The sequence below is a fragment of the Magnolia sinica genome, chromosome 15, assembly GCF_029962835.1.
Source record: "Magnolia sinica isolate HGM2019 chromosome 15, MsV1, whole genome shotgun sequence".
NCBI classification, from domain to species: Eukaryota; Viridiplantae; Streptophyta; class Magnoliopsida; order Magnoliales; family Magnoliaceae; genus Magnolia; species Magnolia sinica.
In genome coordinates this window covers 89,330-143,579 of record NC_080587.1, presented here as the reverse complement: position 1 = coordinate 143,579, position 54,250 = coordinate 89,330, and the positions used below count along the sequence as shown (strand labels likewise).

At 38.9% G+C, this 54,250-nt stretch overlaps 3 protein-coding genes across 10 annotated transcripts; 1 reads left to right on the top strand and 2 right to left on the bottom strand.

Moving 5' to 3' along the window:
• The first annotated feature begins 5,767 nt into the window (after positions 1-5,767).
• Positions 5,768-8,144, top strand: LOC131227071 (beta-amyrin 28-monooxygenase-like). Its single transcript, XM_058222779.1, has 3 exons — positions 5,768-6,864; positions 7,268-7,455; positions 7,543-8,144. The coding sequence occupies exons 1-3, from the start codon at positions 5,892-5,894 to the stop codon at positions 7,870-7,872; spliced, it is 1,491 nt and encodes a 496-aa protein (XP_058078762.1). The 5' UTR covers positions 5,768-5,891; the 3' UTR covers positions 7,873-8,144.
• Positions 8,145-8,612: 468 nt separating this feature from the next.
• Positions 8,613-36,783, bottom strand: LOC131227072 (apyrase 2-like). Of its 4 annotated transcripts, XM_058222780.1 has the most exons (10): positions 36,416-36,783; positions 28,551-28,679; positions 28,369-28,425; positions 27,221-27,268; positions 23,162-23,254; positions 16,962-17,164; positions 10,841-10,932; positions 10,076-10,293; positions 9,138-9,327; positions 8,613-9,041 (listed from the first exon to the last, which is right to left on the bottom strand). In XM_058222780.1, the coding sequence occupies exons 1-10, from the start codon at positions 36,689-36,691 to the stop codon at positions 8,929-8,931; spliced, it is 1,419 nt and encodes a 472-aa protein (XP_058078763.1). In that variant the 5' UTR covers positions 36,692-36,783; the 3' UTR covers positions 8,613-8,928. The 4 variants fall into 4 exon arrangements, with proteins under 4 accessions (XP_058078763.1, XP_058078765.1, XP_058078764.1 ...); XM_058222782.1 differs by lacking the exon at positions 27,221-27,268 and having other exon boundaries at positions 23,162-23,249; positions 28,364-28,425; XM_058222781.1 differs by lacking the exon at positions 27,221-27,268.
• A 6,050-nt stretch (positions 36,784-42,833) lies between these two features.
• On the bottom strand, positions 42,834-45,723 carry LOC131227836 (chorismate synthase 2, chloroplastic-like). Of its 5 annotated transcripts, none has more exons than XR_009162529.1 (5): positions 43,906-44,072; positions 43,648-43,769; positions 43,409-43,519; positions 43,202-43,330; positions 42,834-43,126 (listed from the first exon to the last, which is right to left on the bottom strand). XR_009162529.1 is itself a non-coding variant. In XM_058223648.1 (5 exons), exons 1-4 carry the CDS (start codon positions 45,669-45,671, stop codon positions 44,340-44,342), a joined length of 327 nt encoding a protein of 108 aa, XP_058079631.1. In that variant the 5' UTR covers positions 45,672-45,723; the 3' UTR covers positions 43,350-43,769; positions 43,906-44,339. The 5 variants fall into 5 exon arrangements, 1 of the variants encoding a protein (XP_058079631.1); XM_058223648.1 differs by lacking the exons at positions 42,834-43,126; positions 43,202-43,330 and adding exons at positions 44,619-44,703; positions 44,829-44,894; positions 45,639-45,723 and having other exon boundaries at positions 43,350-43,769; positions 43,906-44,482; XR_009162531.1 differs by having other exon boundaries at positions 42,834-43,330; positions 43,409-43,514; positions 43,906-44,076.
• Positions 45,724-54,250: the final 8,527 nt, after the last annotated feature.

The window sequence follows — 54,250 nt, the reverse complement described above, 5'->3', positions numbered from 1 at the left end:
TGTGGTTTGTGACAAAGGTCACCTAATTGTGGTGCCTGGTTCATGCTTATGACACACTGGACCATTTTAAAAATAAAGCCGATCAGATGGTTAATGGTCATCAATCAAAATCCAGTTAAAGAAAATCAACAGCATTTGCTTTGAGGTCTAATCCATTTACAACAGGGCACCACTGGGTTGTTAAATAAGTCCTTACCCTTGCTTTGAGTTTTAACACCAGGTTAAGGGTTCCAGCACCCTTACACAAGTGATGATATCCCACTACAGTGTGAGTGTGTGGTGTGTGTGTGCACGTGATATATTTTTTTTTTTTAGTTTTTAAACCCTTGTTTAAGCTAGCAAATTTGGTGGTGGTGCCCAATCAAGCATTGTTGTTTTTACAAATATGGCTTATAATTAGTAAGGCAAGACAAGAGACATGAGATGGTCTTATCATGTCCATTTTTTATTTTTATTTTTTTGCTCCATCAAGACAAGGCCCAAGTTTTGGACCGATTGTTGTGCATGCTGATGGGGTTTTTTTTTTCATGCCCATTTAGTACAAGTTGTAAATACTGGACACACTTTGTAGCAGCCTGACTTCTTTATTTTTGTAATTTTTACTCTTGATTATTTTACCTTTTGCATTTTGTAATCTTGATTTTTGTAGTTTTATAGATTTTTTGAAATAATTTGAAGCAAGAAAAAGTCAGAGAACAAGATAAAGAGAGGAGAGAGTTGTCTGAGGAATGACCCAAAGTTAGTATTTATAGACATAAAAGTAACACTCAAGTTACTTTCATGGGAAAAAAAAATGCACTTTCATAGTATCTTTTTATTTAATTGCAGCCTTATACAATCATCTAAATTCAAAGATCATGAAAAGATATTATAACCATTTACTAAGATTCACTAACAATAACAAAATAAAAAATAAAAAATAAAAAAAAATTGAAAAACATAACAGACATAATCACTAGTCACATTTTAATATTTTTGAAGTTTTATTTGAATGCCAATGGCAAATACACACTTTATTGCCAATCCCAGAATAATGTAAAAGAAAAAAGAAAAAAGAAAAAAGAAAAAAAGAAAAAAAAGAGAGCTTAATTTCACCTTGTTATAGCATCTCTTTCTCTCATATGTAAAGATAATGCCGGAGTCCTCCCACATACAAATGTATATAGATGGAGAAATGCTAATGCGTGACTAGCTAAGCCCACAGGCAAGTCTCACCAAATCTACTCTCTCCACACATGATGCCGCGTCCATTGTTACATTATGTGGGACTAAATGCCATGGACCGAAGAGGACTATGGTCTGGCCATGATTTCTACCAAAAGACTGTCCCACATATTGGACACCTTTTTTAAAAAAAATAATAATAATGATGATGATGGGGCTACAACAAAAATGCTTGTGGGCTGCCTTATAAACGAGCTGGATCTCACATATGTGGGAAGAGTAAGAATCGAGTGGCTATCATCAGGAGTAGACTTTGGGTTGGAAACAGGAGAAATGATCAAGACGCTGTATGTATCACAATTCACAAGTTCCGATACAACCATTTTTTTGCCAATCAACATATCACATGTGTACAACATCATGTTGCTGCAGGTGATGAACTGTACCAACAGGAGAAATGATCAAGACACTGTATGTATCACAATTCACAACTTCCGATACAACCATTTTTTTGCCAATCAACATATCACATGTGTACAGCATCATGTTGATGCAGGTGATGAACTGTACCATGAGGATAACTTGAAAAGAAAAATACGGCCGATCCACTCACTGGGTGGGCCATGCTAGTACACTTGAGTCATCTAGCACCGGGTGTCCATTAATTTTGTTGTTTCTAGCTTCGGGCTGATTTTAGTATCAGTTGGTCTTCAAGGTGTGGCCCACTTTTTTCCCAGATTGGATATTCTACCATGAGACATGTTGGCAAAGAAAGAAAGAAAAAAAAAAGGTTGTATAAGAAGTTGTGATGCAACAGTTGTATCTGATCATTTTAGGTGAGATGTGAGCTTCACTACATCAGTAGGAGTTGGGGAAGATGTTGTGCTGCAGTTCAGGAGTGTGTATGGGTTCGTAGATTTCTATTGAGTCTGGGTGTTGTACCAAGTGTTCGTCAGCCTATATCACTGAAAATAGACAATACTTTTGCCATTGACTTGGCAAAGAACCCTAAACACCACAAAAAATCTAAGCACATTGAGATCCAGTATTATTACGTTCGTGATCAAGTGAGAGATAAGAAGGTCGCCCTCAGCTACATTCCTACTAAGGAGATAATGGTTGATCCCATGACGAAACCTATAGCTAGAGATTTATTTCAGATTCATGTCAGGCAGATAGGATTGAGGAAAGGTTGAGTGATGTACTTGTTATGTAATATCTTTGATTTTTCATTAATAATACATTCCATTTTTTTAATATTGAACACTAACATAAACTACGTAAAAGGTCCCAGCACGTGGCTACAATCCACACTGTAAAGTAGACAATATTAGGTGAATGTCGAGTCTACAATACATGGGTCATTCTACATGAGGTATGACTCATCTCATAACCTCATAACATGACTTTAAATTCAGGCCATAACATTGATCGCATGTAAATGAATGGTGCGATTATATTATTCGACTTTATCAGTCTCATCTTCAATAAGATTGTAAGTGGATACGACTCACTCATATCATCATATTTTATTATTCAAAATAAAGAGAAGTTCATGCCTCAGTGTATGAACATGGTCTCAAATGTACCTCTCTTGGACATGTAAGGTTGGTCAACCCATGTGAGTGGGTGACCGGCCTGTCGACAAAAAATAAAAATCCTACATGATCTCAAGGTAAATGCTAATGATCTTTAAATACTGAAAAAATGGAATGTGTTATTAATGAAAGATCAAAGGTACTACATAACAAGTACATCACTCAAGTTTTCATCAATCTCATTTGCCTGACGTGAACTTGAAATAGATCTCTAGCTATAGGTTTCATCATGGGATCAACCATCATCTCCTTAGTAAGAATGTAGCTGATGATGACCTTCTTATCTCTCACTTGATCATGGACGTAATGATATTTAATCTCAATGTGCTTAGATTTTTTGTGGTGTTTAGGGTCCCTTGCCAAGTAAATGACAGAAGTATTGTCTATCTTCAGCGATATAGGCTGACGAACACTCTGTACAACACCCACACTCAATAGAAATCTGTGAACCCATACACACTCATGAACTGCAGCACAACATGCAATGTACTCGGCCTCCATAGATGAAAGAGTTGTGGATGTCTGTTTCTTACTCAACCATAAAATAGCTCATCCTCCGAGTAAGAATACATATCCTGAAATAGACTTTCCCTCGTCAGCGTCACTACCCCAAGCAGCATCAGAATATCCTTTGAGCTCGAGGCTTGTGCCTTCATAACACAACATTAGGTCTTTTGTTCATCTGAGATAGCAGAATATACGTTTGACAGCTTGCCAATGTGACTGTCCTGGGTTACTCTGATAGTAGCTGACTATGCTAACTGCATAGCTAATATCCGGTCTGGTGCAAAGAATCGCATACATTAAGCTCCCTATTGCGCTTGCATAAGGTACTAAGGACATAGCCAATTTCTCGGCTTCGATCTGGAGACACGATTTTCTGTCTAGCTTGGTAGCTTTATCCATAGGAGTTTCAATAGCTTTTGAATTTTTCATCCTAGACCGCTCTAAGATCTTTTGTATATAGGTGGTTTGAGACAAGCCTAAAAATTTCTTAGGGCAATCCCTGATGATTTTTACCCCAAAAATAAAGTTTGGTTCTCCAAAGTCTTTCATCTCAAGGTTCGAGAATAACCAACCTTTAGTCAATATTAATAATTGCATGTCATTATCAGCTAACAGGATATCGTCTACATATAGAGATAGTATCAGAAAAGATCTTCCAGACTATTTCATGTATATACAATGATCTTCTTCACTCATCGTGAATTCAAAAGTGGTGATAGCCAAGTGGAACCTCATGTACCACTGTCTTAAAGACTACTTCAGCCCATAGATAGATTTCAACAACTTGCAGACTTTTGTTGGATGCTTTTTGTCCACATATCCCATGGGTTGTTGCATGTATATTTCTTCATCCAAGTCACCATTTAAAAATACGGTCTTTACATCCATCTGATATAACTCTAAATTTAAACTTGCGACAATGGACAAGATCATGCGGATTGAGAATAACTTTGCAATAGGTGAAAAGGTATGACTTATCTCATAACCTCATAACTTAGCTTTAAATTCAGGTGATAACATTGATCGCGTGTAAAAGAATAATGCGATTATGTTATTCGACTTTATCAGTCTCATCTTCAATAAAATTGTAGGTGACTCTTTTACCTACAGATCATGGTGCTGAGACTTTTTACCTACAGATTGCTTTGATTCGATCAAATCATTGCAACGTGCGACTAACCAGTCCCGTTGGTAACTCTTTATGTCCTTAGCTACCCTCCTCTTGTGTATATGAAAATGAAATTGAGTGTCGCTACTTTAGTGTACTATGACGAAAGGTCCTTGATTGGCCAGACTCAGTTACGCTAGGAAAGCGGCTTGATTAATTCCAAATTACACATCTGTGTGGGGAAGATCCCATGACAGCTACACCAAGTTTTTAGAACTATAAATACGCACTTGAAGACTTATCCGCTGGTAGTATCAAGTTATTTTTTTAATAGACTTTTGTAAATAATATTTTTTCTTAAAAGCATATATATATATATATATATATATATATATATATATATATATATATATATATATATATATATATATATATATATATATATATATATATATATATAATTATTGTTTTAAATCGATTTTAGTTGAAGTTTGCGAAAAATCAAGTTTTCAGAATAACTCGATAAGTTGGATAAGTGCGTGTGTTGGCCGAGTACTCTAAATCGGGAGTTAACTCCATCCGGTGTGGCCATGCAGACTAGAACAGACATTGCAAAGCTTGGGTTATTGAGTATTAGTTAGGTGGTCACTTAGTACTTAAGCACCTGTGAGAAGATTACGGTGATCCAGCTGGTCCCACGCCTCTGATTCTTTTATTGCGATATTTAGTCTTTGATTGTTATTAGGCGAGTTAGATGGACAAATTTTTATGCCTACCCATTATGTGATTGAGTGAGAGATGTTGGACGTAGGCCTGTGGAGCCCACTGGTGAGCAATCACTAGTGGGTATATCTAGTCTCTTCCAGCCTCTTCTTTTTAGTTAGATTTCAAATTCAACTTTCAATTTGATTTTTGATGAGAGACAAGGATATGACCGGATGATAGGGTCTCATCCAAACTTTCATCCCTTCCTATATAAAGGATGAGACTCTCTCTCCTAATATGAATCATTAGAAATATCATGGGTATACAGAGATATATAACGTACATTATAATTTGTCCATTTTGGCTTGTCGTTGGGACGATCTAATTCATATATCGCAATCCGAAGCCACTTATACCTTAGGATCAGAGGTGTGAATAGATCCATCTGCTCCAGTAGTAGATAGGCAGGCCATTGGAGCATTAATCTTCCGCTTTGTGAGGGTTTCAAAACTCGTGTAGACCGTTAGATCTTGGGAGCTAACCTTCTGCGCTTCCCTGCATAAGAGACACCAGCTAGAAACAAAAACCCGCTGTTGGGTCCAGGGGAAGGTTCTCAGAGAACATTCTTACTTTTTTTCTTTTTTTCTTTTTTTCCTTTTTTAAATCCACAACCGCAAATGGCTAATCAAATCCGACATGCAGGGCCGGCCACCACGGATATCCCTCGCAATCCGGGCAGAGGCAGACCTCGGCAGCAGCTTCATGTCCTCCTATAGAGAGAGAGAGAGAGAGAGAGAGAGAGAGAGAGGATGAACTCGCTTCTGAATGTGAACGCAGACAAATGGGTGAAAGCAATAGGAGAATGGTTGTTGCTGAATGGCTTCCTAGGGCTCTTATTCTTAATTATTTTGGGGTTTGGATGTCTGAGACTCTTCCAACCCAGAACTAAGAAGCTGCTTCCTCCAGGAACATATGGTTGGCCTCTCATTGGTGAAACCATGCGCTCCTGGAAATCTACTAAACCTGGTGAATTCATAGAGAAGAGGAGAGAAAAATACCACCATCAAATCTTCAAGACTTCCTTATTCGGCCACAAGATGGCCGTCATGTGTGGCCCTGCCGCCAACAAATTCCTCTTCTCCAACGAGAAGAAGCTCGTCGTCACTTGGTGGCCTCGCTCCGTCCAAAACATCTTCCCATCTTCCATCCTCACTGATGCCGGCGCCCACGCACACAAGCTAGTTACTTCTTTCCTCAGGCCTGAAGCTCTCCGCCGCTATGTTGGTCTCATAGATGGGCTTGCGCAATGCCATTTCAAAGATGAATGGCACGGTGAAAGGGAGGTGAAGGCATTCCATCTCATTGATGTGTACACATTCATGTTGGCATGCCGCCTGTTTGCCGGCATCGAAGATAATCCAGACTGCATATCGACGCTGGCCCATGAATTCCACCTCTTGGTGAGAGGAGTGCTGCAGGTGCCTCTAAGATTACCTGGCACCCGCTACCACCGGGCCATGAAAGCGGCTGATGAAATCAGAAAAGTGCTTGGAAATGTTGTGATCGAAAGGAGGAGAAGGGCAGCAGCATCGTCGATGCAGGACATGATGTCGTATCTGCTGGTGACCCCAGACGACAAGGGACGGTTGATGACAGAGAAGGAGATCTTGGATAACATGCTGCTGTTGCTATTTGCAGGCCATGACACCACTACCAGCGCTATAACATTACTAGTGAAATTTCTTGCTGAGAATTCCCAAGTCCACGATCACGTCTTTAAAGGTCTCTCTCTCTCTCTCTCTCTCTCTCTCTCTCTCTCTCTCTCTCTCATCATGATACAGCACACATGATACAGCCATCAACATGTCCACACGTGTAGGATATCCAATCGCGCAACAGGTTGGCAACACCGTGATGATCACCTGGTATGAAAATCAGGCTGATCCAGTCGTTGGATAGGCCATACCAGTACACTAATTCATATTTCAGACCATTGTCTATCAACTGATTTTGGCTTATAGATTGGCCTGATTTTAATGTACCGCGATCACCAATGTCTGGCCCGCCTTTTGCTTGGATGGGATAATATACAGAATGTGACATATTGACCCAGCTGCTGTATCTGATTGTTTCTCATTGTTATTAAGTTGAAAAATGGTGATGGTGGTGGGGCATGCGACTTCAGAGCAAATGGAGATTGCAAAATGCAAAGGAGAAGGAGAGGGACTCAACTGGGAGGACATACAGAAGATGCGGTTTTCATGGAACGTGGCCAGTGAAGCCATGAGACTCTGCCCACCTGTTGGTGGGGCCTTCAGGGAGGCCATCTCAGAGTTCACCTATGCTGGTTTCACCATTCCCAAGGGGTGGAAGGTAATAGTCACACATTACATAGCTAATCTCAATTAGGATTTCAGTAAGATAATGCTACTTGCACCTGTGATTTGAAATTTTCAATAGATTCATTGGAGGCCTTACACGACACACAGCAACCCCAACTGCTTTGTGGATCCGGAGAAATTCGATCCATGGAGGTTTGACAGAGACATTCCTGGTTCTTTCACATTTGTTCCATTCGGAGGAGGACCTCGCATGTGCCCTGGGAAGGAGCTGGCTCGGCTGGAAATACTCGTCTTCCTCCATAATTTGGTGAAGAGGTTCAAATGGGAGTCGGTTTTTCCTAACAAGGAGATAGAACTGGACCCAATGCCACTTCTCAGACAAGGGCTTCCTATTCGCCTCCAGCCTCATCTCACCTGTCCTAGTACAAACAACATCCCTGCCAACTAAGGTTGATGAGGTTAGTTACAAATTGAGGATCCCTCTATGTATAGAACAGGAAACCGTCTATCTACTTTACACTAACGGCCAGAACAGTGCTATGTGACAACCATCTAACGGCCAAGAATACTGTACTATAGATAATTCTACATTACCTTTTCACTAAAGAACTCTAGAGATCTCTTCACAGCTCTATATGTTTCTAACATTCTCTAGAATTCTCTACACTGTTGTGCTATGTAACAGCTTCTCTATATGTATAAGTGGATCTTCAATTGACAGTGTCCTGATTTAGCCTCTTGCAAGAAGCCTATTAATTATGTGAAAAGGAGTTCAGCAAAAATAAAAAATTTAAAAAAAAAAATCTAAAGGGAAATAACCATATGTTAGAAAGGGGTACAAGAATAAGATCTGTCAAAGGCAAATTGAATTGTGGCAGTCTCTTTAAGCAAGGGTCCACCCACCATGAAAGGAGCTGCTCATTCCAGAAGGCAGCACCATGAATGCACCATGCCGACCACAAATGGTTGGTTAAAATATATCAACGGTTTAAATATAACATATTGACAGGTGAGACTATTAGCATCAATAGACTGGCGTGCTTTTTGCGCATTGGGCCATTCATAGGTATCCCACAAGTTGAAGAGTTCCTATCAGCGTAGAAGATCCCTGTACGCATTACCTTAGCACGTTGCTAGCCTAATGAGTTCTTTGGGCAATGAACGGCATCAGAAAGTACACAGTGAGAATTGAGGAATTAATCAATAACAATCTTTGATTTTACCTCCAAAAGATTACAATGTATAATCAAATCTCATCTCTTTGTTTCCACCTCACTCAGAGAAAATGGCCAATCACATAAATTATATATAGCAGATCAATTGACTAGTAATCTTAAATTATATATAGCAGATCAATTGACTAGTACGCTCGAGTTCTGAAATACTATGGTAAAGGTCACAAGCAAATTATTAATGAAAAGCTGTGCCGTGAACCAGCTGTTGCTAAAGCCAAACTAAACACTGCCCATGTCGGGCATTGATGCTGCATGGCATGGCCCATGCACTAATATGATGATACGAGATCAATGGCGCTACCTAGTGGCCATGCCGCTTCAACCAGGTAATCCTTGTACTTCACGTCCTTTACCAGCGTGATCTCTCGCAATGGATCGAGACCTGCCAATTTAAAAGAAAAGAAGGAATAGAATCTCATCAAGCTAAGGATGAATCACACATATCCGAAATATGATGGCTAATGGGTTAGTAACATACCAAATCCATCTTTGAGCAATGTGTACTGATATACAAGGTCCATGCATAGGTAAGGCAAGTCGCCCTCCTCAGCAAGCGGATATGTAGCTTTAGCATTCTGGAAACTCACTTTACAAGCATGTTTGGCTGCATTCCGAAAGTCTGCAGGTTTAGCTTTGGCAGTCGGCTGCTTACGATCTATGAAACCAACCTGTGTCGGAGGATATTGACAATTAGCACCGAGGAGGAACTACTTTCCAAACCAAATCAATACGATTATTTTTGGTACATTCAAAAGACAGAGAAAGGTCTCCAATTTTCCAAATTCCACCCAAACAAGTCATGAAAAATTGATAGAAAACAAAGAATAAATGGGAAAATCCTGGGGAAGAGAAAATTTGAGAAGAACAATCACAAGAAGAGAGATAGGCCAAGGATGTTCCTCCAAAGGAGGGTGTGTCAAGTTCTCTCTTTATAATGGGAAGTAATGGCCATTGCCCTCCCTTTTCTTGTTCTCCTTTTCTTTTTTTCTTTGAATAAAAATTTCAAACATTGAAGGGGGAAAAATAACAGAAAAAGAGAGATTGGTAAAGGTTAAGTGAGAATTACAGGGGACAAGAAATGTGAAAAGATTCAAGGTTTTCCTTGGAGAGGGGGCCTGTCAAGAGGTTTGAGAATAATGTTCAAACAAGTTAGAGAGAGAGAGAGAGAGAGAGAGAGAGAGAGAGAGAGAGAGAGAGAGCCCCAGAATACTGAGATTTTTCAACTCTTTCCTAAGATTCCAGTCAAATAAATCAATATGGCCTAGTTACTTATGAGGAAGAAAACCTGATTTCCTAAGATTCCAGTCAAATAAATAAATACGGCCAAGTTCCGAGGAATAAGTTATTTTATCCATCGCTACAAAACCCGACTACATGACACATATGCAACTTAAGCAAGAAAGTCATGACCATCACCTCGCCAGCTATGTCAAAGAAAAAGGAGGCTACAAATAGGTTTTTCTGCCCAGCTCCACCACCACCGTTCCATACACCTCCAAATGTGCAATTCATGTGCGTACATATTGATTTGTTAACTTTGAGAGCATTGACAGCAGCCCTCCTGCATTTGATAAAGCTGGATCCAGAATGTGAAGCCGACACATCATACACCGATCCGCCGTATCTATAAGACCCTTCAGAGTTGCAGAGAAGTTTCAACATCATTTGTAAATTGCATGATAAAAAAATACAACTAGCAATAAGATCAATCCTATAACATGCTTAAAGTTGTGTTGGACTCCTGGCCATTTGAGAAATAATTTGTGATTTTGGACCTTCTACTCTTTATTAGAATTTCCAAATTTTGTGAGATGGAGCTCTTTTTTGTCATATTGGAAACAAAGAGATCTTACTTGTACACACAAAAATCATTTCATTTTTTCCCAAAAATTCTTCCAAGTCTAGTAATCCCAAAAACTAAGAATGATTTTTCCCATGGCCTGAGCCAAATGCAGCGAAAATGTCAAGGGAATTAAATTGTTTATCATGGAATAGGCCAATTCCAGCAGGAACAAACAAAACATCTCAGTATTGTAAATGGGAAGACGAAGGTTTAATGGAGCTGAGCAATTCAGGCAATGATGTTGATTTTTCTAGTTTCTCCCATAGTTAAAAAGAAAAGTTGGAAAAGGGTGCAGACGACATTTCTAAGAAATTTAAAAATAGGGACAGCCAACATACCATGATAACCATCCAAAATGCATGGATTATCAGAGGCCCCCACAGCCTTGAATATCTCAGCTCGAGCTGCTAATAAACCATAGTTCAAGTAACTGCATGAGAGAGGAAAGAGCGATGTTAGTTGATACATATTGGATGTGACATACGCAATAAGCAGACAATGGTAATTAGACAATGCTTTTTGTATGAATGACAAAGCAATTTTTCTTCTTTTTCTTTTTCTTTTCTTTCTTTTTTCTTTTTTCCTTTTCTTTTCTTTCTTTCTTTCTTTTTTTTTTTTTTTTCTTTTCTTTTCTTTTGGGTAAACATCGCAAAGCAAATTTTGATTAGCAAAAAAATGAAGAGGAAATTCTAGACTGGTTAAAATTCTGTTTTTCCATTCTCTCCATAATTCCAGACAAAGCTGGAGTCGGACAACAAAGATAGCCTTCATAAAACTTTATTTTTGAGAAAGGCCTCCATTTTCAAGCCATGAACAAAACTTCAGCGCACCCCAGCATTGCCCACTGGGTACCAAAAAGAGACAAGGTACCCCCTATTAGATAATTAGAGAATGTCTAAAGGTATTTTGTTGAAGGTCTTCAGCCAAGAACAGCGTTAAGTATTATCTGATAACTAGAATATGTTTAGAGAAGTCAATTGTTTATTTGTTTTCCTATCCAAAGAGATAAGGAATTGTCCAATCGATTCTCAAGACGCATGACTTTTACTAGCCCAAGGACCATAATCATCATCATCTAAACCTTTCCCAACTACTCAGGTCGGCAAGCACCATACTTAACCAAAAAAGAAGAAAATAAAATAAAATTCCAGATACAAAGCCATATTTCTTCCCAACCAAGTTGTGACCATTCCTCCCATTTTTGGATTCTCCTAACCATATCATCGCGGTACAGATTGCAAGATAGGAAGAAACTGAGCTTAACTGAAACCAGAACAGCATCGTCCTTGAGCTCCTCACCACTAGATCGTCTACTTCTAAATTGCAGTTCTGATTCAGCCAATATCTTACCTCTGTAACTCCCAGCCTAACAGATACGACAAAACTGAATTCCAGCACACTCTGCGAGTCTTCCAACAATTTCTGATGGATTCTTGTCTCTGTCCCTTTCTCTGTTTCCTCCCTCCAAACCTCTTGTGATGGCTGAGAACACTCTCCTTTCTCTGGATTTGGAAATTTCTTCTTGAAATCATGCCTGGGGCCTTCAGCAGGTGCATCTCTGTATGATCTGCTACCCATGGCTTTACCTAGATCCCTCCCATCAGGTATCCGTTATCCTTTGTCTGTCCCTTTCTCTCCCAGCCTCTTCGTAGGGTCTGATTTTTCCCTATTTTCCTGCACCAATTCTTTCCCAGTTTTTGCCCCATTTTCTTTTCATTGAGCCCCATCCCTGCTTTTAATTTCCGGCCCGAAACGTGCTATCTGAACTCCCAGTTGCTTACCCCCAAAACTTTCACCATTCAGGAGCTTAACAGCTCTCTCCGCCTCTTCTTCCGGGCTCATCTAGATGAATGCGAAGCTGCACTTCTCAAGAGGAATTTTGAACTTGAGGGATAACCACCGCCATCACCTGGCATGCATGGCCAAAAACTTTTTCAAAGTTAATCGGCAGCCTGCCTGATGGGAAACCTACCACAAATAGCGTCAGTAGTTCAGTCAACTATTCCAATACTATCCTCCCTTTCTTCCTAACTTCTGATTTCTTCCTGCACACCACTGTCCAGTCCCCCCGGTTTTTCTTCTTCTGTAAACCCATAGTCTACATCTGGTTCCAATGTTTGTTGCTTTCCTTTCGATCTGATCGTGGTTTCCAAACCTCCCGATTGATCTTCTCCACTTTCAGTTTTTCTTTTCGCCACACTCGCACCATCGTCTTCATTTCGCTATTTTATAGTTTTTACCTGGTCAAGATTATGGACAAGCTAGGAAGCACGAAAAAGCTTTGCAGTCAGCTGCCCACTTGACATAAACCTTGCTTTTTTGGGACCAGCAACACCGCAATTCCAGAGGGTCATATTGACACCACTCACAGGCCAAACATGGTTCAAACTAGTATTGACCCGCAGCCCAACTATTACTTGGCACTCAACCGCAAGACAAGCAAGCAATGTCATGGAGGGTAATGGCAGTGCAAACAACTTCTTTTTTTTTTTTTTAACGATGATGATATTTCATTAAACAGGCCGAAGCCTAAAAATACAAATAAACAAATGTACAAGAAAACCAAGAAAAAAATGACCACCCTAGCAACAACAAGCTAGGATTTATGCTTCCACCCATTCCTTAACATTGTGGCGTGCCCTTTTGAACACTTCTAAAACTCTTTTTTTCTTATTTCTGAAGCATCTCTCATTTCTTTCCCACCATATAGCCCATCGAGACGCTAACAAGCTTTAACCTCCACAGCCTTTTTTTTCGGATTTCCCTATCCCCCCGCCATGCCAAGAGATTTAAATAAATTTAAAAAAATTTTAATAAAAAATTAAAAATTAAAAATAAATAAATAAATTCCTCTATTTAACTTGGAAACACTCATAATACTCCAAAGACTTGAAGAATATGATCCCACAACTCCTTTGCAAAAGCGCAGTGAATGAACAGGTGATCTACCGATTCCGCATCTTTATAACACATGAGAGAAACATTAGGGAGAATCTCCTTCCTTTTGCAAAGATTATGGATTGTTAGCACTTTTTTCCTCCCCACTAGCCATCCAAAAGTCTCCATCTTTAAAGGAGCACCATATTTCCAAAGATAGGCCGTTTAAGATACCCCGATATCTTCCTCACTTAAGAGTTAGAATGAATAGAGGGATCTCACTGAAAAGACCCAGATTTTGGTTCTAACCACATGATGGAATCCGCATATGATAACTCTGGAGTAACCTTTGAAAGCATTTGGAGCAATTGAACCAATTTCTCAATCTCCTCATCCCTCGGATTTCTTCTAAACAAAGGAATCCAAATTACCTCATCACCCCTTACTGAAAAACGATTGCTCACCTTCACACTGTCTTCCCTAGCTAGCCTGCTAATGAAAGAAACCTATCATTCAACATCCCCTCTCCAACCCATCTATCCTCCCAAAATCTAATTAAGATAAATGAAAGGCCTTCTTCTCTAGCTAGCCCTGCAGTGCAAACAACTGAGCACAGAGCACCCAAAAAAGTGAAAGGCCATCATCAAGTACTTGTGATGCAATCAAGAGGCCACACAAGCAAGCCAATCAAAGAGCTGGCCATTTTTTTGATTGGTGATATGAACCAAACCATGGTTTAATTATAAATATGATAAGATCATTAATCATATTACATTGTGGGGCCCAATGGATCAATCAAATGGTCCACAAGTTAAGACATTTATCTTAATTCGTTATTAGGATTAGGGTGAGTCATGACACATTCAATAAGTTTCCCTTCATATTTTTGACACTTTTTTGTTAGGGATTGTGTGGGCATCACAAGATGTCAGAACAACACATAATTGGTCCAGCTTAAAGGATTTCTAATGAGCCCAAGATCATACAACTTGATGTTGTCTGGGTGAGTTAAGGTTAATTTACCAAAGATTTAGCCCTACTAAAAACCTTTAACACTTGACTTTTTTGTTCTTGAAACATTGGTTATTCCTTTCTAACCATATAACCAACAAACCCGCAAGCAGACTTAGTTACCAAATCTTTTTCCCAAATTTGCCAACTCCACCACCATGCCACGTCATTAGAAAACTATCAATGGACTTGGGCAGCACCCAGGAAACTCCGAATAGTTTGAACATTTGTCCCACAATCCTTTTGCAAAACCAGTGGATAAACAAATCATCCACCGATTCGTCGTCTTGAAAGCACATCAAGCATGCATTTGGGAGAACAAACCCTCTTTTGCGAAGATTATCTATTGTAAGCACCTTCTTCCTCCCCATAAGCGATGCGAACGCCGCCACCTTTGAGGGAGAGTTATAATACCAAACAAAAGCCATAGGGCCATGAATCCGTCTGTTGGAATCAACCCCACTAACACATGCATAAAATGATTTGACAGAGAACTTGCCATACTGTCTTTTAGTCATACCATTGAGTCTAGTTCCAAGATAACCGGGTGAAACTTAGAAAGCAATTCCAACAAGCTGACTAATTCAGCAATTTCTTTGTCATCTAGATTCTGTCTACACAACGGGGCCCAAGCTACTACCTCTCCAACCATGGAGAAGCAATTGGCCACACTAAAACCATCTTCAACTGAAACGCTCACCAAATGTGGGAACAACACGCTCAACTTTTGATCCCTTACCCACCTATCCTCCCAAACTCTAATATTTATCCCATCCCCCGCCGCAAATCCCACCCCTTTCTAAACTCTCTGTTTTACTAATGCCACCGACTTCCATGAAAATGAAGCCCTACACAGTGATGAAGACCTCATCCACCAACCCGAATCTTCTACTCTGTATTTTTTTACTATTATCTCCCTCTAAAAGGACCCCCTCTCGACCCCAATCCTGATAACCATTTAACCTGGCAAAGCTAAGCTCATATCCTCCAACTTCCTAAACCCGACTCCCCCTTGCACACAAGGCTTGCAAACCTCCTCCCATTTGATTAAATGAAATTTGTGTTTATCCTCCGCACCCTTCCACAAGAAATCCCACCTAAACCTCTCCAACCTATCTAACACCCATTGTTGTCAAATGCGAGGGCATATGCAATCGCATATGCGCATACTGTGGATCGAATTGCATATGCCATGATGGCATATGCGATCTTGGCAAGTATGCCATGGCATACTTTTATATGCGATAAATATGCGAGTATGCGATCGCATACTGCATATGCGATCGCATATTTCCTAATAATCAGAGTGGAAGCAATTTATTTATTTTTTATTTTTTCAATTTGGAGAACTTTTTCCCATAAATAGGCACTCATATCCCCTCCATTTTCACTATTCTCTACTCCAAAGCTTTAAATCTATTACTCTCTCTCTTACTCTAATCTCTCTACAATTACTTCAAGTATATTTAGTTTTTGTATTTTATAGGTTGTGCTTACTTTTTGTAAATTAAGCTGTTAAGTTATAACTTGTAAGTTGTTTCAAGTTATCTATTTATCAGTAAAATTTCTTTACTTGAAGTTTATAATAATTAGTTCTCTTTTAATGCAGCTTGATTGTTTTGTTAAAATTTATATAATATAATATAAGTAGTTAAATAAATAACTTAATGAAACACTCAAACTATAATGAAATAAGTAAAATAAGTCAATCCAATCATGTGTACTAATTAGGCAAGTTTTTCCTATTTTTTAAGATTTTTTTCTTTTTTTTTTTAATTTTTTTTAATTTTTATTATTTTATAAAAAATATGCCATGGCATATGCGATTGTGTGATCGCATATGCGAACAGCATATGCTGATCGCATACAATGGCATATGCGATTTGACAACATTGATAACACCGACTTCGGACATTTGAACAAACACAAAATATACTGGAAGATTTGACATAACCGACTTACATAGTGGCGGATTCAAGGGTATTTTGGCTAGTTCAAATTATATTAGGGTTTTCTTCTTGTCAAAGGTCAAATTATAAAGGCCTCCTTCCTTGTGACAGCCCGTTATGATAATTTCAAACAAAAATTCAGACTTAGGAGTCTTCCATTATTTCTAAAGACTATAGCAAGTGCTGCTTCCCTTTATACATGTGTTGCCTTTGATAACTAGTTTCAACTAGCGGACTATTGAGAATCTTTCCAACAGTCTTGGTTCCACCTTTTGTGATTACTGTCCAAAATTTGCAGCTCCAGATCAAGGAAGAATCTTAACCCAGACCAGCCCATTGTCAACTTGTTTGTATCAAGTTGATGCACAAAACTGCAGGGAACCCACCGATAGATTTACCAACACGACTCACATGCTAGTATGGTCAAGCCCCACATGGCACTTTAGCACAAACTAATGAGCGTGAATTTGAGAACAGTTGATGTCTAGAGCATTCGTTTGTAGGTGATCCTTCGAGGTGGGTTTACCGTTTATGTTACTAACACATTCACTCCGTATGGTTACTTTTTGTTTTTCTTTTCTTTCTTAATGGAACTTAATCACACCAAGGAAGAAGTGAAAACCTGTGAACATAAAGGTGATATTTGGTTCCCTTAAGAGTAATATCCTTCACATAATCCTTCCCATCTGTTGTTTTTGGAGACTTTTCAGCAGCTTTTTCTGAGATAGCATATGCCATTTGAACAGACCCACCTCCAAGGTCAACTACTCCAACTGTGTTTGAGTATCTGTTTCCCAAATTCCCTAATAGATAGTTGATGGTAACCTGCATAAGTTGAAATCATTTCAGCCAAAAAAATTCATAATAAGAAAATTCATGTAACAGGTAAAGATCGATGAGAGAATGCAAAAGGCCAAATTTCTAGTTAACTCATCAAAAGACAAACTTTAAGAAAATTAACTTAGATGAAAATGTTGCACTGATAACTGAGACCCAACGATGAAGAAAAAAAATAGTATAACTGGAAACAAGTGGTGGACAAGCCCTACTGAAGAGCCTTTCTCCTTTTTATGGAATGACTGAAGAGCCTTTCTCCTCAGACATTTTGGAGTTTCTCGTTCAATGAGCACCAGATGATGGTGAAAGGGACCAGCTTCCACAGGATAGTCTGGCGACGATGAAAAAGTCCATTAGCCCAACCTGCAAAAAACTTCCAGCAAGGAGCCACTGTGGGACAGGGAAACCTCCCAACAAACTAGAAGATTTCAGATTGCACTTGTGACTTTGCAATAAGGGAAGATGTGCTTTTTCCAAATTCCAATCTCTACACGCGATGCACATGTTGGGAATTGCAGCCTTCCTCTTGAGGTTGCCAACGACAAGGATTTTGCCTGCCACAGAGATCTAGGGAAAAGCCTGAACTCTAGGTGAGGCAGGAACCCTCCAAAAGTTCTCAAGCAATGAAGCTAGATCGTTGGAAGTGAACAAAGCACGAAGGAGGGATTTCACCAAAGAGAAATTTGACGACCATTTCCGATCCCTTTGTCATCAAATGATGTATCGACACAAACCCCATGTAACTTTCCAGCAACCTTTCGTAAGAAATTATAGTCTTCATGGAGATCACTCCAGAGATATGGTCCAGACTCCAGACTATAAAGCCTCCTATGGACTAATAATGATATGAAACCCTCGACTCTTGGTTTAGAGAGGCTAAAGAGAGATGGGAAAGCTTCTGTAAAAGAGCTATCATCATGTCAGGTGTCATGCCAAAAGCTCACCCTACTACCGTGCCCAATAATGAAATGGTATCCTATAAGCCAGGAAACTTTGTTGAGAAGGTTGCCAATTTCTGTGCTAATGCCTCTTCCAATTGTTCTTATTGGTTTCTAACCTCTAAGCCTCTATTCCTTGGTGGGATTCTAGGGAACAAGCCCCCTTCAGATTCACCAATCTGCTGATAAACTTCTCCAAATCCCCTCCGGCTCCTCACCAAATCTCCACCACAGTTCTTGAGTAAAGCCCAATTCTTGTCTCTAGCACTTCCTAAACCTCTTTGATTGTTTCACATCCTCCCAATGCATGAGATAGAATCTATGGCCAACGCCTTTCCCCTCCCAAAGCAACTCTCTTTGCAATTTCTCATTTTTGCAATAATAAAAAAGAGAGGAAGTAAACCCAGAGATTTGATAAAAGCAATTTTAATGAGCGTGATTCTGCCACCTAGAGAAGAAGTAAAGTAGGAGGTTTTTTCTTTTTTCTTTTTTCTTTTTTTTTGTACAAGTTTCTGTTATAGTTAGCTCTTCAAGGAATAAACAATATTCTACCGACAATTTAAACCTTGAACCATTAAACTAAGAATGCTATAAAGTAACACACCAATTGTAAGATGTTTAATGGTTGTATCACAACAACCTGGTTGATAAACAGCGTAGGAATTAGGATAACTTGGATTTTCTGCGCAACAAACAATTTTCAATATACATTTATATATATATATATATATATATATATATATATATATATATATATATATATATATATATATATATATATATATATATATTAGACTAAAACAAAGAGAAAGGTTTGCTTGAGACCAAAGGATACCAGTAGTACACAAAGTAGCATGCTCAACCCTCATTTTAATGGTGAAGAAATTTTATCAAAAAACAGAATCTCCGAAATATAGCTATAAAAAGGCATGGGAGTTTGGAGGCGCAAGATATCATTCCATCAGGATGGCACAAATTAACATGTCATATATAAATCATGCCACGCACCCAGCGTTGTTCACTTATATAAGATTCGGTTTATGTATCAAGTGTAGCTCCATCCATAGTTGATCAATGATTTGAACAGTCTGGATTGCCAAACAACTATGCCATGTGTACAGTTGAAACCACGTGGCCCACCATCCAAATTCGAGTCAACAATTTGGACAGTCTGGATTTCCATACAACTATGCCATGTGTATGGTTGTAACAAAGTGGCCCACATCAATAGCAGAGTTAGCAATTTGGAAGGCCTGGTTTACAGTATAACCATGCCATGTGTGCAATTGAATGGCAGAGTCAGCAATTTGGAGGGTCAGGATTGTCATAGAACAACTATCCCATGTGTACAGTTGAAACTACATGGCCAACCTTCCACAGTTGAGTCCGCAATTTGTACAGTCTGGAATGTCATACAACTATCCATGTGTATGACTGAAACCAAGTGGCCCACCATCCATATTTGAGGTAGTGATTTGGACGGTCTAGAATGCCTTAATAAGTTATAATTATTCCATGTGTACAGTTGAAACCAAGTGGCTTGCCATCCACAGTTGATTTCATAATTTGGATGATCTGGATTGTCATTCAACTTTGCCATGTGTACAGTTGAAACCAAGTGGCACCATCCACAGTTGAGTTAGAGAGGTGGACAGTCTCAAATGCCTTGTAACTATTGCATGTGTATGGCTGACATGAAGTGACCCACCATCCATAGTTGAGTCAATAATTTTGATGGTATCGATTTTCATTCAACTATGCCATGTGTACGTTTGAAATCAAGTGGCCCACCATCCAGCCAGATATCCTCCCACAATCGAATCCTCTTATCATCACCAAGGAAAAACAATTCCTTCTTTGAATATATGTCTCAAACTAGCCACAGCTTTCTAGATCGAAGAAGCTCTAAACAATGAAGAATCCCTAGTCCACTATCCCCTTTCCTGGAGCCCATATTTCCTGGATATAAGGTCCCTACAAAGATGGCCTTTGATGCAGGACATGGAAAATTAAATATGATATGCAAGATTTCAGGCTTAGATCCTACCAAATCAGAAACAATCACACAAATTCCACGTCCCACATGAAAATCCAAACATACAATTAAAAAGGGGAATCTATGCGGGTCCAAGCCGACACAAGCTAGGACCGGACCAATAAAAATTATAAACCAAACGATGTCAAAGGGAAATAAAATCAACTACTCATGTATAAAAATCAGTCTCTAATCCAAGGGATTCCCTAATTTCAATTCAAGGAACCCTAAGGTAATAAAAAGGGGCAAATCAATTAGGGATCATGTAATCTAGGGTTAGGATTCATGAAAAACGGCTATGAGAGGATAAAAGAGGATAAAAACCTGAGCCAAAAGATGATCCCGCGTGTGAACAGCAACAATGGCCCAGAAGGACGTGTGTGTGATCCCGACCGCACGTGTGTGGGGCCCACTATTCAGAAAAAGGCCACCTTGGCCCTGGTCGGCCAGGGATGGATTCCAAAACCCTCAAATCTCAACTCGATCCGATGTACGGTTTGTGTATGGTGATCCGCCGAAGTTTTAGCTCGCCTGCGGGCCGAAATCTGGAAATCTGCTGTAATGAAGAAATCTAATACAACAAAAGGACAAATTCGAAGTACGGATGGTGGGGGAAGATAGAAAAAAAGATGATGGAAGATGGAGATGAATTGGGGTCGATGTGGCTTCGCACCACGGCAGTTAGCCCTTCGAAAAGGGAGAGCTTCGCACCCACTTTTGAATTCTTCCACAACTCAGGAAGAGAGCAGAATAATAAAGCAGGAATTTTTTTTATTAACTTCATTGAATCAAAAGAACTACAAGAGGTGCCTATTTATAGGAAAAATCCTATACCGAAAAAACTCGCACCTTATGCGCAACCTATTACTTGGCGATGAAGTAAACTAAAATAAAAACCAAACAGAGAAATCTAAAGCATTCACAATGTTTTAAATAATAATAATAAGCAAAACCTAAAATATGAAATCAATCCGACGAGTGGGCCACAATCATGAGATCCCATGATGGGCTTTTCTTGACTATCGGACCCACTTTTCTGAACAAAAACTTGTCTTTTAGCTAGGAGGCCCTCTTTGGACGTCGTCATCAAGCCAGATCGATGGTAGGGTCCTCCTTTTGCGTACGTATGTGCGTAGGGGTGGTGGTGTGCGGGCGTGCGTGTGCACGATGTCCTCATCAGCCTTTTTCTATATTCTCGTCTTCTCTATGCTCCTCTTCCATCCCTTCTCGAATATTATTCTTTTGTGCTTCCTAGAAATGGTTCTTTAGTGATGCAGGATATAGAAATTAAATATGATATGCAAGATTTCAGGCTTTAGATCACACTAATTTTAAAACAATCACAAAAAATTTCACATCCCACATAAAAGTCAAGCATTCAACAAGGGGAATCTATAATAGTCCAAGCCTACACATGTTAGGGCTGGATCAATTAAAAATTATAAACTAAACAATGCTCAAAGGAGAGTAAATTCATCCACACATGCTAAGGATTACTTTCTAATCCAAGGGATTCACATGTTTCAAGTCGGGAAAACCTAGGGTTTGCAAAAGTGAAATAGGACTTGGGATTTAGGATTATCTAGGGTTAGGGTTAGAGAAATAAGGCGAGAGAGGAGTGAAATAAAAGAGAGAAACGAACCCAAGATGATCCACATGTGTGGACAGCGGCCCAGGCCTAACGCACGTGCGTGGGATCCTGCTCGCACGTGTGTGGGGGCCACGAATCTAAAATCCGCCAGGTAGGTGCTGGTCGGCTAGGGGAGGTCCACCTTCACACCGATTAGATGTCTGGTTTGTGCACGGTGCTCCGCCGAAGTTTCAGCCCTCCTGCAGGACCAGATTCTGGAAATCTTCTGTAGGGGAAAGATTAACTACAAACGTGGGTGGATTTGATGAGGGGATGGCTGTAGAAGATGAGGAATATGGATGGTAGGAGATGGGGGCGATTTGGGATGGATGTGGCTTCGCACCACGGTAGTTAGCCCTTCAAAGAAGGGAGGCTTTCGCACCCAATTAGGCTTCACAACTCAGAGAGGAGCAGGAAAACGCAAAAAATTTATTCAATCTCCAACGAGGAAAAAGACTACAAAGGGTGCCTATTTATAATAAAATCATATACCCCAAAACTCACGCCATGTGTGCAACCTATTACTTAGAGACGAAGTAACCACAATTAACAACTAATCAAAATAATCTAAACCATTCATGATGTTCCTAATAACAATAATAACTAAAACTCAAAGTACTAGATCATTTGGAATAGTGAATCACGATCATGAGAACCCATGGTGGGATTCACATGATGATCGGGTTCATTCCAAGGAACCAAAACACAATCCTCTAACTAGGGGGTCCTCCCTGGACATCGTCATCGATCCAGATCGATAGTGGGGCCCCCCTCTTCCTTGCGTACATCCATTGGAGGGGAGGGGCGTGCATGTACGCGAGATGTCCCCATCATTTAGCCACAACACTAGGTGCTTATTTTCCTCCCTAGGAACTAACTAAAGTCCACATCAACAGTGGAAAGCTTGTTATGATTTTTTTTAAAAAAAGAATAAAATAATTACTCCGATAGGAAGGGAAACAAAGGATCTCCCTAAAGCCACAGCCTAATGCAGTGCTAAAATGTAATGGTTTTAAGGAGAGGGACTCAAGGAATTTGCTCCAGGTCTGAATTTGTTGAATAAGAGGGGCTCAATGGCATGATCTTCATTGAGAAATAATTTTATAGCCCAGATATCCCATGCAGTATAACAGTGCATTACCTACGAAATGGCCATTGTTTTCATTGAGAAGTGATTGTATAACCAAAATACCTGTGCACAAGAACAGTCATAGACCTCATAATTAAATAGCTCTAGTCCTGTTCCAATTAGCCACAAGTAGTTGACTGATAAGAGAGGTCTGTGATTCAAAAACGCATAATTGGCAAGTACTGGAATCATGATTTGTTTCGACTAAATCTACGTAGACAAAAGAAAGAAAAAGTAAGTTCTCCCAACATACCCATTGAAAGGTGCCTTCCTGAGATCCATCCAGAACAGTGACCAAGTCCGGTCTGAATTTCAATGAGCTGTTGTCTTTGAGAAAATCCCTGACCTATAAAACAGACATCTAAATTCATCAGAGTTCATGCAAGCATTCGATTGAAGCAAATAATGACAGAGTTATAGCTGCATTCCCCTGTTAAAAAGGTATAAGAATCAAGTATGATCCAGGTGCTTACACTAAACACATGACACAGTCCACAAATGAGCTATCCTTGTCTATGTTCCAATATACTTTAATAATAGGTTCAAAAAATTGAGGATATCAAACTTTTCAAATGTAACTTACATGAACAATCTAAAATCACATGAAGCTTTACTTTTGTAGTTTTTTTATTTAAAAATAAAAAAATAAAAAATAAAAAATAAAAAAACCATTCTACTAGAAGATAACCAAATTTTATTAAGCAAAACCATAAGAGGGCATAAATTCCCAATAAGAAGAGACAAATGGCTCACACCTCCTTATCCAAAACATCGACAATACCATTTGCTTCCCTACTAACACGAGCAAACCAAATGTTTAGCCTAGAGTCACTATTGGGAATTTCACTGAAAACAAAATAAGGTCCCACAGCCGGAAATTCTGCAAAAGCTACTCAAATCACCTTCAACAATGGTCGCCCTAGAGAAATCCTTACTAGATATCCTCAAGGCCTCCCTAAGGATCCTGCCTCTAGTTCATCTCTTTTCCTGCCCTAGGAAAGTGATGCAGGACAACTAACCGCTTGAACTAATAGAGCATAGCAAATCAATCCCTTTATGATATAGCCCAGGCCCTACATCTTAGGGGTTAGGTCCTCGGCCAAACCCTTCTCGTGGACCCCACTTCACATGGGTTCCGCTTCACATAGGTGGGGCCTGCCTCACACGAGCCACCCGCCCCGAGTGTGCATTAATCACCCTCGATAAGGAGTCTCGAACACGAGACCTCCTACTCTAATACCAATTTGATGCAGGACAACTAACCACTTGCTCTAAAAGCTCAAATTGATAGAGCATGGCAAATCAATCCCTTTATCTCATAGCCCAGGCCCCACATCTCATGGATTAAGTCCTCGGTCGAACCCTCCTCGTGGGCCCCACTTCACACGAGCCACCCGCTTCACATGGGTGGGGCCCGCCTCACACGGGCCACCCACCCCGAGTGTGCCCCCGCATCCCACAGGCCACCCCACTCGAGCCTGGTGTGAAAATACCCCTGCATTAGAAAGCATGTTGAGTTGTAAGGTTATTTTAGGTGTATTTATTTAAGTTAGGATGTGTACATGTAGGTGAGCGTATTTCTGTCATTTTCTTATGATGAGACATTTTTTAATAAAATAAGGGGGAAGCGTGAGAGAGTATTCATGTTTGTTTTTTTTTTTTTACATTTTCCTCATTCTTTTCGTTTTCTTCTAATCTTTTCATTCATTCTTCCAAAGTTTTTAATCTTTCATCTTCATATTAGAGAATCAAGATCGTCATATGGGTTTAACAAAGGAGGATCAAAGGCGACTTGAAGTGTTGTCCACAGGTGTCGACGCCATCTGACCGTACTGCTGACGTCAACAGTTGTACGGTCATGGTTGTCAAATCGTAACAAAACCACTACTGGTCGGATCATTTTGATTTATCATAGTTTTTGGTGATTTTTTCAAATTTTGTTAAAGCCATCTATCTGATGGTGTTTCAAGGCTGTCCACAAAAACAAATTTTGAAAAACGTGGGTTTTAGTATTGTTTGGTTCGGTTTTTTAATTGGAGTTTATTGGAAGTGGTCCCATGTTGATCGGATCATTGTAGAGAGATAAATCACAAATTTTCAACCCTAGAGAATGGTGTCACCTAGGGTTTTTTGGGCCTTTTGTGTTGGAGGTGTATGGAACATAACAGATTTGTATCTGCTCTACTTTCACATTAATTTGACAGTTTGTTTTTTTTTTAAGTATCTGGCTGTGTGAACACCCCTTCATTGTCTTCTGGAGTAATTTGTAGGGGGCGATTGGTGTGTACCTAAGCCTGAGAAGAGTCTAGAAGCATCGTTTGAGATAAAGAAACTTTTTTTTGTCAGTTGGAATTGACGTTGTTCCTCTGCAAGGATGTTGAACAGCAGTAATACTGAGGAGTCCAGATTCAATGCATGAGTGGCCTATCTAACGAGTGAACAGCACCAGTTATCAGTGTAGGTGTTGCAGTGTGCCTTACGTGGTGAATGTCCCAGATCTCATACACAGGTTGGCATGTTGGCATGTGTCCCAGGAAACATAGCACCAAAGCAAGCTGCTACTGTTGCTCCTTAAAGGAAGATGATACAGTAGCATCAATAGTTCTCAAATATGGTAGAGCCATCTCTCCAAATACAAGTGCCAGTATGACCTATAATTTTGGACATTCCATATAAGTTTCCATACTGCAGATGGAAATTGATCCAAAATAAGCAAAGATTAAATGATCCTAGCCATTTGATCAGGGACTTCAAAGAGAATGTAGGACATGAGACCGGTCTACTGTCAACATTCAATGTGAGGAAGTGATGAAAAGGCATGACATTCTCTGATAGGCTGTTTTTAACATGGACCATTCCTGATGGGGCCTTCGTAAATGGATGGCCCCAGGCAAAACATCACCCTGTCAGGAGTACTGTGAAGAGATGACTCTACTATATTCAATTCTACTGGCAATATTGTATCTCCCCTTCTTCGAAGTGTTAAAAAAGAGAAGCCTCCTTTTGTGACAATGGACCTACCATCATGGTAGTTCACTCCCATCTTTTATATGGTGGAGAGTAGTCTCAATAAACAACGAGCCTGCATGTATAGCACTGTGCTGTTCAAATCATGAGCCCCACTGTGTATAGTCCAAATGCATGTATAGAACTCGAACATGCTAAGTCTACTTGTACAAGAGCACCATGAGGGCTTATTCACCTTTCTTGTGGAAATGAAAATCATGCATGTGCGATTGGAGCCATCCACTGTGGATAGAGCATAACCTTGCAACCACTTAATTAGTGGCTATGAAGTGGAGAAGTAAAATGGCCAGCGATCCAAATTCAAAGAAAAAAAGGTCAATATCATCTGGTCAATTTATTTTTAGCTACGGTCTGCCCACAATTTGGATTGTCCAAAATACCTTAAATGCACGCAACGTGCATGGTTGATGAGTCGCCACCATTTGGAAATGTTGTTGAACAACCATAGTTAGCCCTTAAAATAAATTAAATCCTCAAACAAAAATGCCTCTGTTTTGAACTCAAACATGCCAAATCTACTCTCACAAGTGCACTACTTGGGAATACTGGCTGTTCATGTGAAAATGAAGATGACCTATATGAGATTGGAGCCACTCACAGAACAATCCCACAGTTTAGGTGCTCGATCTTCCATGGATGAGCAGTACATCAAAATTTTAACTGATCTGATGACCGTAGCCACCACCAGTTGGAGACTCTTGGTGATTAGGAATGCATGGATGGAAAAGGTCCAACCAATGGTCTAGATTAAATGGGAATATGTAATCAAATCCTCTTGGATTTAGGGTTTTCCAAAACTCACAATCTTGTCCCTTGGAGGACTGCAAAGGTGAAGGCATGGACACGTGAAAGAGTGTGAGTTGAGGGGTGTAGCTAGAAGAGTCCTTCGTATGAAGAGGCAAGAGATGGATTTAACAAAGGTTCTAGTTCTTTTTAGTTAATGAAGGGCAAATACGAGAATAGGAAAGTCTAACTTGACACCAAAATGCAGCTTCCCAATTTGGGGGCTCTTTCTTGACAAATAATAATACAAAGGGGATTTTAGGTTTGATAGAGGCGCAAAATGAGAGGAATCATAAAAGCATGAGATCTGGGTGAATGAACATCATCATTATCATCATCGCCTTGTCCCATCTATTTGGGGCCCACATTATGGAGAATTAACGTGCTTAATAAAATCAAATGGCTGTTTCCAGTCAAATAAATAAGTTCTTAACAACTATGCATTCGCCAACATAAGACTGCAGCTTGAGGTCCTTTTTGTAAATGTAAGGTGACCTTGAACCCGAGACCTCAATGTTGAAACACCCCCCGTATGCCACTGAACTGCAGCCTGAGCTGCCAAATATAGCAAGAAAACATAGCCAAAAGAAATTTATTTTTAAAACTAATTAAGTTAGCATTTGAAAAAGAAAAGATATGCAATTTTGGACTGGGAACATCACAAGCACGATGTCCTGTAAGTACCCTCAAATCCAATCCATTGGACACAGGCACTGTTTTAAATATCGACGATATCAGCCGATAGATCTCACGATATATCTTGTATCCCACTAGAGCAATACGAAACGCACAAGTAGTGCGATATATCCCACATGTTCAATCTAGTGAGAATTTTTGAATTTTGATGCTCTTATTTTTTGTAAATCATGTTAAATTAGTGTCAAATTGTTACAAATTCATGATTTTTCATGTTCTGCATGAAAAATTATGGATTGGGAGCTTCGATTTTGAGATTTGAAGGAGATGGGCCGAGTTGCGAAAAATTGAAAAAAAATCAAAATTTCCCAATTTCTCGCAAGTTGTTTGCAATCTTTGTATTCAGACATCACATCAAACATGTCTATAACCTAATTTAGTGATTCTTCTTTTGCTTTTGAATGTATTGCTTGTGTTTCCACACATCTTCTTACATTTATAAATTATATGAATAGACATTGAATATACATGATCAATTTAGTTAGACAACACATAGATTAGGACTCCATACAAAGAAAACATATTAAGTGTACTTTTTTTTTTTTTTTTGTAATGTTTTGATTTATAAGTGTGTATTGATGTCTTTTTTAACAATTACCAAAGTTTCATCGAAAAATTCAACCAATTTCCCAATGTTTCCCATGTTTCCAACAACAACGATACATTACACGATACAATCGATATATCCCATGCGATAACTGATATGTATCCATATCCCAAGAATGCGATACGTAACACAATACCGATATTTCGAACACTGGACACGGGTAGTAAAGGTGCTCCCAACACCACAATAAATCCATCCAAAATGAATTCATCTGGTACTAAAGGTACTCCCTGCACCACAGTTCTATCTATGTGAAAAGAAGAAGGACAGACAACTGAAAGCTGAAGACATTTCAGCTAATGCAATCACTCATAAAATATAAGTTCACATGAAAAGGGTATATTTACCGCTTGCAAAATCCTATCAGCCGTGTCACCTTCCAATGACCTAAGGCCAGCAGTTGCCTGCATAAACATTGAAAAGCATACAATGATCAAAGATGGCTTCAAACAGCATGCAAAATGCAAGATAGAACATAGGGTTCTTTGTATAAACTCTGGAACTTATGCTCAAGGAAATATTCCATTACCCCAACTCTAACTGGTGTTTTAGGATGCAAATTTGGGGGAACCACACTTTCAGCTTCCACCAAAAGAGACTTGAGCGAATATGCAGCTTCTTGGGGGTTCTTGGCATACGCGCTCAAACCTGGTTTTACCTGCAAACAAGCACCAAAAGGAACTGAGAAGAAGCCATGAACAAGGCTAAAATGGAATCCTGCAGGACCTGCATATTTCAACTGACATAGCAAAGAGCTATTTGAGACTCTAAAATTGAAACTAAGTAAGAATTTTAAAGAATATTTTCTCAGGCCATGCAAGCCCTTGGCAAGAACATTTTAATTTTATTTTCAATTTGAACTTTCACAAAATAGGTATCTCTTGCCAGCAATATTGTCAGGAAGACAACTACTTACCACCAAAAGCAAAGTTAGCCTTTACATTCAATTATTTTCAAGTGACCTTCATGCTAACCAATCTAGCCATTAGGCCCTAGTGTAGATAATGTTGGGAAACCACACACATTTCCCTTCTATGTGCAAATCAATGGGATTAACAATATAGAATATTTAAAGGATGAAAATCACTTCTAACACAACCAAGCAAATCATCAAACATGTAGGATGCAAGAGACACCAAGATTTTTACATAGAAAACACTCCGATGTGAAGGGAAAAACCACAGGAGCAAGTCCAGAACAAATCCACTATAATAATAATAGAAGTACAATCATCAAGAGACCTCTCTTGGATTCCCAAACTACTTCACTCAAGGGTGAATTACAAGCAACATGAAACAAAGGAATTTCTCACCAACTAGGGATTGTAGACAGGATGGACCCTCACGAACCCGGATGTGAAGATTTTGATGGTAGAAGGCTCTTGTTCTTCATCTTCTACAAAACTTCATTTTTCTTCTTCTTTCTTCTCTTTTTCTCCAAAAAGAAAAACCCCAATGTTCCTAGAACTATATCTCTAAACCAAAAAAACAAAAAAAACAAACATTTTTTGCCTCTTTTAGTTTGCTTAGCCGACAGACCAAAATACCCTCACACACGCATGTGACAATAAAAGGCTATTTAAGCCACACATGCGGGTCTCACCTCCACATGAGGAGGGACCCCCAACACATAAAGCAACCGAGGGCTCAAGCTACCTAGGAAAAAAGAAAAGTAGAGAAAGATTGCACACCACAAAGGAAAGGGAAAAGGTAAACAAGCTCCCAGCCAATCTTTAACATCTCATGCATTATAAAAAGAATGCAGACTTTGATTAAAGACTCAAAATCAACTTATCTATAATCTTTCTTATATAAATGGACTTTCATCTCGTAAACAACTCTATGCAAAAACCATGGAAGCAAAGACACCCACCTCCACTCATGCATTTATATGTTGAACATCTCAATCCCCTAAGTAGATTAACTTTGGCATTCATGGGCTCAAATCTCCATCCACAATAAAAACCTAAACACGTAAAGCCATTTCTACATTCAATCGGTGTTTTCAATCAGTGAACTCCCCCCTGGGTCGTTATAAAGAATAACTTTAGTGTGACATCATTTCAATGAAGGTCACACATATTAATGAGGTGCTCATGGATATACGATAGGGATGTAACTCATAAAGGCTGCAAGAACATATACAGCTTTATGCACAATAGGAAAGCCCATTACTCTCAACCCTATGAAGGATGACGAACCCAAAAAGGCAAAGCCAACTTCTACAGTGTTAAGTATGGCCCGATTCATGGAAAAAAGTCGTGAATGGATAATCGTGTATACTCTAGTAGGATGCAAGACCGATCCAACTTGTGATGTTGTTGTTCAACTACCTGAGATTCAGAACATTCTGTGTAATATACTGGCAATTGGGGAAGGAGGGGGGTTTCTAATTATTTGGGGGGGGCGTGGTTTCTAATTATTTAATCATAACTGATCATCAAGTGGGTCATTTTAACCATTTAAACCAAGACCTTTGATAATCCATCCGTTGGATTACCAATCCAAACCTTGAATCATCGATCTAAACCATCCAAATTGAATAGTGACTGATTAATTTTCAAATCTACCGTTAAAATTATCATATAATAGATGTATCATCAAGATCTTGAGAATTTCTCATTGGACTACTTGATCTTTCTATAGACAACCGTTTAATATGTTCTTAGACGCAATATCAACAATGCCATATAAAAATCTTGACTTGAACAAGGATAACAAGCTGAGATCTGAGGCCAAGAATTCTTGAACCGTTAATTTTAGCATATTTCGTGGACCCTTAGCAGAGTATACTAGCTTCTTATTTCACGACTCTAGTAGATCTTCAATAATATGATTTTAAATTATTTTAACATACGTAAAATCATAAAAATTATCCATATGTATTATAAACATACATTTGAGCATGGCCCATAGTATTATACACTTATTTTTTTTAACTTAAATTATCTTTCCCATGATCTTTATAATCAAAGCTTCATTTTGATATAATGATTGGGCATAGAAACTTTTGGTATGGCCCACACGATCGTGGCATGTACACACTTGATTTATACACCCTATTTCACATGAACGCATGTGTACAATCTATGGTGCACTACTGCCTCTATGAATACTTGTAATTTTCCTACAAATAACCATGGTCATTTTAATCAAGAAATCATTTTTACAAAAGGGCATAAGATATAAACAATCTAATCATGCGCTTAGATTAAGAAGAATGTACTTGTGGGACTCACATCTCCATGGCACGTATGCACACACTGATTGTACCCTCATCCACCCTAAAACCTCTCACCATTAAGATAAGAGTTACATGCACTTAACATGTGTTTATTACATATTACACGTGTTTATCACATGTTACATATGTATGTGTATTAATGTAAGAGAGTTTTGGCTCCTCCATATAAGGAATGTCAAACCACTTCTTGTAATCACTCACAGAGAGAGGGAGAGAGAAAGAGATTAAAAGAGAAATTCTGAAAGCTTACCTCATGATCCAAATTGTTTATCGAATAAGTGCTCTAATACTATATCTTTTAAATGTTTTAGATCAAATCTAAGTGAGCCCGACCACAAGATCATGTCTATCATGTTAAATTATTTATGTTTTTCATATCTTTTATAGTGTTATAATCCCGTAAGTGAAAAATCCATTATAAACATTTAGTGTGAAGTGGGCCCACATAAATTTAACTATATATTTAGAAATCTTATTCATTAGGTGTAAATATGGATTGAAGACCTTATAAATCTATATCCAGATTGTTAAAATTAGGAGAAAGATCATAATAATGATCTGGACCATTAAATCAATGATCGGGTCCAATCCAACCGTTGATCAAAGGTTTAATAAACCAATTAAGGGATTAAATTTAAGAAAATTAAAAATGTATTTGATCTAATGTTAGACCAGATCATCTGATCAAAAATTAATCAAAACCATTAGACCAAAATCATGAAAAATAAAGAAATAAATGGTCGGATCGGATGGATCTAAACATCCAATTGTCTTTAAGGTAGATCTCAATCCAAAATAAAGATTAATACCTTTAATATATGGTTAAAAACATGGTAAATGGACTATCTACGGCTCATATCTAAGAAATTAGGGACTTGATTGACCGATTTAATGGACTAATGTAATAATTTTAAGATCTTACTCATTTTTGCAAGAGTTTTAAGAAAATGGACATTAAGGAATAAATTAACTTGATGCTTATATTATAACCATGATTAAAAAATGAAACTTTTTATAGATCGTAGACCCGAATGCAATCATCAAATCCATAAAGAAATTATCAAAAGGTCAAAATGGTCGAATAAGGAAGGGTCGTTTTGAGTAAGTAGTCACTATCACGGATGGATTTTCCCACGTGCATTACATAACGTTACATGCTTCCTTTTCCTTAACTTTTATAATCTGTTGATATTTGTTTAATTATGCAATTGCCTTGTATTTGATATGTCATTCTGAGAATACCAAACAACTCGGAGATCGAGTTATCCCTTAAATTCTCGAATAGAGTTCCCAATGGAACCCGAGTTAGTACCAATAGGGCCTCCTCCTTGGACTACGGCCAAGGCTGGGGAAGGAGTTTGACCATCTCTAGAGTGCGCCACTCATTGACAGACTATACAGTTACACACGGTACGTGAGATACCTCAAGTCAGCGTTTGCGCGGGATATGAGTAAACTCCTACACGTGTTGGGCTCGTATGGGTCTCGGTCGGATGGGTGTTGGCAAGCCGGACGTTGTGCATAGCTATGGCCCTAGTTTTCACTAAAGAAACTGTTTATGTGGTAATGTGGCATACTAAGATTCTTGTATGTGCACTTGCATCATGCATATATTGTAAATCATGCGTACAATTACTTGCTGGGCTATTAGCTCATTCTATTAATTGAAAAACCATCTAGGACAATAAAATGAACTGGAGTCTTCACATGTGGAGTAATGACTTTGAGAGGCGTACTCTTGGAGATTTGCTACGAGAATAAAGAATTTTCCATATTTATTTATTGTTTTATAAACTTGTGCTAGATATCAGCCAATAGATAATGGATACTTTTAACTGGATGCATGATGATTAATTAAGTTTACTATTTGTGATGATTATTATGTTTATGTGTATAATATCATCCCTTCCCCATCGAGTCACACCCTCGACTCGGCGATTAAGTCAAGCGAACTCAGGTTTTCAGAGCCAGGGTGTGACATTCTATCTCAATTTCATGATTTAATCCTTGATGAACTACAAAATGAGCTTTCACCCATGCCTGAATGATTTGTTACTTAAAAAGCCATTACCAAATCTTCCAACATACCAAATGAACCTGATGGAGCATGCAAAGCTTCGTCGACAGGTGGAAGAATTGCGAACACAGGGTTCCATTCGTGATAGCCTCAGCTCGTGTGTTGTGACAGTGTTGTTGACACCAATGGATGGCAATTAGCAGATGTGTGTTAACAGTCATGCCATCAACAAATAAGGGTAAAGTATTGTTTTCCCATTCCACACTTAGATGACATGCTAGACATGATGAGGAATGCTACAATCTTTTCAATGATCAATTTGTCGAGCAAGTACCACTATATAAGGATTTATCCTAGAGATGAATAGAAAACTGCTTTTAAGACAAATGATGGATTGCATGAGTGGCTAGTCATGCCTTTTAGCTTGACAAACGAACCTAGTACTTTCATGCGGGTGATAACGCAAGTTCTACGACCATTCATAAGTAAGTTTGTTATTATTTACTTCAATGATACCCTCATCTATATCTGCTCGTATGAAGATCATTTGGTCAATCTCTGCCTGGTCATGAAATGAAAGTATTATGCCACAAGAAACTCTACATCGACTTAAAGAAATGTACCTTAATGAGTTCCAATGTGGTCTTCATGGGGTTCATCATTCTAGTAGAAGGCATGAAGGTTGATTCTGAAAGATAAGGGCCATTGTCGACTGGCCTACTCCCACAAATATTCATGAGGTTCGCAGTTTTCATGGGCTAGAGACGTTTTTATCAAAGCTTTATTCGGAACTTTAATTCCATCATGGCACCCATTACTGAATGTATGAAAGTCAGTCATTTGATTGGACTAAAGCAGCGAAAATGCATTTCAAGAAATCAAGAGGAAAATGTTGAAAGCTCCAATTGGCTTCCTGATTTTGAAAAGGTGTTTGAAGTTACCTATAATGTATCCCACATAGGCATAGGAGGTGTCCTTACCCAAGAAAAACATCGAGATTGCCTTCTTCAGCTAAAAACTCAATAAGGCGTGAAAGAAGTATTCTACATATGACATGGAGTTTTATGCTATTGTGCAGGCTTTGAAACATTGGCGTCATTACTTCATTCATTGAGAGTATGTGCTCTATTCTAGTCACGAAGCGTCAAGTTATTTGAATTCTCAAAAGAAGTTGAACGAAAGGCACACAAAGTGGAGTGCTTGTATCCAGGAGTTCACATTCAACTTAAAACATCGAGCGGACGTTGGAAATAAGGTAGCAGACGGCTTTAGCTGAAAATCACATCTATTATCTACCTTATCAGTCTACGATGTTGGGTTCGAGGAACTTAAAAGAGGCTATGCAACAAATGATGATTTTGGGAAGATAATTTTAATACTCACTACTAGCTCAAGCATCAAGTATTACGATTCAACATACATGATGGGTACTTATTCTATGACATGAGGTTGTGTCTTCCCAAAGGCTCCTTGTGAGATCTTGTTATACGACAACTTGCATTCATGTGGCCTCACTTGATTTTAAGAAAGATGCCAAAATCATTGTTTGTCAAAGTCAAGTGTGCCAACCAGACAAAGGTAGCAAGCAGAATACTAGTCATTATACTCGACTGCCTATGCCAGATGCTTCATGGGAAGACATCACCATGGACTTATCTTGGGATTGCCAAACACTCAACGTGACTATGACTATATTTACGTTATGGTTGATAGGTTCTCAAAGATTGCCTATTTCATTCCTTGCAAGAAAATGCAAGACGCCCTACACATTGCTAATGTTTTCTTCAAATAGGTGGTTTGTCTACACGTTGTTCCCAAAACAATTGCATCCGGTCATGATTCAGGCGCACCTTGTAGTCTAAAATGGGAACCAAATTAATGTTATCAAGGCTTATCATCCACAAACAGACGGGCAAGTCATCAACCACGGTTTTGGGAATCTACTTGTCTTTGATGTTTGGTCGGTTATCATATAAACTCATGGGACATCATGTTGTCACGAGCTGAGTTTGCTTATAACGGTCATGTGAACCACACTATGAGACTCTTTCCTTTCGATATTGCGACAAATCTTTTGCATAGCATATTAAGGACATACATGAGGAAGTCAAGCAAAAGACCACCCACCCCGAGTGTGCTCCCACATCCCTTGATGCATGACAGCTAACCAGTTGCTCTAAAAGCTTGAATTGATAGAGCGTAGTGAATCAATCCTTTTATCTCATAGCCCAAGCCCCACATTCCATGGGTTAAGTCCTCGGTCAAACCCCCCTCATGGGCACCACATCACAGGGGTTCCGCATCACACAAGCCACCTGCCTCACACGGGCCACCCACCCTGAGTGTGCCCCCCATCTCACGGGACACCCCACTCGAGCCCGGTGTGAAAATGCCCATGCATTAAAATGTGTTGGATGGTCAAATAGTTTCCACACGCCAATGAGGGTATCAAAAGCCTCTCGTCAAATGAGAGGGCTGATTGAGATATGATAGCATGTGAATCTCAACAAATGATTTATAACACATCAATGCAGAGTTATATGAGGAGTACATTGCTATTAACTCGACAGAGCCAAGTTTTTCCAAGCCAAGGGGAATTGGTGCAATCACCCCGCACGTGCATGGTTCACATGTGTGCACAAGAAAAATGCCCACTTTCACTTTTTAGCCTATCCCTAATTTCCTTTCTTTCATATCTTTATATTAGGAAATAAGTATTCTTAGATTTTTCTTATTTAAGTAATTTCTTATTTAAACGCTTTTTTTATTTTAGAGATTTTTATTTAAATACTTTTTTATTTAAAAGATTTCTTATTTTACATATCTTGGCTAACCATAAATCTTATTTTTAGTTTTTATTGAAGATTGCAAGCACTCATTATAAATAAGGTTTAGGCCTATGGAATAAGATACATTGAATGATATTCTGTCTGAGTAAATTATCTATTGTTTAAGACTAAAAGACCGTTGAGCTTGAACTAGAAGACTGTTGAGCTTGCTGACAGTCTTGCATTCTTTTCTCTTTTGTGATTCAAAAGTCAATCCAATACGTTGAATATTATTGCAATTAGTCTAGCTGCAGTAGTCTCCATTGCACGTGACAAAACCACCTTAGTCTAGTATGAGAAAGTTACCTGACTGTAGAACTCGAGTTCATTTCCAACGGGAATGAGATCCAAGTTGTGGTCGAAGCAGAAGACATGGACCCTGCTCCCGGTACTCCCGGCATCGAAGATGACAGTGTAGGCTTTGGATCCACGCCGACTGGGGGCAGCGGCTTTGCGAGTTGTGAGGACTTGGGCGTCTGTGTTGGTGGATTGGATGAGGAGGAGGAGGAGAAGAGAGATAAGGATGACAATCGGGCAGAGGCGGGAGATGACATATTCATCTAGTCGGGTTCGCTTCATCATGTTGGGTGGGGAAGGAGTAGTGAAGGGGAGCTATAAATTCAAATTGCAGCTGACGGGAGCCTCGAGGGAATGACGCTCTTCTCGAAGCTCCAGCTGCGCTGTCGCTTTTTCTTTTTGGCTTCTCATTCAGTCACGTGAAAAACTGGGGAGTTGATTAGGTGCGGCCCGGCCTCACCAACGACCGTGCGCCACGGACGCGGATTTCCTGCGCAATGCTGATAGGTGGGGCCTACTAGATGTTTGTGATAAATACAGCCCGTCCATCCATTTTGGAGTTCATTTTAAAACATGTAATTCAAATATACAACACGAGAGGAAATACTATAAATTCACTTTACCTAACACGAGCGTAAATAGAAAGATACAGTGAACACGTTGAAACATTCTTACAACTGTACGTATAAATCAGGAAGATTTTCCTAATCTACGTTTTTTTTTTTTTTTTTTCTTTTTTTTTTTAATGGTATCGTAAAATGAATTGACAAAACAAATGGATGGGTGGATTTCTCACAAACATCGTGGTGGCCCCGCCTAGCATCGTTTCCCAATAACATATGGGAAAGGCTTTAGCAGGAAGACATTGTCCATGCGGCGACTTATGTGGGCTCACCTATATGTATCCATTCTATGCCCACATCGTCCATACCATTTTTCCGTATTATTTTAGGGCACGATCTTAAAAATAAAATAGATGAAAATTTCAGGCGTACCATACTATAGGAAACAGTTTTGATTTACCATTAAAACATCTTATAAGACACCGAAAGCATCGAATCAAGCGTTCAATCACCGTAATTTTCTTTAGTATAGCCTATGTGATATTTGCATCTGATTAATTTTTGGACTCCTACCTTAAAATGATCTGAAAAAACAGATGAAGAGCATGGATATAGAATGAAAGCATCAAAGTGGGCCCCATGATAAGGGATGCACCATATTGGGTGAGACCGAGCCGCACTTTGTTAACGCTGAATTTTTGCACTTAACACGGAATAGGGAAAAATTTCCGTGTTTAGTAGTGTTTGTTAATGTGTTATTAACGCAGAAGACAGAAAGCGCTAAGTGGTTTTTCACATGATTTTTCATTAAACAAAAATTTTTTGCTTTCAAAATTACCCATTTTCAAGTTACTACTGGAATTTTTTCTTTTAAATTATTTGTACAATACAAAATCAACCTTTAACCTGTGAAACTTCTTTATGCCTCACCATGATTTATGTGTTTGATCCACACTGTCTATTAACTTTTTCAGATAATTTAAAGTGTGATCCAATAAAAGAAGCAGGTCAAATGATTAATTGGACTATAAGGTGGGGATTGAATGTCCACCGTTAAAAACTTCTTGAGAGCTGGAGAAGTTTCAAATCATGCTAATATTTGTATTTTCACTTCATCCATGTATACATGACCTAATGAATAGGTTGGATGGTAAAACAATATCACAGTGGCCCTTAAAAAGGTTTCAACGATGGATGTCATTATCACGTGGGGATGATATTCACCGTCACCGCGTCATTTGTTACAGCTTGCGGACGAGTTTTTTTTCTATATTGTTGTTAAAAATAGGTGGGGTCTACTTGTAATGTCTTCCGGAAGATCCACTCCATTCACCATCTTCAGCACCCCGTGCTAACCCATGGTCCCAAATTTGAAGTAGATCTTATCTTCAAGTAGGCCGCACGATCTGCCAATGCATGACTCGTAACGTTAAAACTTCTTTACGTAACGAATAATGTGTGAATAATGTGTGAGCGTGTGAAAACAGGAAGTAACATAAACTTGAATATTTTCATAGAGTTCACTGAAGTGGTATAATCCACTTTGTTCAACGAGATTGGCACAACATATTAGGACATAGGTCCGAAAATGGAGCAGGCATATTGATCGGGTAGGCCACGAAGTTCAATAAAGTGTCAGCGGTAGCATGTAATAGTAACGGATATTTACAACTTTGCCATCCACTTCTCAAGTAACTTCCAATGTCCGTTATGTTACGTTGCGCCATCCGAATGTCTTGAAATTTGTTGGACATTCCTCATTTTTCGTACTCTTTCCATCAGTCCAATTTGGGCCTTGATCGATTATAGATGACCCACGTGCCTTTTTAAATGGACTAGCTCACTCGGTACTTCAAAATAATATTTATGCATATTTATTTACAAATTTCCAGGTAGTCTGGGCCTATACCCTAAGCTCTTAATGATGATCGGTTTATCATGATATTCACGTGACCCGTTTGGCGGATCCAACCATGATGGACTGTCATATGACATGCTAAAACTAGGAAGACTTGATTGTTGGTATTCAAGTCATGTATCCAGGTGATTGTACCGTCAGTTTTGTAAATGGATAAACATAAAGCGGGTTTATGAAGTAATTAGGGGTAGGACCTGTATATCATTAGATTCGAGTAACTTTTTCACATGTCTAAGTTTCTTAGATTGTAATTCTAATTGTGAGTTAAGCATATTCATATAGTATGAACAAGATAGACGGGTTATAATCTTGATCTAATAAGTGTACGAATGGATGTAGAAGTCAAGTAGCTAATTTACTACGATCTAAGGGCTAAAATTCGACGTGTATGGTTAATTTATAATCATTATACCTGGTATAAAATCTCACATGAGACGGATTGTGGGAACCATGTGATATGGAATTCAGGGGTGTAGGTCAAAGGCATTTTCATACCATGCGATATTTTAATTTTCTATTAAGTACTTTATAGTTTATTTGAATTAAATAGAATAATTTTATTTTCATTTAATAAAAAATAATTTCTTTATAATGTAAAGCATTTCCAAATAGGAGATAGATAGGAGCAAATGTGTTAAATTAACATATTTCAAACATTTCAAATGTTTGTTGACAAACAGGTTGTTTCAAATTTAGTACTTAATTTTCATACTTAAGCCATAGTTACCAAACAAGTTTTTTGACTTCAGATTTCATATTCAAGTTTTAGATTTCAGATTCAGGCTTCAGATTTCAGATTCAGGCTCTAGACTTCAGATTTAACAAACTGGGCCTTAATCTGCTTCCGTGAGGGGAACGTGAGTATGCTCCGACAACTTCACCTGTTGAGATTCCCTAGTGCATCATCCAAAACTTTGATTATGTGCGGCCCAATCCTCACCCAAGACGTCGCAGCCCTTACGGTGGGACACATCTTGATTCACACATTCTATATCACACCGTCCATCCATTTTGCGGGATTATTTTAGGTCATGAGCCTATGAATGAAGCAAATCCAGTTCCCAGGTGGACCATGCCACGGGAAACAGTGGTGACTGACCATTCATGGGCCAAAAGGGTTTTGGGTGAAGCTTAGTTGATATTTGTTTTATCACTTCATCCAGGTTTACATGACCTTATTGACTGGTTGGATGACAAATAAACACTACACGAGCCTTACGGTGGGCCTAAGGAACTTTTTAACGGTGAAGCGTTCAATATCTAATTTCTCATAGTATGGTCGGCTTGAGATTTGGACATGCTTCATTTTTTGGCTCATGTCTTAAAATAATCTTAAAAAATGGATGCGATTTAGATATACAATACGTACATCAAGGTGAAGCCCACCATAAGTGTTGCACCATCTTGGATGAGGCCTAGGCAACACCTAATCCATGTGGACTATTTGTGCCTAATCAAGTGTCGTGTTTGAGGAGCTGGCATGGGCCATAAATAATAAATTCTAGCCTTAATCTACTTTTTTTTTTACTTTCTAGATGACAAAAATTTCCATCCACCCCCCATAGCGCCTAAGTAGGAGTTCTCATCTCCAAAAGTAAAATGTCCTTTTAAAAGGGATATGGCATGATCCAATTCGTTAATTTTAATCGGACAATCATAAACCTATGGAAATGTCTTTTTAGTTTTATGTTTATAGCATGCAACTTATACATTAATTCTAAATTATTTCATTTAATGTGATTCATTTGTGATGGATTTTGCCCTTAAACTTGAGCCGGTAACATGAAATTAAAATCATTTTGTGGACAAGTTGGATTTACCTCGAGAGCATTCAATGGGCCCCGCATTAGATGTGGATAGGTTTAAAATGTGAGGCCATGCACAAGCCTATTTAGCCATTTCTTTCTTCCTTTTCTTTTCTTTTTTTTCTTTTTTTGCTTTTTTTTTTTTCACTTCCTAAAACCACACAAAGTCAAAGCTTCTTCAATAGTTGGTAGTTGTAATGTATTCTCAGAGTGAGGTTTAAAAGGTGAAAGAGGTGGAACACCAAGTAGAACCTCATATTTAGAAGGAAATCACACAAAGATTCTTTTTAAGGAAGACTCACTTTTAAAACAATTTACGGCCGAATGTATCAAATGTATTTTTCATGAGTATGATTAATAATTTTTGTAATCTTTCTTCTAATTTAATTATTTGTTTCACGAGAACAATAGATGATTTTTGTAATTAGTAAATGTGATGATTGGTGTAATGGATAAATGTGACAATTGGTATAATGGATGAATTTGATAATATTTGTAATAGGATAATGTCGAAATTGGAGAATTGAGAAATGTTTAAATAAATGAGTGTCGGAGTTAAGGATTGTTTGATATTAACAATGGATCACGAGCATACATTGTAGACTGTGGATATTAATAGCAGCTTACTGATATTATCTGCGACCCACTGATATTATCTACAAACCATGTTAATATCACGGTCCATGGTAAATTCCATTGATATTTACTATGGACCATGGATATTAACATTGGCCCACCGATATTATATGTTGTCTGATGTTAATATCAGCTATCCACGATGAGATCAGTAGGAACATTAATTCATATATTTTACAATATGATGACATTTGACTTGTTGAGCATTAATTTATAATAAGTCATCATGAGTGACTATTACAATATATATATATATATATATATGTGTGTGTGTGTGTGTGTGTGTGTGGAAATAGTACTATGAGGTCAACCAAGTAGGAACTTTCCATTAGCTCAAACTATATTAGCCCCACCATGATGTGTGTCGAAAATCTATCCCATCAATCAGTGCACCATTTCATGGCGGACCACGGGCTTAAAAATTAACTCAATCCATGACTTGGGTGGGCCACACCACATATAATAGTTGAGATGGGTTACCGTCCCATTAAAACATTCATAATCTTTTATTCGGCCCACGGAGATGCGGTTCACAAATCCAGCCCATTCCATTGTGTGTCCCACTTAGATGAGGGGTTAGACCAAGTTCCAGTTGCATCCAAAACTCAGGTGGGCCCCACCAAGTGCTTTGATATATTTTAAGTATGTCTTTACATGGTTTTAGATGGCATGACCCACCTAAGTTCCATATATGGTTAATTTTCGGGATATCCCATAACTTAAAGGGGACCCATCAAATGCACGGTGTTGACGTTCGACACACATCACGGTGGGGCCCACACATATCAACCTCATGGGAAGTTCCCACGAGGTCTACTCATACTACCATCTCCTCTCTCTCTCTCTCTCTCTATATATATATATATATAGAGAGAGAGAGAGAGAGAGAGAGTCATGCTCACCTGCACACTTATGCACATGTGCAACTTTGCACACATGTCATAGGTGTCTAATCCGAACGGTCCATGTAACGCATAATCCCATGAAACTCTAAGGAGAAAATTTTCACCTTGATATAAAATCACTACAAGAAAAGGGGGTTTTAGCCTCGATTCAAAACCGTGGCTAAAAAGGTTAAAAACTGAGGCTAAAGCCTTTAGCCTTAGTTATCCAAACCGAGGTTGAAACCCCTGTGGCTAAAGGCTTTAGCCTCAGTTTTAGTAACCGAGGCTAAAATGACATTTATAGCCTCGGTTCTTTAAGTGAGGCTAAAAATCTTTTTAGCTTCAATTTTCTTGAAACGAGGCTAAATCAAAATTTTAGCCTCCATTGTTTTCAACTGAGACTAAATCCAAATTTTAGCCTCAATTGCCTCAAACCGAAGCTAAATCTATTTTTAACCTCGGTTCTCAACAACCGAGGCTAAAGTCTTTAGCCACAGAAATTTCAGCCTTGGTTCTTAACAACCGAGGCTAAATCCAAGCCTCGGTTACATATTGAGGCTAAAATGTTTAATTTTAAAAAATATTTATTTAAACTACTAATCCATTCATTCAATCCACTCATGAAACAATCAATCATGAAAGTCATAATACCAGCAAAATAGTTAACAACAGTCTACTTAAAGTTTTCAAAACAAACACAATCAAACTGTTACTCAACATTAGGTTCCACAAATATTTATATTCTTATCTCTTCTATAATCTCTTTTTCTTTTTCTTTGACTTTTCCTGTATCTGTTTTGAATCATCCGGTCTTTTATTGACATTTCTTTCATCTGGAAGCTCTTGTAAAAGGGTTTTATAGCAGCATCAGATTTCTCTTGGGCATCTTTACCTGCTAGATCCTTCAAACGTTCCTGCCAAAGGAAGATAACCACCAACAACATTTAAACTCAACCTCAATGAAGCGATTAAGCTAAATCAATACAGACCTACAAGAACTTCTTCACTAGGAATAACATAATTCCTTGGTAATCAATGGCAGAGATGGCCTCAAGCTCACGTTCCAACTACTGCATGGCAGCAAGCTTCTGCATAATCATTGCATCATAGTTACCCATCTGCAGGACAGCAACCTACTAATGAGACATCACTAAAATGCCATTTCTGTATTAAATATTCAACTAGAAAAAACTAACCTCCATATATGAAGGCTACTTTTGATTTTCGATTACGTCTAATACAACATTAGGTTGCGAATTAGGCAACCCAAGAGTTTAGCACTTTCTTCTCTGCATTTGCTATCTGCACTGCTTAAATAGCAAGAGAAAAGTTGTGATCTGAATATTTCAAAGATAATGATGTGAAACAAATAAAAGGGCATCCATTTCCCCATAAATCAATAATATTATTGGAAAGTAGATATCTTTCAGATTACCTTTGCTCAAGATGTATCAACAATTGTATGAGATGGCGACGAAGTGCAGGCAGAACATATGCTGGATTCTTTTCAGACAATCTGCCAGCAACTGATATAGCAAACTCTCGAACATCAAAATCCTATGACATGGAAAAGAAGAAAAAAAAAAAAAAAAAGATAGTGAACATGCCCCTATGTTCATAAACATTTTTCAAATAAAGATACAGTTCAAATGCTCATAGGAGAACCATTGGCAGGTTGTGCCAAAAATTATACCTCATCATTAAGAGCAACAAAGATAGCACTCAAACTATCAGCCTGTGCCAAAAATTCATCGAAACCTCCATTTCCATGCAGAGATAGAAAGACTGACTGACGAACACTAACATCAGCATCTGCAATGGCAGCAATTAGAAGTTTCTCCACAATTTGTAGAAAGCTCAGAGTTAATGATCAAGATGTACAAGCAAGACTATTTTGCAAATACATATTTGATTCACAGAAGAACCTAAATAGAAGCATAAAAATTTACTTCACATAATCTTGCAAAGTTTTCATGGCTTAAAAAAATTAAAAAAAAAAAAAAAAAAAAATGAGATAAAAATATCACTCTGAAAAGCTCCGAAGGCTGAGACATAACAGTGAAATTACAACCACAAATTGCCTGAAGAAAATTTGAAACCTTAAAGTAGTAACAACTGGACAATGTTTCAGGTAAAACAAACCTCAAGCTTTGGTGCCTCCATAGGTTCTTGGTGGCAAGGGTTGATGGGTAGCAACTGGCATTGTGCATACCGCACCATCAGTTGATCCAAAATAACCAAAGCAACCATGGCTTCCACCATCAGCACAACTGCAACACCAGCAAGCAATTGTTAACATGAATCTTCTTCCATGATGTTTAATTAGGTTAAATGTAGACCAAGAAAGCAAATGACAGATTGAATGACAGGGGGGAGTTTCCTTGTGAAAGAAGTTTCTGAACAGACCTCGAGGGACCACACAAGGATCATGGCGTCCTCGTGCAATGAGTTCAATCTCATGTCGGTCTCTGGTCACTGTATGTTGTTTCCTCTGCAAGTGTCGCATAACAAGTCCTATAAGAAAAATAAAAATAAAAATAGCTGTCAGACTGACATAGTGTTCCCTTTTCAATCCATGCTGAATGTACAAGTGTTCTATCAGGGAGTCCAACTTACTGCAATTGTATAAGTAGGCTTGAAAGCTATCCTCCTGGTTATCATTTCACCATTTGATATTCCACCCTAAAAGAATTAGAAAAAAAAATAAAAATATTCATGGAAACCCAGGAAACACTTTACAGTTTGAATCGTATTGGACTGCTGAGAAAGGAAAGTAAAAAAGAAAGGAAAAGGGAACATAGAGACCTAGGAAACACTTTTCTTCTCCTGTAATGTTTATCTACCCATCAATGTTTCTTCTCTTGTAAGTTACTCTAGTCTTCTTAAAGATGAAAGAGCCCAGAGGACCTGTTTGGCAAACACCTAACAATGAGTTCACTTCATTTTTGTTAATTGTAATCATGTACTAGAGACGATATTCTTGATAAGCAACAATCAAGATCTCTATTAAGAGCTGTAATTAACCAAAATGAGGTGAACTCATTTTTAGACGTCTACCAAACAGACTTGGAAGCAACTGCAACCAAATGGAAGTAGAACATATAGAAATTGTTAAAAAAATGAATTTAAGCAAACAGATTCACAATTTTCTTACGAAGTTAGATACAGAGAGGGCAAAGTCCTGTTTCGAGTGGAAGGCACACCTATTGCTGGGTGTGGGTCTACCGCCATTCACCACCAAACAGTTATATAAAAGAAATCTAATTGATCAGGACATGGGAAATATTGACACTAAGATTGCATGAAAAGAGGACACATTGGTGGAATCAAGTGTGAGACTTCAAATCTGAATACATCGGATGGTAAGTTAAAAAATGTAGCGCTTCAATTAATAAGAGAAAATTAAGTAAGAAAGAAATGCCCTACCTGATTGATTGCACAAACAACGGGAACATTCATATGGAACAGCACTGAGTAGATTGTCTCTTTCAGTTGTCTTCTAGATGCCTTAGCAGATGTCTTTGCCGTCACTACAACTCCACTATTCTGTGTTTTCAAGTCCCTCTCACGGTCTCTTGTACGAAACCTGAAACCATTAATGATGTATCCTTTAAATCTTCTTGCAACAGTGTTAGGGCCCCGAGCCAGGCTTCTAACTTCTTTCGGAACTTGATCATTTCCAACATGGTCCACATGCTTCCCAAACCAATCTGGAAACTTTTCATTGTGGATGTGTTCTAGGAGCCTCGGTGCTCTTCGGGGCATCTCCTTCTTAATCACTTTCCTATGTTCACTGCATTTTATTCAATTCGATGAATAAGTTATAAACAAGTGAGATTCTTATGATTTAATGCTACAAATAAAACTACTCTTACTCAATGAATGGTGCGACCGCACGAACAACACATATCTATGTGCCTGTGTCCTATCAACATATTCGATAATAAACACGTCAATCTTTCCCAATGGACGACCTACTGTCGCATCCCTAAAGTCCTCATTTCGAACCGATCTATTGAATCTTGTCTCAAAACCATGTAAGTGCCGAGAGCAGAATGTTAGGCATTCTTCAGCTAGGTACCCGTCTGCAATCGAACCCTCTGGCCGACTTCTGTTTCAAACGTAGGACTTTAGTCTCTGTAGGTACCTATAGTCACATAATAGACATATAAGTATACATGATTTTATCTATTACAGCAAGATAAATGAAAGGTCATATTGAGACCTTAAAACACACCTTTCGATTGGGTACATCCAGCGGTACTGTACTGGCCCGACTAACATTGCCTCGCTGGCTAAATGTATAGGCAAATGCACCATGATATAAAAGAATGACGGCGGAAAGATCCTCTCTAAATAGCAAAGTGTTAAAGCAATCTGAGATTCAAGAAACTTGAAATCCTGCATCCGGCCAACCTTGGAACACAAATCTCTAAAGAATCCACTTAATTCAATTAGGATTGAGCTCATGTTTGGAGGTAATGTCCTTCGCATGGCGATCGAAAGTATTTGCTGCATCAAAACATGAGTGTCATGGCTCTTGAGTCCTAAAATCTTTTTCATTTTGAGATTGGTACATCGTGAGATATTACTCGCATAGCCATCTGGTACCTTCATATTCTTTATGACTCTGCAGAAATTATCCTTCTCCTTATTCGCCATTGTAAAGCACGCAGGGGGCAAATATGTTTTGCCTGATGGTCTCTACTTTGGGTGAAGTGTTCATCTTATCTTTATTTCTTGGAGGTCCAGACGAGACTTCACATTGTCCTTTGTCTTCCCGTCGATGTTCAACAACGTCCCAAGAACATTGTCGCATACATTTTTTTTGATGTGCATCACATCAAGGCTGTGACGCAACATATTACCTGCCCAGTATGATAAATCGAAGAAAATACTTTTCTTCTTCCAACAAGATGCGTTTCCCTTTTCCTTATTATTGTCTCGATTTCTCTTCTTTCCAACTTTGGTATCAGACTTCTTTCCAAATATTATGTTAATTTTGCTCACTTGAGCTAACACTTCATTTCCAGATAGTTGTTTCGGCACCTCTCTCAACTTCAGCTTTCCATTAAAGTTCCTTTTATCATGTCTATACTTATGATCTCTATCCAAGAATCGACGATGACCCATGTAACAAAACTTATGGCTATTTGTCAACCACTGGGACTCTGTGTCCTTATTGCAGTTAGGACAAGCGAGCTTACCTTTTGTGCTCCATCCTGACAACATTGCATATCTAGGGAAGTCACTAATAGTCCATAACAAAGCAGCACGCATTCGAAAATTCAACTTCGATAATGCATCGTAACGTTGACACTGACCTCCCACAATTTAAGCAATTCTTCTATCAACGGTGTAGATACACGTCAATATTATTACCAACACCATGCGGGCCTAGTATAAGTAGAGACATCATGATGTAAGGCTACTTCATGCACATCCACGGTGGTAAATTGTACGGCATCAAAACAATAGGCCATGTGCTATGAGCAATACTCATCGTCCCGAAGGGATTGAATCCATCAGTTGCTAACCCAAGCCTGCCATTACGACTATCATATGAAAAATTCGGGTGTTGCTCGTCAAAAGATTTCCATACAGGAGAATCGGCAGGATGTCTCATGCACTCATCCTTGCTTCATCCCTTGTCATGCCATCTCATGTTTTTAGTTGTTTGTGCTTCCATAAATAACCTTTGTAACTTTGGCATTAATGGAAAATGCCACAATGCCTTTGCTAGAATCTTCTTAACTTTGGAGGGAATAGTTGTTGCCTCATCGTCATTAGAATTATGTTCCATCGTTTTACATCTGGATATACCGGACACAACACATGACTCATCGTTCACATTAGTCTTCCAATACAACTGGCAATCATTGGGGCATGCATCGATCTTGTTATAACTGAGGCTCAGTTCTTTAATAATCTTCTTGGTCTCATAAAAGGAACTCGGCAATGTCTCACCCTCGGGGAGTGCTTCTTTCAACTATTCAAGCAACATGGTAAATGACTTGTTGCTCCATCCATTTAAGCACTTAAGTTGATACATTCGAACAACAAAAGAGAGTTTCATGAACTTCTTACATCCCGGGTACAAGGCTTGTTCGGCGTCTTGCAACAACCTGAAGAATCTTTCAACTTCAGGATTCGGTTCCTCTTGTATTGGCTCCTGTGATGGCAACTCAGTTGGCATGTCATCCATACCTAATATTCCAAACACATCATGCAACAATCCATGCATGTCATCATGTGGAGGCATATCATCATGTGTACTAGTTGCAGGGCCGGAAGTCGATGAAGAAGACGCCTCCCCATGGAACACCCAACGGGTGTAATTCGGCATAATTCCCTCACACACAAGATGATCTACTACTTCTTTATGAGCACGCCAAAAGAGGTTGGCGCACTTTACACATGGACATAAGATCTTCCCCTCGCTAGCAGCATTGTTGAATGCAAACTCAATGAATTCCTTCATGCCCTTAACATATTCCAAGCTCACCCTATATTGTCCAAGGAAACAAAGGGAACTCTTAAAACAATGCAACTTTATAAGGAATCCAAATTCGAAGGAGAAAGTATTGCTTAGCACATTACCTTGACTTTTGCATCCAGCTCTTATCCATCACTTGTATCCAACTTTGAACAATGCAATACTCTACCCAAAATTTATGTCAATCCACTGTAGTTATTGCTCTACTCAACATTGGTCCTACTACTATCTTATATTCTAGTATAAATTGGTCGCCAAGGCTTCAGGACTCCTCTAGAGTCACCAACACATCCCTTAGCTACTACTAAGGGAGCACGGCACCTAATTAAATTACAAAACCCCTAAACATCCACACCATGAATGATTGCCATCTCAAAAAAACTAAGTGTACATGTGGCAGCTATGTGACATTGAGGTAGCTACCAACATGTAAAAATGATCATCGTAACAATGCTCCAATGTGCGATGAGGATCCAGATTTCTTGTGCAAGACTCAGTCAAGACAAATAAAAATAAAAGTAAAATGAATTATGCATAAGCCTTTTTATTTTTAATAACTGTGTGGACTTTTAAAGCCAATCTAGGTGCATGCAAAGTCATGTAGTGCACATGCCATCCTGCATAGACAACATGTAAGTAGTTCCTCAAGCACTATTACACTACCATAAAGAGAAAAATCAGTATTGAGTATACAGTTAATGCAACAGTTACCTAAGGATAGCCTATCATGCTTAAAAGGCTAAATAGATCACCATACATGTTAAAAAGGCTTATATGACAGTCTCAAATGTATCCTCAAACATGTTTATAGAATGGAAGTTCCATGGAATGCCACTCAGGCTGGTCCCTTTTGCATTTCTCATAAAACAAAGTAATGGATTTGCAAGTGCATAGCAATCTGTCTTATCGTATGTATTCAACTTTAAGTCTGGCACAACTCATCTCTCAATGTACCTCTTGTAGCACAAATGGGTCTTCAGAAAATATAGATGAAAGTTTGATTAGTCTATCGAGTCCACCTTGGTTGACCTGGCATTCATAGCAATATAAATCATCATCAACATTATTATCATTGGCCTACAACAAAAATTATAATAACTTCAAATAAAATGAAAGCTAAAACATTGTGCTTATAATTAGTAAAGCCATTCATAGCAAGTAACTTAAAACATTGTGCTTATAATTAGATTTGTGCCAGGTTGGCATGTAGAGCCATTCATAGCAAGCAACAATTTTTTAAAAAAAAATTTAATTTTTTTATTTTAATTTTTACAGATCTGATCTAAAAGCTTAGAATGACAATAATCCAGGTTAAAGATATGATGGCGCTGGAGCAGATTTTTCAATCCTTCGAGCTCTTTACAATGTGAGATTTTTTAGGAAAGCACTAATCCGTTTATCTACAGATCTAGATAACAGGGAGACTCAAAATTTTGGGGAAAAAAAACAATAGATCTTGTTCCAGTACTAAGATTTGAACCTAACTGCCATCAGAAACCAAATTCTTCTCTCCAAGTCCGAAAATTTAGGGTCTCATATAGGAAAAAAATGTATACAAAGGATAGAGAAAGGATCATCAAAATGAAGAAAATGAAAAATAAGAACAATGAGAAGTATTTCCAAAGAAATTTGCAAAATTTCAAGTTCCACTCTCTAAATTGCCACTTCTAAAGTCATGAACCAACAGAAACTCAAAATAGCAAAAAAATAATAATAATCATTAGAAGGAAAAAGAAAATGAGAAATCAAGAGCAAGAGTAAGCAAAATTTTCCCAACATTTTAAAAAATCGACGAAATTTCCATGTGAAATCTCCGTTTCCAGAGTGTCAACTAGAAAAAACTCGAAAACATGCTAAAATAATCAAAATCTGCAAACAAGGAAATCGCGAAGGTCTTCTTAATGGGAATCCAACAGAATTCCACAAAAAAATTATAAAAATTAAAAAATAAAATAAAATAAAATCTCTGCATTCCTCTCTAAACTAGACGATCTAGGGTTCTCGATCGAGAAAAAATAGAAAAACAGCAAAGAAATTCCAAACAAATCAAGAAAAACAAAATTGAGAGCTAGAACATCCGATCTTCGATGAGATTTAACGAGAAAATGCTGGAATAAGAGCAATACCGACCTGCACGTCCGAGAAATGAGAATTCTGAAGCTCATTTCACCATCAATCAACGAAATGGTTGGAACTGAAGAAAGAAATGGCGATTTCCGAGCAGAAATCGAGAGAAATGAGGGTTTTGGGAGACTTGCTTGGACTCGCTAAGAGACCTTTTGCCTGAAAAGCCTCTGCGTGTGAGTGAGAGGAATGGTGGCTTGCTTTTGTAGTTGGGCTTTACGGGAAATAACGAAAACGCAAGGTCGAAAGTAGCCTTGCTACTTTCCCAATATAATGGCACGTGTCTGGGGCGATATTGGCCCCAGTTTTCCATAACCGAGGCAAAAAGGGCACTGAACCAAAGACCTCTGTAGGGCCCATCATGACATGGTATCTACTCCATTCATTTCTTATGATAGATTATTTTAGAATGGGACCCTAAATAGTAGGCTGATTCAACATTCCAATGGGCCATAATGCATGGATCAGTGATAATGGGACCATTTACCTTTGAAATCTTACCGTGGCCCACCGTGATGAGTTCGATAGCCTCAAGAAGGCTTCAATGATAGACATTTTCAAGAAATAATTTTTCGGCCCACTTCCATAAATGAGTTTTCAAAAATGAGGAACAGACTTTTAGCCTCGGTTGCTAACCCACCGAGGCAAAATAACTGACTTTTGGCCTCAGTTACTCACTAACCGAGGCAAAAGGGTAGACATTTGGCCTCAGTTCTTCACCAACCGAGGCAAAAAAGCAGACTTTTAGTAGCAAAATGGTAAACTTTTGGCCTCAGTTTCTCACCAACCAAGGCAAAATGACAGACTTTTGGCCTCAGTTTTCAATAATCGAGACAAAAGGGTAGACTTTTGGCCTCAGTTGCTCACCAACCGAGACAAAAGGGTAGGCTTTTGGCCTCAGTTTTCAAGAACAGACTTTTGGCCTCAATTTCTCACCAACCAAGGCAAAAGAGCAGACTTTTAACCTCAGTTTCTCAACAACCGAAGCAAAAATGTAGACTTTTAGCCTCAGTTGCTCACCAACCGAGGCAAAAGGGCAGACTTTTGGCCTTAGTTTCTCATCAACCGAGGCAATAGGGCAGAATTTTGGCCTCAGTTTCTCATCAACCGAGGCAAAAAAGTGAATTTTTAACCTCAGTTTCTTTACAACCGAGGCTAAAAACCATATTTAGCCTCCTTTTTTAGAAACGAGGCTAAAAAATTGAGGCCAAAGGCCTACTTTCTTGTAGTGAATTCTTGTGAGCCATAGCAAAGAGAAATACAAGTCGAAGGAGGAAACTGTTTTCATTTTTCATGGCCCGCGAAAGTTTTGGATCATAGTAAAAATTGAGCTCAGAGGGTTTCATGAGGTGTTGCTTCACATGGACAATTCAGATTTTGGAGTCATATCATGCATGATAAGTTCTCAAAAAAGTTTGCACGAGTTTCGTGTGAGCAGGTGAGCTGCTTAGCATTTGGATATATATATATATATATATGTATATATATGCGCACCGTGCCGCACGGAGCTTAAATACGAGCTCGTATAAGAGCCGTTAGATCCCATTCATCGGCATTCCTGCACTGGAGAGAGTCTCCGTAGAGACGACACCTGCGCCAGTATTTTCGGACGCACGCAAGCTCCTCCTGAAGTGACGTCTTCAAGTTCCGTGATCCACACCGTGATGTGTGTTTTGTATCTACACCGTCCATCCATTTGGAGAGACTATATTAGGACATGATCCAAAAAACGAATCAGATCCAAAGCTCTAGAGGACCCCACCACAAAAAATAGAGGGGAGAGTGACGCCCACCGTTAAAAAATGAATCAGTTTTCGAAGGGTGTATTTTAATGGATGGCGTGGATCGAATGCACAATTGTCATGGGACCCCCAGCGGCCCTCTAGCATATGAGCACACCTCATCAGCTATGCTCCTAACAAGGTTCACGTGCCACTTCTCTTATCCAGATTTGCACGTGTGCATCAATCGGGATCGTTCAATCGTTCGTCCACCTCTTGGATGGCATCAATCCTGTTTTTCTTAGTCCAATCGATCGCCCCATTTTCACCATTTCTCTTATCCAAATTTGCATGTGTGCATCAATCCGGATCATTCAATCTGCCATCCACCTCTTGAATGGCATCGATCCTGTTTTTCTTGGTCCAATCAATCGCCCCATTTTCAAGAGTCCACTGAAAATTATTGTCAACCGCTTTAAGGATCAGACGGTCAGGATCAATCTACACGTGCCATTTTGTTACATGTCTAATCTAAGACGTAGCTGTATTAATTGCACGGTGGAGATAGTTAATACACTGAGTTTGTATATATAATTCATGGATGAATGATCAGATGCAAAGGCTGTATCAGAAGTACCATGCAGCTATTTTTCCACCAACGTGACAAATCTGTAGAATATCCAATCCGTTCAAAAGATGGGCCACACCATATTGATCACCTGTTATGAAAATCAGGCCGATCCAATTTTCGATCAGAACACAACATCAAAATCAATGGACAGCCAATTGTATGACCATGCACTGGTGGGCCGCACCAATCAGTGATCATCGATCTTTTCATATCAGGTGATGATGATTATCACCGTGTGGATTGCCTTTTTCATGATTTGGATATTCTACAAATCAGAAATGTTGGCTGTATCATAAGTTCAGATACAACTGTTGCAGCTGATCAGAACTTTTTAACGGTGGGCGTCACTCTCCCCTCTGTTTTTTGTGTTGGGGTCCTCTCGAGCTTTGGATCTGATTCATTTTTTGGGTCATGCCCTAATATGGTCTCTCCAAATGGATGGACGGTGTAGATACAAAACACACATCACGGTGTGGCCCACAGAACTTGGAGACGTTACTTCAGGAGGAGCTCGCTCGATCTCCGAAAATACTGGCGCGCGAGTCACGTATACGGAGACTCTCTCCTGGGCTTAAATGCTGCATCCCAGTCATATACGGAGATCTAACCGCTCTTATCAGAGCTCGTATTTAAGCTCCGTGCGGCACGGTGCGCAGGAGACCGGGACCCATATAGGATCAGCATAATTTTTAATATCCCATACTAAAATGGGCTGAAAAAACAGATGGAGGGTGTCGATATACAACACATCATCAAGGTGGGCCCTACGGTAACACCTAATTCGCGCCCTCGGTGGGGTGGTGCTCTGACAACTTCATCCATCCATCATCCAAAAAACTCAGACGCTGATTGGTTAGGCGGATTACCCGTGCACCTGGCGACAGGAATATCTCCGAGCCCCTGTTGTCGCGTGGCCCCACAGAGATTCTGTGAAAAATCTAATATACTCCGTCCATCAACTTTGCAAACTACAATAGAACACAATAAATACATGTGAGCCATACCACACAAACAGCAAGAATTGAATCCCCACCATTGAAAACTTTGTGGGGTCACAGAAGTATTG

Coding starts and splice junctions, on each gene's coding strand:
- LOC131227836 (XM_058223648.1), bottom strand. CDS start 45,671: ATGAATGTTCCCGTTGTTTGTGCAATCAATCAG. Junction 44,704..44,828: donor AGCCTACTTATACAATTGCA/GTAAGTTGGACT, acceptor CGACACTTGCAG/AGGAAACAACATACAGTGAC. Junction 44,483..44,618: donor TCCTTGTGTGGTCCCTCGAG/GTCTGTTCAGAA, acceptor CTGGTGTTGCAG/TTGTGCTGATGGTGGAAGCC.
- LOC131227071 (XM_058222779.1), top strand. CDS start 5,892: ATGAACTCGCTTCTGAATGTGAACGCAGACAAATGGGTGAAAGCAATA. Junction 6,865..7,267: donor CCACGATCACGTCTTTAAAG/GTCTCTCTCTCT, acceptor ATGCGACTTCAG/AGCAAATGGAGATTGCAAAA. Junction 7,456..7,542: donor CCATTCCCAAGGGGTGGAAG/GTAATAGTCACA, acceptor AATTTTCAATAG/ATTCATTGGAGGCCTTACAC.
- LOC131227072 (XM_058222780.1), bottom strand. CDS start 36,691: ATGATGAAGCGAACCCGACTAGATGAATATGTCATCTCCCGCCTCTGC. Junction 28,680..36,415: donor AACTCGAGTTCTACAGTCAG/GTAACTTTCTCA, acceptor GCTTGTTTGCAG/GTAAAACCAGGTTTGAGCGC. Junction 23,255..27,220: donor TTTCAACATTGAGGTCTCGG/GTTCAAGGTCAC, acceptor TCTGTTTTATAG/GTCAGGGATTTTCTCAAAGA.